The sequence below is a fragment of the Brassica napus genome, chromosome C6 (assembly GCF_020379485.1).
Source record: "Brassica napus cultivar Da-Ae chromosome C6, Da-Ae, whole genome shotgun sequence".
Taxonomy (NCBI): domain Eukaryota; kingdom Viridiplantae; phylum Streptophyta; class Magnoliopsida; order Brassicales; family Brassicaceae; genus Brassica; species Brassica napus.
The window spans coordinates 9,387,073-9,458,148 of NC_063449.1; the positions used below are offsets into that span (position 1 = coordinate 9,387,073).

Genomic DNA, 71,076 nt, shown 5'->3' on the forward strand with positions numbered 1-71,076 from the left:
ACGAATTAAATATCGATCCGACCTTCAAACCCGTCAAACAAAAAAGGCGGAAGCTAGGATCCGAATGGGCTTCCGCGGTAAATGACGAGGTCAAAAAATTGCTTAAAGTCCGGTCAATAACGGAAGTGAGGTATCCAGACTGGCTCGCTAACCCTGTAGTAGTTAAAAATAAAAACGGGAAATGGCGAGTTTGCGTGGATTTTACCGACCTAAACAAGGCCTGTCCAAAAGATAGTTTCCCTCTGCCACACATCGATCGATTAGTAGAAGCAACGGCGGGTAACGAACTTCTGTCTTTCATGGACGCCTTCTCAGGTTACAATCAAATTATGATGAACCCTGACGATCGCAAGAAGACTGCTTTCATTACCGATCGCGGAACCTATTGCTACAGGGTAATGCCCTTCGGCCTCAAAAACGCTGGCGTAACTTACCAACGACTCGTGAACCGTATGTTCTTCAAACAACTTGGTAAAACGATGGAGGTTTATATCGACGACATGCTCGTCAAATCTCTCCAAGCAAAGGATCACGTATCACATCTCGAGGAATGTTTCGCGCAGTTAAATTCCCATAACATGAAGCTCAACCCGACAAAATGCAGGTTTGCCGTGGCATCAGGGGAATTCCTCGGCTACCTAGTCACATTCTGCGGCATCGAAGCTAATCTAAAACAGATCAATGCACTGATCGAGATGGCTTCACCGAAGAATAAGCGGGAAGTTCAAAGGCTGAACGGTAGGGTCGCGACACTTAACCGATTTATTTCAAGATCAACGGACAAGTGCCTGCCCTTCTACGATGTCTTACGGGGAAATAAAAAATTCGAATGGACGGAAGAATGCCAAAACGCTTTCCAACAGCTAAAGCGGTATTTAGCTTCCCCTCCAGTCCTCGCAAAACCCGTGGAGGGGGAACATTTGTTCTTGTACATCGCTGTGTCGGCAACAGCTGTGAGCGACGTCATGATCAGGGAAGAACGCGGTGAACAGAAACCTATTTTCTATATAAGCAAAACCTTGCTGGATGCCGAATCTAGGTACCCGCTAATGGAAAAATTAGCATGCGCGGTCGTAACATCGGCCCGAAAACTAAGACCATATTTCCAATCCCACACGATCGTCATCCTCACAACTTTTTTCCTACAGACGATTCTGCATAGCCCGAGTCAGTCGGGCCGATTGGCCAAATGGGCGGTTGAATTGAGCGAATACGATATCGAGTACCGACCGAGAACAAGCATAAAATCACAAGTGCTTGCAGACTTCTTGGTCGAACTACCGACAGGGACCATAACCAACGAGGAACCAAATTCCACCTGGCTCCTCCACGTTGACGGATCCTCATCCAAGCAGGGATCAGGCATCAGAATCCGCCTCACATCTCCGACAAGCAAAATCTTAGAGCAATCATTCAGGCTGGAATTCCACGCCTCAAACAACGAGGCCGGATATGAAGCACTCATCGCAGGGCTGCGTTTGGCTCGCGGCTTGAAGATACGAAACATCCACGCTTACTGTGACTCCCAGTTAGTGGCAAGTCAGTTCAGCGGAGAGTATGAAGTCAGGGACGAATGGATGGACGCGTACCTCAAACTGGTCCAAAATCTAGCTCAAGAGTTTGACTATTTTGCCCTTACGGGAATTCCCCATTCCGAAAACGTTCAGGCAGATGCTCTCGCGGCCTTAGCATCAAGTTCTGACCCAGGACTTAAAAGAGTAATTCCGTTCGAGTTCATCGAACATCCGAGCATCGTACCACCAATCGTCGTCAACCTCATAGAAGGTCAAGATGACGAGGAAGAAGAAGTTACGATACAACCGCAATCGGAGCAATCTGATTACGGCTGCGATACCCCATGGCCGCAGAATATTCGAGACTACATTATCAACGGACACCTGCCCACCGAGAAATGGGCAGCCCGCAAAGTCCGAACACAGGCTGCGCGCTACGTAACAGTGGACGGGAAATTTACAAATGGAGATTCTCCGGACCACTCATGACGTGCCTGGAAGGGGAAAAAGCAAAAAAGGTGATGGAGGAAGTAGATTCTGGGTCCTGCGGCAACCATTCCGGTGGAAGATCGCTGGCATTGAAAATCAAACGCCATGGATACTACTGGTCGACAATGATCGGAGATTGCGAGAAGTGCGCACGAAAATGCGAAAAATGCCAGAGGCATGCTCCAACCATCCGACAACCAGCCAAAGTTCTCTCCTCCATCACATCGCCCTATCCCTTTATGCGCTGGGCCTTGGATATCGTCGGACCCCTTCATAATTCAAAGCAAAAGCGTTTTCTTTTAGTCCTCACCGATTTCTTTTCAAAATGGGTAGAGGCAGATTCATACGCGAGTATAAAAGATATCCAAGTCGAAAGTTTCGTATGGAGAAACATCATCTGTAGGCATGGAGTTCCTGGCAAGATCGTAACCGATAATGGATCTCAGTTTATCTCCACCCGGTTCGAGGCGTTCTGCGAAAAATGGAAGATACGACTTAACAAGTCGACGCCTAGGTATCTGCAGTGTAACAGACAAGCTGAAACGATTAATAAAATCATTCTCGACGGACTGAAGAAACACTTAGAGGCCAAAAAAGGCAGGTGGGACGACGAACTCGAGGGAGTCCTCTGGTCCCACCGTACCACCCTGAGGCGAGCAGCGGGAGAAACCCCTTTCGCTCTGGTGTACAGAAAGTAATGCATGATTCCCGCAGAAGTAGAGTTCCCCGGTGTTCGAAGAAGATTACTTCCCAAACGAGAGGAGCTCAATAACGCCATGCTCCAGGATGATCTCGATCTCATTAACGAGCGCCGAGATCGAGCGCTCATCCGAATCCAAAATTACCAACACGCAGCTGCAAAGTACTATAATTCCAACGTACGGAATCGCAAATTTAATCAAGGAGATCTGGCCCTTCGCAAAGTCTTCCAAAACACCGCTGAACGAAACGCGGAAAAACTTGGAGCAAACTGGGAAGGACCCTATAAAATCGAAAAAATCGTCCGACCGGGCTCCTACGAAATAGCCAACATGCAAGGCATAAAAATCCCAAGGACCTGGAACGCGATGCATCTCAAAAAATACTATCAGTAAACAAACCAACTTGCAATGACCGAACTACGAAATGGCAGGATCTCCATAAAGGAGTACGTAGGCAGCTTGTCGAAAGACAAATTCAGCTGTCCCCGCAGAATACAAGTACGTCTTTCCGCAACAAATCATGCTCGGGGATTTGTTGCGGAAAGACATACTGCGGGGATTTGGACGTTAACTTCGTCGTAACCGTTTTCGACCCCAATAGTTAGCCCCCTAGCTCGTTAGAATCGTGGATTTCTAGTGAGATTCTAACGCGCAGTATGGCGAGTTCGGACTTGATTGGTGTATTTGGGCGAAGTTCGTGTCCGAAAATCCGTAAGTAAATAGTAATTTCTCATACCTATAAGAAGGGAGGTAACTTCTTCACAACATTTACACTTACTCATTCTCATAGAGAGGTCTATTGAATTTTTTTTTTCTCTCCACCCTTTTCTTCTTGATTCTTAAAAGGAAAATACGAAATGTCGAGTAAGAAAAGGAGTTCGAAGAAAGGGTCCTTGCCCGCGAACGTTCCTGAAGAGCTCCTTGTGCCAAAGATAGAATTCGTTCCTCATTCGGTAGACCCAGCCGAGAACGAGGAATTGTGGGTCGCGTGTTATGGTTCGATCACACCTCCAAAAGAGAAGTCGTTCCCGGTCATGAACCGTCGCCCGGTCGAGGAAGGTGCACCAAGTAGGAGTACTAGCGAATTCCTCGAGATCATGTGGTCGTTCTATCAGATTTCGGATGCGGTGGAGTTCTGGGTTCCTTGTCAAGGAGAGCACGCTAGCAGTCCCCCGGAAGGTTACTTTACTTGTTACGAAGCATTCGTTGTGCGCTGTCGCTTGTGGTTCCCGATTCCCAAAATTATCGTCCGTGTGTTGGATCGTTTCGAGCTGGCGATAAGCCAACTGAATCCCCTTGGCATCCAGCACCTCATTGGAGTCCTGATCCTGAGCTACGAGCATGGTCTCTCCCTTACCGTCGATCACTTTGAAGTGCTTCTTAGGTTACAGATCGTCAAGGATACGGACAAGTATAGGTGGTCCCTCAGAACTTCATGTCAGTGGTTAAAGGGTTTACTTCCAACTTCAACTCGTGGAAGAAATTTTTCTTCTTCGTTCGTATAGACGCTGCGTTTGTTGAAAAGAGTTGTATCCAATTGTTCCGGAGGTTGCCAAACGATTGTCCCTTCATCAATCCTCTTGCTCCGTTCCCTTAGGATATTATCGCGGTGAGGGATCTTCTCAGGAACGGTCCTTTTTTCTGGACTTCCTTTACGCCGAAGAGAGTTCGAAAGGCGTTGAGGTTTGTGCATCCTAGTCCTGCTTTGGGCGGAGAAACAGGGAGTGACTCCGAGCCCGATGACCAAGGTCCCGACGCTGCTCCCACGGTTGCGACGGGGCTGAATTCTTCGAAGGGGAAAGATATTGACCTTGGTGACATTGAGTTTTCGGTGGACGATTCCATGCTTCCAGGATAGGATCCAGACTTTGCTTTCGGCGATGGAAGCGGTACGAGCGAGGTTCCTATTTCGGACTTTGATGATTTCTTTGCTGGTCTTCCCTCGGGCTTCGATGCTCCTCCAGCTACGAACGAGTCGGGGAGGCCGAAAGTCGTCGCGGAAGGATCTCGTATCATCAACGGGGTATAGGCTTTAAGAATTTTGGCGATCGTTTCAAGTATATTTTTTTTTTTGCTTATAACGTGTTAATCGGTTTTGCAGGGCTTGAACTTGCTTGGATCGGCCATTGAGGCGAGCCATAGAGAAGCCATGATCTATCGCTTTAAAGCGGAGAAAGCGGAAAAGGATCTTGCTTGCATGCGAGACGATATGTTGGCGCGAGATGCGCAACTCGCTCGTGATCATGCGAGGGCTGTTCGTAAGGTGGAACAGAAGGGCAAGAGGGAGATTGTTGAGGTGATGAAGACTCGCACCTCTCAATTCCAGGTCGAGTACAGTAACCTCAAGGATGCTTTCACCTCGCTAGGCGATTTCCGTGAGTGTCGCAGTTCAGTCGGGAGCCTTTGGAAGACGCGGGCGGACGATTACGTTTTCGAGAAGGAGATGAAGTTAATGAAGGGTGGCATGAAGGATCATGCTCGCGCTGAGGCGCTCATTCCTCCGATCGACGGGAGGATTCTGGGATTTTGGGATCCCATCCCGGTTTTTCCTGATACCGTAGAGACCACGACCGAGTTTTCCGGTGATTGCGGGGAGGTGCGAAGGGACCACCACGCTAGAGTTTTGCGAGGTGCATATCAAACATGGATTGGAGCTGTCCAAGCTTAAATTGTATTTGGACAAATTCCTAGTTTTTATTTCTCTTTCTGAAAAAGTAAAAGAACAAGTAGCTTGAGCTGTAAAAAGTATATTTTCTTTTGAATCAAATTTAACTTTTATTCAAAAAAAAAAAAAAAAAAATTCCAATCATTGTAAATATTAATAGAAACATTAATTTAGGCAACATATGAATTGGGTCACAATTATGATGAACTATATAGGTTTTGTCTGGAAAGAGAAGTGTAATCAATGGCTTAATAGTTTTACGAGAAGAAGGCCCGATGGGTTTTAAAACATATAAATGCCCACTGTTTAATAATTCTCCAAGACAGGCTGAAATAAAACGGACCAGCGGTATAAATATATGGGGTTAGGTGGCTAAGTTAGGTAGGCTCATACTAGCGAACCGAATCGGGGTAGGTGAACAAATGACACATCCGACATGAACTAGGTCAAGTCGGGTCGGATCTTCACACTAACTTTCCGCACCAACTCTACTGACCCCATCAAACCTTATCCGACCCCACCCCAGCGTAGTTGGTGAGCTGAAGAAATCAATCATTTACCCCTCCTATTTTTTAGTTATTTAAATTTAATCATATTTATTACATTTAATTTTGATGGATATTCATAACACTGAGAAATAAATAAAAGGATCATTTTTAATAACAGAATCAAAACCATTTAGAAAACTACAATGTCTCAATTTTCAAGCGTTAAATGTTTTAGATTATTTTCGAGTTTAGAAAAGATTAAATGTTTTTAACTTTGATGTATAGAATAGTTGTTGCTTTTTCTTATTTTTTTACAAAGTTATAATAATAGTTGTTGAAGATAAGATTTTTTAAAGGGAAGAAGTAATTATTTACTAAATGTGGCATGATAATTCTCCTTTTCTTACATTGTCAGAAACGGACTGTTTCTGTAATAAAAAAATGAATACCAAAAACCTTTATTAATTATAATAATTATCTTTTAATTTAAATCAAGTTTAATTAATATTCCTTGTATATATGTACTCTCATTTATCTCCTTCGTGCGTTCACTTTCCCAAGCTCCACCAACCATATTCAGTAGAGAAGAAGAAAAGAAAGCGAAAACGATGTCATCTGAGGCGGAGAAGTCAAACAATTCAGCTCCGGCGACACCGCCGCCGTATTTCTGGGGAGACATGCCGGAGGAAGAGTACTACACTTCCCAAGGCGTGCGTAACACCAAATCCTACTTCGAAACACCCAACGGCAAGCTCTTCACGCAGAGCTTTCTTCCCTTAGATGGTGAGATCAAAGGGACGGTGTACATGTCTCACGGGTACGGATCCGACACGAGCTGGATGTTCCAGAAGATCTGCATGAGCTTCTGCAATTGGGGCTACGCTGTTTTCGCCGCCGATCTTCTTGGTCACGGCCGTTCCGATGGCATCCGCTGCTACTTGGGTTCGTTCACTGCTCTGTTTTTGAAAAATCTCAACTTTAATTAAATAAATGTTAGGCAAAACAGAGAGATTACTTGAAAATGAACACTGTAGATTAGGGCTTTAAGTTGAATGTGTTACCAAAAAAAAAGTAAAATATTTAGGATTTTTTATGTTACATGGGTTCATTCTCTGCTCTGTTCCCTTTTTAAAGAACTCTGTTTTGAAATTTTTTTGGTTAATTGAAAATTCTCAACTTTAGTTGATGTGTAAAGGCTAAGGCAAAACAGAGTGATTACTTGAAACTGAACTCTCACTGTAGATTAAGGTTTTAAGTTGAATGTGTTACAAAATAATTGTAAAATGTTTATGATCTTTTGTGCTACATGGGTTCGTTCTCTCCTCTATTTTCTTTTTGAAGAACTCTGTTTTGAATATTTTTGGTTAACTGAAAAATCTTAACTTTAGCAAACAGAGAGATTACTTGAAACTGAAGTCTCACTGCAGATTAGGGTTTTAGGTTGAATATGTTTTGGGTGAGTAAAGACCTTAGGACACGGCCTTTTGTTTGGTTTTGTCAGGTGATATGGAGAAAGTTGCAGCAACATCATTGTGTTTCTTTAAGCATGTTCGTGACAGTGAACCGTATAAGCATCTTCCTGCTTTCCTCTTTGGTGAATCTATGGGAGGTCTTGCCACACTTCTCATGTACTTTCAATCCGAACCTGATACTTGGACCGGTTTGATCTTTTCCGCTCCTCTCTTTGTTATCCCGGAGGATATGAAGCCAAGCAAGACTCACCTTTTCGCCTACGGTCTCCTCTTTGGCTTGGCTGATACGTGGGCTGCAATGCCGGATAATAAGATGGTTGGGAAGGCAATCCATGATCCGGAAAAGCTCAAGATCATTGCAGCTAACCCACAAAGGTAATATAAAGAGATTTATATTACAAACATACATGGTCTTAAAAAGACATATATGGTCGGTCTTCTTAGCTTAGTAATGACATTTCTTTTATCTCTCTGACATTTTAAAATTTTGCATAATCGTCTACGCTTAATAAATAATTATTCCCTTATTATTATTCATATATTTTTCCGTAATGTTGTATATACAACTAAAATTATAACATAAAATCGGTGATGCCCTACGCGGTCCGAAGCAGGCCTACTCTTTAGACCAATATTTTTCAAAAAAAAAAGACTGGATGTTGCTTTACAGGTACACGGGGAAGCCTAGAGTGGGAACAATGAGAGAGTTACTGAGGAAGACACTATACGTGCAGGAAAATTTCGGGAGAGTAACTGCTCCGTTTCTGACGGTGCACGGGACAGCTGATGGAGTGACGTGTCCTTCATCATCGAAGCTACTATATGAGAAGGCATCGAGTGATGATAAAACACTGAAGCTTTATGATGGGATGTACCATTCATTGATTCAAGGAGAGCCAGATGAGAATGTTGCTATTGTGTTGAAGGATATGAGAGAGTGGATTGATGAGAGGGTTGAGAGGTATGGATCTAAGTAAAGCAGATTGAAACTTTCATTTTGTGAAGAGAAATGTGCATTGATATCATGGTTCATAGTGGTTGTTGATTCGAGTTGTTATGTTGTTTATGTTTTATCCAAGAACATGACTTTTGGGATGTAATAATAACTTCTATATATATCATGGATTACAGAATCCCTTTCTAAATCTTGGTTGACACTTTATAAGATTTAACATGTTTAAATGAGCAACACTGAAGGTGGAGCAACACTGAAGGTGGACGACACAAACCAAGTAGTTTTCTTTTTTGGAACAAACCATGCATTACTGAATGGGAAGGAATAGCATAGTTCTCAGCCATGAGGTGGCGAATTTGAAAGAGCTGATGTTGCGAGAGAAATCAGCCTTTCCATCATAGAATATATATCCAATATGGTCATTCATCAAATTAACCCATAATATCTAACTTGATTGTTTTTTATAGGAAAATCAAGAATTTGTTCTTACCTTTAGAATTTAGTCTTCATAGTCATGATGAAACGATACTTTCGCAATACAATGTGAAAAAAGGAAAAATAAACTTGCCTATTAGCTAAGCCTCTCTCTATCTCTCTAATTGTTTTGCTTTATCGAATTAAATTTGTAGACGGAGACCGAAGTAAAGATCCAGTCGTCCCTTGTTTTTTTACCTTTTACCATTATTATCTCTATTCACACTTATATGATTCTTGAACAATGTTGAAGTTTTAAATTTTTTTTAATTTTTTTTTATCACAATAAGAATACAAAGAAAATCTTACTACGAATCCGCGAAAGACGAGTTTCTAGTGTCTAGCTAATAAGACACCGACGTGTTAACATACGAGAAAACACGGTTTTTTGTTCGAGCGTGCCTTGCAAGGAAGTCCACTTGAGTGTTACTGGATCTGGGTTGATAAACCACTTTTCCGTCCTGATAGGACGTCCAAAGAGCTTTAAACTCGGTAAGTTCAGCTGCAAAAGCTGGTCAGTCTTCTAGTGTTGTGATCATTTTGACTAATTCTTGGGAATCAGTAACAAAGTAATCGCAGAATCGCTAATGGCGAGATAAACATTTCAATGCCCATACTAAACTCTTTAGCTAGGTATGTAGTGGCGAAATTAACTTATGGCAATCTTGCAGGCCTAGGAGATCTATTGCTCCATCTTGAAGTTGTAAAATTCATCCTACTCCACTCGTGAATCCATCATTCTTCCATGATCCATCTACACGGCAAGTAAATGTACAGGGGTTCCTTGGTATGGGTATTGTGGCATTGTCGCCTGATTCGGCTTCCTCATTGGCTAGGAACCATGCATTACACTCCTTTAATGCTAAATCTGTTGTATCCACTGGTGAGAAATCTCGCCCATTATAGAGTTTTTCATTTCGTGCTTTCCATATATACCAGATAAGCCAAGGAAAGACTCTGGTTAATTCCTCCATATATCCACCAATACTAGTCCTTGCAACTTGCAAGCAGGTAGTTTATATTGGTGTAGAGATTCTCTGACGGAAATACTCCTGGTGCCGTTGGAACCGTTGAGAAGGCCCAACATTGCATAGCTGGAGGGCATGTAAAAATCATATGATTAATTGTTTTCTCCGCATGACCACATCTTGGGTAGCTAGGATCGTTCCCAATATGTCTCTTAAAAAGTCTTTCGTTTACCGCTACAGCCTCCGATTGAATCTGCCATAGGAAATGGCTAATTTTTCCCCCGTTTTGATTTTCCAAATTTTTTCTTTCAGTAGGTTAAGAGAAGACAGCTGGTTCCGAAATATCATCTCATTATCTGGTTTAGATCTTGCAAGCATATAGCCTGATTTGACCGAGTATTTACCAGATATAGATAGGTTCCAGCAATATCCATCCGGTTTGGGATTTCTGCTGAGATGTAAACTACGTACCAATGGGATATCATTAGGATGTAGCAGGTTCCTGAGTTTGTTACTATCCGATTCCTTTTTGACAGGATCGATTAGGTCAGACACTCTAAGGGTTGGGTTGGAATTGTGGCCAATCATTGGAGGTCCGGCGGTCTCGTCTGGTAACCACGGGTCTTCCCAAACAAGAGTATGCTCTCCTATTGAAGTTTTTAAGTAAGTTCAGAATTTGCAGCACCAAGATATTGACATTAAAATACTTTGATACGATTGTTCGATTCAGAACTTTTGTAAGAAGTCATAGTTCAAAAGAAATTAAAACTTAGTACGTACATCTGTCAAAATATTCATAATGTATTAAAAAGCTAAGTGTCAAATTTACATTACGTGTAGAGTATTAAACATATAAACAACAACAAAGAAAGTAGAGACATAATAAGTTTGATTTGTTTTCACAATTTTGAAAATTTAACACTTACTATCTTTTCTGAAATAAAAATATTTCACAAGCAATGCAGAAAATAATTTTTATAAATCCAAAAATTAAAGGTAAAAAATAAAATGTTAAACTTATATTATATGTGTAAACTTATTGAACTTATACAATCTCTAACGGACCATAGGACAGGATGTTACGTTCGGTTTGTTTTCACATTTTTAAAATTTAACATTTAACTTTCTTTTGAAAACAAAATACTGTTAAAAACTTTAATTAAATCAGCACTTTACGTAAAATACGAAAAGCTTAAAATAAAATAAGAAAACTTCGAAAGTTAGTGCAAGTGACAAATTTACAATACAAAAAAGCATATTAAACATATACACCTCTAACAGACAATAGAAAATTCCAAAGACAAGGTACAAAAGTTTGGTTTGCTTTTCAAATGTATTAAAAATTTATCACCTGTACCTTTTTCAAAGTGAAGATATTTTGTAAGATAATAATATATAAAAAAAGACTTAGAAAACAAGTGAAAATATTTTGAAAAAATATCTATCTATCTATCTATATATCTATCTATCTATCTATTACTATAAAAAACAGTTTTCTTCTTCCTCCTTAGGACACATCAGCTGCTGCCACCTAGATAATTCACTCTTTTTAGCGGCGACACGTGTCCACGACCACAGTAGTCTGCGTTTCATTAATCTGTGATATCAACTAATTCGGGCTTTATCTTTTTTTTGGGCCTTATTGGTACGTTTTATTATACGAACATGACTCTCTCTCAACCTGCATTCCATCGGGAATTAGGGTTTCTCACAGCCTTTGTCCTTGGCCCATCTTGGAGACATAATTTGTTAAGTCGGCTAGACAATTCAGTTCGCTATGGATCCAATACGTCCTTTGGCTTTCTTTACGTCCAACAAACTACACTAATGGATCCATCGCATTAATAACAGTTATTAACTCCTCCAGCCACGATATCTACATCAATTTGCTGCCATCTTCTAGAAAGGCGGTGTGTCCAGGGGTATAAAAAAGATATGATTTCTTCCTCAAATTTGAGAGTTTCTCTGGGATTCTAAATTTCCGATGTTGTTCTCCAGAATTGTTACCGTTTCTGACCGGAGCATTCAGAGCTAGATACAGCGGCAAAGAGTTTGGGCAACTAATGAAGCTAATTCCCGAGAACGCCAGTGGTTTCACGTTCGCTTTAACTTGCGATGACAACAGCAGTGGATCTTCTCCATTTCAGTGATTCTCTGTTCAAGCCGGAACCAGTTTAGATATCTCCACCACAGCTTCATTCTTACGGGACATTAACTTTTCTTTCTAACTCAGCTTATTGGAGGGCACAGCAGTAAAATGGCCAACTCTAATCTGGATAGAGTTAAAACCCAGCCTGGTGAGACAGATTCATCTCAGCCTTTGGTCTCTGATCAACTCGACAAGAAGGTGTGATACACAATTTATGTTTTGTTAACATTCGATCAAGCCAGTGATTGATAAATCCTAACAATATTTATAGGTTAAAATCTCAAGGAAGAAGAAGAACAAAAGCTCTGGAGAGAACGAGAAGCTTTCATATGTTCATGTTAGAGCTCACTGTGGTAAATCAACATATAGCTATAGCTTAGCGTAATGAGTAAGTTAGCATCTCACATTTGCACAACTCTTTTTTTTTTTTTGATCTTAATCAGTTGATTAATCGCTAATTATTTACTAATGTTCGGTTTATAGGCAAGAAGGGAGAAGATTAATGCCCCGACTGAAGCTGCCACAAGAACTGGTCCCAGGCTGTGATAAGGTTTGTCTTTATTATTTCTGTGTCGGTGGGAAGTATCCTCACAGGAAAAATTCTAACTTGAAATCACCTCTAAAACGTTCCTCTGAGATTTAACTACAACTTACTACATCTCTCAATTATTGCCTTCAATCTTGGAACCCCGCTACGCCCTCATTAATTTACTCCTCCGATTATTTCCATTTCCTTGGCTTCTAAATAGGGATGCAGAGGAAACAAAATCTCATGCCCTCTCCACTTCTAAGCTTTCTTTGCTTTCTTTTTCATACAAACTCGGGTGACATTAATATCTATTTCTGATCTCATGCTTTATGAGTTGACGAGCAGTCGTTGTATGCAGACAGTGGTTACGGTAGGTCTACGTCATTTTTGGGATACAAGGAATGAGAGAAAAAAGTGCAGCACGAGCTTCCAAATTTAACTGTATCCATTCGATTCACCAAGCTAACCAACTTCGTAGAGACCAATCTCAGTCGACTGAGATGTTTAGGTTCTGCAGTTTCAACAAATTCATGGTGCTGCTAACACAAACACTAAGTTACGAGGTCTATGTTGTTTTTAATACGATCTCATTATTGTCATGTTCAGAGCTGAGTTATAGCTATGTAGTTTGAGCAGAAGGAAATGGGAGTATACGTAGATATTGTAGCTCGCTTGGGAAACAAGTGACATATATTGTATATAGATTAGTAGTAGCTTTTCTAATTAATAATTATGAGACTCAAAATTTTGTACTCATCTTTTTGGAATTTTGTTAGGCAAGAAATTTTTCGATCAGCTTAGAGCCTTAGATCAGGAGTCAGCTATTGCTTTAACTTCCGCAGACTCACTAAAGTTTTGTTTATCATTCCTGTATTAACATTATTTTTCTTTACTCCCACACCAAAAATATATCACTTTGTTTATAATGAGGGTGATGCAATCATATATGGCTTCGGGTTTCCATTTTGGTGAAGTCTTTGTTTGGATAATAGTAATATCACCTTGATTTAAAACTCATCTCTGTTCTCTTAGTTATTGACTCATTGTATAGGATCCTCATTCTCTGTTGTAACTTGAATGATGAATCTTAATATTTAATCAACTCCCGATAACCACAAAATAAAAACACCAAGTTGTTGACAGAGTTTCTGATTTTCAGATAAAACAAAAAAAACAAAAAGAAGATGAAAAAGTTGGTTGTTTACATGAAACCAAAGAATACCAATGAAATTCATACCTAAAACTAAAAATGAACCTTCAAATTTGGTTGTTTATATGATCCATCAATAAAAAATATCATAAATAATTTCCAAACATATTGGATGAGTCCTTAATGTTTTGGTTTATACGTTTCCAAGCCATAACAATACAGGTCTTTCTCCTCACTCAAGTTACAAAATGGGAATTATAAACCAAAGTAGTAGCACATTAAGCAAGAGATTGCTAAAGTTAGAAGAAGTTTCTTTTTAATTTTTTTTAAAAAAAAACTATATTAGTATAACTAGAACCAGAGAGTAGGGGAGATCAATTACGTCGGCGGCAATGGATAACCACTGGACGGCCATAACCGACGAGACCCATAGCAGCGGCGGAGAATAGGACTGCGGAGACATGGAAATAGGCAACGGCGAAACCGGAAGACCAGCCCAATGCTTTGCCTAAATCAGAAGCGACAGCCATGTATTTAAGGCGCGACTGAGAAACGCCCATGGACGATTCATGTCGGAGGAGTAGGCGAAGAAATCGAAGTTAGTGCCCGTGAAGGCTTGAATACAGATGGCCGCCACCAACACCGTCCATCTACGCAAATCAGCTTTTACAGTAAGCATCTGTTTTTACACAAGAAATTGTCGGGTTTAAGATTGATTTCTAAGCTATATTTATTAGAAAACCAGTAATCCGGCCTTATTATATACTCCCCATCACAGGGAAAATAAGTTTTTAATTCCCCAAGTATTTGTAATTAATACTTTTAATACCTAACTACTGCTTGCACATATTTAATCCTCAAGTAAAGTTGACCATGCAAAATTAAACTCTAAAAAGTCTACGGTCACTACAAGAAAACACAGTTTTAGCAAGGAAATTTAACGAGGAAAACTATTCCTCGTGAAATTACGATGACTTAACGATGAAATTGCGAGGAAATAAAGTTTCCTCGTAATGGCCTTGTAAAATACCGAGTAACTCTTTTCCTCGTAGAATCGTCGTAAGTTGACGTGGTTTTTCCGAGAAAAATGTGTTTCGTCGCAAATTCGTCGTAATTTTAGCATGATTTTTACGAGGAAATAACTTACGAGGAAAGAACGAGAAATCCACCAACTTAACACGTTTTTTTTGCCACCTACCTAATTTTTCGTCGTAAATTCCTAGCAAAATTCAACTACCAGATTCGAAAATTTTCTATATATATGGAGGTTTGAACATAATTTTAAGCACACCAACAAGAAAAAAAACGTGAAAAAAATGTCGGGCTTGGGAAATATTTTCGAGTTGCGGAGGTGGATGTATATGCATAGAGATGCTAACGGGAGAGTGACGAAAGAATATCTTGCTGGGTTGGAGCGTTTTATGCATCAAGCAGATTCTACACCGCTCGCCCAAGAAAGCGGTAAAATATTCTGTCCTTGTAGGAAATGTAACAATTCAAAGTTGGCAAATCGTGAAAATGTTTGGAAGCATTTAGTAAATAGAGGTTTCACGCCAAATTATTATATCTGGTTTCAACATGGAGAAGGTTATAGTTATGATCAGAATGAAGCTAGTAGTAGTAATAGCAACTTTCAAGAAGAACCGGTTGATCATCAATTGCATAATGCACATAGTTACCATCAGGAGGATCAGCCGATGGTAGATTATGATAGGGTTCATGATATGGTAACTGATGCATTCGTAGCTCATGATGATGAAGATGAAGAACCTAACATAGATTCAAAAAAGTTTTATGAAATGTTAGATGCGGCAAATCAACCACTTTACAGTGGTTGTAGAGAAGGTCTCTCTAAATTGTCATTGGCTGCTAGAATGATGAATATTAAAACTGATCACAATCTACCTGAAAGTTGCATGAACGAATGGGCAGATTTATTTAAAGAGTATTTGCCGGAAGACAATGAGTCTGCTGATTCTTATTATGAGATTCAGAAACTGGTTTATAGTCTTGGGTTGCCTTCGGAGATGATAGATGTTTGCATCGACAACTGCATGATCTACTGGGGAGATGATGAGAAGTTGGAAGAATGTCGATTCTGCAAGAAACCACGATTCAAGCCGCAAGGAAGGGGACGTAATAGGGTACCGTACCAAAGGATGTGGTACCTACCAATTACAGATAGATTGAAAAGATTGTACCAATCGGAGCAGACTGCTGGAAAGATGAGGTGGCATGCCGAGCATACTCAGACGGATGGTGAGATGACTCATCCATCAGATGCAAGAGCCTGGAAACATTTTAACAAAGTACATCCGAATTTCGCTAGCAATAGCCGGAATGTGTACCTCGGATTATGCACAGATGGATTTAGTCCATTTGGAATGTCAGGGAGACAATATTCATTGTGGCCTGTCTTTCTTACGCCATACAACCTGCCACCGGAGATGTGCATGCAACAGGAGTTTTTATTCTTGACCATATTAATACCCGGTCCGAAGCATCCAAAAAGGTCACTTGATGTTTTCCTACAACCACTGATAAAAGAGTTGAAGGATTTGTGGTCAACAGGGGTGAGGACGTATGACTGCTCAACGAAGAAGAATTTTACGATGCGAGCTATGCTTTTGTGGACCATAAGTGACTTTCCTGCCTATGGGATGTTGTCTGGATGGACTACACATGGGAGATTAGCTTGTCCATATTGTAATGGAACGACAGATGCATTTCAACTGAAGAATGGTAGAAAGACAAGTTGGTTCGATTGTCACCGTCGATTTCTTCCAGTTGGCCATCCGTACCGAAGAAACAAGAATTTGTTTAGGCACAAAAAGGTTGTGAGAGACACTCCTCCTCCATATCTAACTGGAGAACAAATTGAAGCGCAAATCGACTACTACGGAGCTAACGAAACAGTTCGCTGGGGTGGTAATTGGCATGTCCCTCGTAATATGCCTGATTCTTACGGTGTTCATCACAACTGGCACAAGAAGAGTATATTTTGGGAGTTACCATATTGGAAGGATCTTCTTCTGCGCCACAACCTTGATGTGATGCATATAGAGAAGAATTTCTTTGAGAACATCATGAATACAATATTGAATGTCCCAGGGAAGACAAAAGACAACATAAAATCGAGGTTGGACTTGCCGGATATTTGCTCAAGAAGTGAGTTACATATAAAAAGCAATGGCCAAGTTCCCGTTCCAATTTTTAGATTGTCTTCAGAAAAAAAGTCGGTTTTGTTCAATTGGGTGGCATCAGAAGTGAAGTTCCCTGATGGGTATGTTTCAAATCTTTCAAGATGTGTTGAAAAGGGTCAAAAGTTCTCCGGGATGAAGAGTCATGATTGTCATGTCTTTATGCAACGACTTCTGCCATTTGCATTTGCGGAGCTACTTGCAACAAACGTACATGAAGCACTTGCAGGTAGTTTACAATAGGACAATAATATTAAATTGGTTTAGTTTACAATAATAGTATTTGACTAACAATGTGTTTAATTGTTTTTGGAATAGGCATTGGAGCATTTTTCAGGGATTTGAGCACACGCACTCTTAAAGAAGAAGTCGTAGAACAGCTTCAGGAGAACATTCCTATCTTATTGTGCAACTTGGAGAAGATATTTCCTCCAGGCTTTTTTGACGTGATGGAGCATCTAGCTATCCACCTCCCATATGAGGCATTGCTTCGTGGACCGGTACATTACGGATGGATGTATCAGTACGAGCGAGCCATGAAATATTTGAAGGGAAAAGCAAAGAACCTCGCCAAAGTTGAAGGTTCTATAATTGCTGGAAGTTTGACAGAAGAAGTTTCTCACTTCACATCGTACTACTTTGCGTCAAAAGTACGTACCCGAAGAAGAGCTCCAAGAAGATATGATGATGGTGGCGTTGCGCCCACATATGCAGTTGTTGGTGTTCCAGAAATCTTTAGCCAGATTGGACGACTTGGTGGGAAATCAAAACAGGTTTGGTGGTCGAGTGAAGAAGACGCTCATAGTGCACACACCTATATTCTACTCAATTGCGAGGATCCATTGATGCGTTATTTTGAAAGGTAACTTAAATTGAGTATACATTATATAATTGAGAGAGATTAATTCATGTAAAATGTGAATTTACAGCATGTTTGTTTCACAAGTCAAAGAAACATTTCCTGGTATATCCACAAGTGACGTAGACAAAAGAAAAGATCAACACTTTGTTAAGTGGTTGAAGAATCAGGTATTAATCAAATACTTTTAAAATTTTCATACATGAATGATTTGTATTTCAACGTTCTTTTTATTTTTAAATAGGTTGATTATGACGACGATGCAGATTATCCTAAGTGGTTACACGAAGTAATTCAATCTCCACTTGTAAAGGTCACCACATCACAGATGTATTTCACACGAGGCTATACTTTTCACACATATGAGTATGGTAAACAGCGGGCAACCAGTAACTATGGAATTTGTGTGAAAGGAGAAACAGATTTCTACGGAATCTTGACGGAGATTATTGAAGTCGAATTCCCAGGGATATTGAAGCTAAAATGCGTCCTCTTCAAGTGTGAATGGTTCGACCCCGTCGTCAATAGAGGTGTTCGGTTGAACAAATTCGGTGTAGTAGATGTCAACGGTGGCCGGAGGTACAACAAATTCGAGCCCTTCATCTTAGCTTCACAAGCAGACCAAGTTAGCTTCCTTCCATACCCACGGATGAGAGAGTCGGGTATAAATTGGTTAGCCGTGATCAAAGTTACACCTCGAGGACGAATCATCGTAGGAGAAGAACCACCATTGCAAGAAGAACAAATAAATGAAGTTCATGAACCTGAACAAGAAATTGATGACATCCTTCTCATTGATCCGCATAATCACGAGTATGAAGATCTTACCGAAGATCCCACGGAGGAAGCTGTTGAAGACGAGTTTCATGTAAATGATGATGTTTCAAGTGATGACGAGAATGTCGATGAATCCGATTAATGTATTTCATATTTGTATGAGTTTGATTTATTATATATAATTAAAGATAATGGGAGTTTATTTATAAATAAGATATCGACATTAATTATAAGTAAAGGAATTGTGTTTTTATAATTTTCGGTTTGGATTAGAATGAATTGCTTGAGGTTAAAGGATAGAAGTGTTTGATATATGAAGTAGAAGATAAAGAAGATGTGGTTTGGGATTTGGGGTTTCGTTTTAGGGGTTTAGAGACAGTCGTCGTACTTTCCACGTTATCTCACGGGAATTTTACGACGATTAATAATACATTACCTCGCATATTCCACGGTAACAGTAAACGTCGTAAGAGCCTCGTAACTTACGTGGACTAAGCGACGATTTATAATTAAAAAAGCGGACCTCGCTTATTCCACGTAAGACCAAAACGTCGTAAGAGCCTCGTTAACTTACGTGGAATGAGCGAGGTTAGCTTTTTTATTTTACTTTTCGTCGTTAATTCGTCGGTAAATATAAACCCTAAACTAAAATGAAACCCAAATCCCTAAACCCCAAATGTGCAAACCCTAAAACTCCCCATCCTACTTCATATAAACTAAAAAAAAATTAATTTTCAATTTTATATAAACTTAAAAAAAAAAGAGAAGAAAGATATTGGAAACACATATGACGAGATACGTAAGTGTAGCCCACATAAATCTACATCATTTGTATTCAAATATCTTCTTCTCTTTTTTTTTTTGTTTTTAAACCTTTCATATATGATTTGTAGCGTGTGTTTGATTTGTTGTGTGATACGTCAAATTCAAAATTTGTAAAATTGTTTTCCAACGTATTAAACCTTTCAAATTCAAAAAAATATATATATTGAAGTTAAAGGGTTAGAAATATATGAAGTATTAGATAAGAAATATAAGAAAGATAGGGTTTGAGGTTTGGAGATAAGAAAGATAGGGTTTGAGGTTTGGGGTTTAAGATTTTAGGGGTTAGCAAAAAAAGCCTCGCTATTTGCACGTAAAATCGATGATAAAAACAAAAATCGTCGCAAGAACGACGTTAAATAAAACACGGGCCTCTGTATATCCTCGTTAATTTGCTTGGGCCTTGCGACGAAACGAAAGACGGGCCCACGTAAAATCGATGATAAAACAAAAATCATCGCAAGAACGACGTTAAATAAAAGACGGGCCTCTGTATATCCTCGTTAATTTGCTTGGGCCTTGCGACAAAACGAAAGACGGGCCTCTGTCTTTCCTCGTTATTTTGCGACGAATTTTCGACGAACACTAATCCTATATATAGGCGAAACCGCAGCCCTCTTCATTTCCTCTCTAATTCCTCTCTACAGCCTCTCCATTTCCTCTCAACATGGTAACTCTCTTTCCTCTCTAAGTAGTTTAGGGAATTTAGATTAGGTGGTTAGTTTAGGGAATTTAGTTTACGAAATTAGTTTACAAAATTTAGGTTTCCTCATTTTATTAATTACGTAGTTAATACTGTTCATAATTTTTTATTTACTCTTGATTTTAATTTAGAAATTTAAATTTTGCAGACTATTCGTAGACACCAGCGTAGTGCTCACTACTCGCAGATGTTCGGTCCACCGGGTAGTCGGTTAGACCCGCCTTCACTTCCCGGTTCTTCTTCAGCTCCCGGTTCTTCGGGTCAGCAGGAGACCGTCCCCGAGACTCAATCTTCTCAGAGAGTCTCGCCTTCTTCTACGGCATCGCCATCAGTTCCTCATGTGCCTCCTCCGGTAGCTCCTCCTCCGATGCCAGCTCCTCATGTGCCTCCTCAGATGCCCGCCCATCAGGTTCATGCTGATTTGATGGTGCCAGCGAGTTGTCCTTACTCTCAGTACACTGTTGAGGACATTCTCGGTTTGCCAGGCAGAGAAGGCTTACCGATCATAGACCCCGACCGACCTGAAGGAACACTTTGGTATGTATGTTACATTTATTTTTTAAAATTCATTTGTGACTTTAATAAATATTTAAAACTTTGAATTTGTTTTTTTTTTCCAGGTTTGGGGTTGATAACTGCCTTGCAACAGAAGTAACCGAGACGATTAAAGGTTACTTCTCCATGGCACATCCCAACTGGAAATCCACTCCGATCTACATCAGAAGGACGTGGTTCAAGATTTACGCTGTAAGTTTTTACAATTTATTCCTGATTTATATTTTTTTAAATTTTATTTTTCTAAACTAATTATTAATATTTTTTTTTTGCAGCAAAAATTTAATTGGTCCATGGGGGTCACTGAGAAGGTGCGGAAAGAGTTTATCGACAAGGCGAAGAAACGTTTGTTGGACACGGTCTCCAACTGGAAGGGTGACTGGATCGTGAAGGGCTATGAGCGGGGCAAACCCACAACCATCACCACGGACGTGTGGGATGGCCTCATCCGTTACTGGAGGGATCCTGATGCCATGAGAGTCGCCCAGTCTTGCTCCGCCTCCCGTAACTCGGTAGATGAGCACGGCCACAGGGCGATGCAACATAGTACGGGCCAAAAGCCACACGCCCGCGTCCGTTTGGAAATGGTACGTAATTTAAATATTTAACTTTTTGATTTTTAATATATATATATATATATATATATATATATAATAAAACTTTCTTAACTATTTTTAGGCCAAGGAGTTGGGACGTTTACCGACTCTTATGGAACTTTTCGATCGGACCCACAAGAACAAGGCGGGCGCATTTGTAGATGAGAAGTCTGAGAAGATCTACAATGATGTGGCAGCTCGTATTGACGAGCGTGAGACCCAGCTGGCGCAGGAGTCCGCCGACGGATCACCCGTCGTCTTATCCACAATAGAAGTGGATAGAATTTACGAGGAGGTAAATTTTATATAAATTTTTTATTAATTCCATTTTACTTTAAAATTTAAATTTTAATATATATTTTATTGTTTTTTAAGGTCGCTCCCAAGAAAAAGGGACGTGTGTTGGGGATTGGTTCCGTCAACGATGTTCCGAGAGCGACTTCCTCTTATGGCCAGAGACGGGATGATGAAGTCTCTCAGCTGCGCGACGTGTTGGAGACGACACAACATCAGCTGTCGTCGACACAAAACGAGTTGGCCTCGACAAAATCGTCGTTCACAGCTCGTATGACTGGTCTCGAGAACTTCTTGGACGTCATAGCGGCCACAAATCCGGAATGGGAGGCCATGTTCAGGACCATGAGACAACAAAACCCCATTCCAGGCGAGACATCCGTGCAAGTCAACGAGGAAGATCTCTCGAGAAGGAGCGAGGAATTCTACGACGCGGCAATGCAGCATTAGTTTTTTTTTTGTTATTGTATTTTAAAATTCAAAACTTATTTATATATTATATAATTTCATTTTAATTCGGCCAAAAAAAAATTTTCTATTCGATTTAATTTCAATTAAAATTTTATTAATAAATTAAATAAATATAATTTTTATTTATAAATTCAGTAAAGAAAACAAAGTAATTGCGTCGCTAATTCCCGATGTATTAACGAGGAAAATTAACGACGAAATATCGAGGAACAATTAACGAGGATTTTACGTGGATTTAGTTACGATTCTATTACGACGAATTGTTTTCGTGTTCCTTACGTTGTTATTACGACGAATTTATTTAGAGGTTTTTGCGGGTCTTTTACGACGAATCATTTACGAGTTTCTTACGAGGAAACACAACGACCGCGTTACGTGGAAACCCCACGTGGTCTTTACGACGAAAACTTAATTCTTCTTTACGAGGAAAATATAACCTCGCTAATTAACGAGGAAATGGCGACGAATCTTCTCTTACGACAATCATATAACGACGAAACGCCTTTCATCGCCATTTCCTCGTAAGCCGTCTTTTCCGAGGAAATAACGACGATTTTGGCCGTCGTTAAATTTGTGTTTTCTTGTAGTGGGTTAACTTTATCACGGAGACGTTAGTTCTAATAGAAGAAAATTCGAGTTTTGTCTTCTGAAACCTAAAAAATCCCTAAAATTATTCCTCATATGATTCCGGAGGAGAAGAGGTGAATTCCGGCGAGAACTAGACAATTCGGACGATTACGAAGGAAGATCATGATTTTTTGTTCAGTTACACAACAAATGTCCTTTGAATTTTTCTCATTGTTGCCATTGAAGTGAACGTTCAAGTGTCAACAAGGCAAAGAAAGAAAGAAAAAACAACGATCCAAAGAACGTTCAGGTTAATGTGTCCCGACAAAAGTGGAGTGGCTGATTCTAACATCGTTGAGCTCATCCATCTAACCTTCTCGGCTTTGGCGACCCATTACAAGACTCTCTCGAGCTTGACACGTAAAGTTTGCCGCGCAACTATGCTGAGCAAACCGGTTAATCAAGCCAAACCCAGCTGAACTTATAAATCAAGATCTTTTGTTCATCGATGAGCATCAATATAAAATTGATACTTTTGTTAAGGTAAGAACTGATATGTGTGTTTTTATTTCAAAGGAGCAACGAAGAAGAAAGAGATTACTTAAATGGAGAATTGGATATATTTCATCTTCTGTACAATTCAATCACATTAATATCATCTTGAAACATAAAGACTCGATCTTTACCAAAATAAATAGAAAAAGACTACTATGAAACAGAGCAAAAAGACTACCCATATCAAACCAGAGCTACACCTCCTAGGCTGCAACTTCATTTGACAAATGTGGTAGCTCTGCAATAATAGATGATTGATTATGAGTTCCTCTCAAGTTACCTTTAAGGTCATAATCTTTAGACTTAGTTACTAACAGCATGCTCTTTTAGATCCAAGGAGAAGTATGTGTAAGAAGCTTCTCTACGTGAACGTCTTTTAGATCGTAGCTTTTTCTTTGTTTCCCTTGTTGACATCTACTTGAACATTTCAATGGCAACAATGAGCAAAATTCTAAGGAGATTTGTTGTGTAACTGAACAAAAATAATCATGTTTTTCATTCTTAATTGCGGGAGTTCGCCTCTTCTCCTCCGCAGTTTTAGGGATTTTTTAGGTTTCAAAAGACAAACACTGATTTTTTTCCTAATAGAACTAACGTTTCTTTGAAAAAAGTTAACAGTTTACTTTTTAAAGTTTAATTTTGCCTAGTCAACATGTACTTGAAGATTAAATACGTGCAATTAATAGTTGGGTATTAAAAGTGTTAATTACAAATACTTGGGGGAATTAAAAACCCATTTCCCCCATCACACCTATTAAGAAAGATACCCTATTAAGAAAGTAGTTGAAACGCATTTAAGTTCTTATTAATTATGGATATAAATAAAATTATTTATAAAATCAATGCATATATTATTAATATTATTTTGTAAGTTACATTGAAATTCTAAAATGACACTCTTTGTAACAAGAAAAATGGTAAAGTGACATTCTTTTAGAAATAGAAAGATTTGATACAATAACATCAAAGTTAAAACCAAAGGGGTTTACTGATATATGCTGAGTTGATTTTGAGAACAAAAAGTTAACTAAAATTATTCAACAGCGTTCTAAAAAAATAGTCAAAAAATAATAATCGAGTGTATATACATAATATAGTTCAATGATATAAAAACTCCAATTATAAATAGAATTTTTTTTTTTGTAAAGAAAACAAAAAAGGAAGAAAAATCTATTTATGATATTGCATTTTTTGTTTCATCAACTTAAAAAAATTAACAAGAAAATGATTGAAAACCACAAACACAAATTAACACATGATAAAAAAAAATCGGAAAGAAGTAGTTGGGGAAACACAAAATAATTTGATCTAATAAATTGAACAATAACTAAAAACACAAGGAAATTATTATATTTTAAATAAAAATGATTCCTTACAAAACAAAAAATGTATTGATCCCATAAAAATATTCAAACCGAAATTTAATACTGATATAATAATAATAAAATATATATTTGTACAGTATGAACACATAACATAAAATAAAACAATTAAACCAATGTTGTACAGTATAAACAGTTTAAAAAATATATATATTTGTATAGTATAAACAGAGACTCAATATAAAACAATTTGACCAAAAACATATAAGGTATACATAAAAATAGATAACCTAACATAAAATAAATATTTTAAAAATCTAACCCGTAAAAATTAAAAATATACCACAACCTTAAACTATTTTAACAATTACATTAAAAAGTTAATTTGACTCAACGAAACGAAGGTTGAAACAAATAAAAATTTTACCATCAAAAATTTCAACTGGTCATGAAAAATAAATAAGAACAATTACCCAATAATGATTCTCATATGATATAAAAATTCATTAAAAGAAAAAAATATTAACAAAACACTTAATTAAAACAAATAAAACTAGATAAACACAACTGAGAAATCGTTGAACGTGTAGAAATTAAACAATATCTAATACCAGAACTTACAGTATAAACAATTAGACTTTCAAATCAAACATTGTGCTACATAAGTAACCAACATCCACCATGTAGCGCGGAAAAACCACTTGAAAACATAAATATTTTGGTATTATTTATTAATTTCATTATAGTCAGTTTTCTAAATATATACTATATATGTTATAAACGTGAAAAGAAGGTGAAAAGCAAATGTCAATAATACGTGCACCGAAGATTGACAAAACGAAAAATGTCATTGAACGTAAATTATGTGGACCACGCTGTAAATTTGCACGCACAGTAACTTTATCTTCTTACTTCTATATATACGAACGTTTTCGTTCGATTGTAACTCACTTCTCTTCCTCTTTTTATAGTAAAATTCTCTCTCTCGATATTCATCTTATATAAGTGTTATTTCCTTCCTGCAGGTATAAAATTTCCCCCTTATTTAAATTTCTTGGTACTTTAAAATTATAAGTTATTTTATAACACGTTATCAGCACGATCACTCTGCGATTCGGTAAAATTTATATGTATCATTTATACCCTACTATAATGGCTGATATATGTATCATATATACCGCCTATATTGTTGTTTATTATTTATAGTGGTTGTTTTAACTCATTACAATTTACCTATATAAATGCGGGCGGTATGTCGCCTCGTTAATAAACCATGATTGTTAAATACACTATATTTAATGTTAATTTATTTACCATAATATGATTGATATTTATTTTTTATTATATTATGGTTATTATATAAATGTTTGGTCACCTCTATAAAATATTATGAAATTTACGGAATTTGGTTGACTAATTATTGCAATATTTTCAGATTTATTTTTTTCGTTCATACGATTTAATCCCAACGGTCACAAAGAAAATTTCAAAATTTTTACCTTTCTCAACCGGCTATGAACAGTGTTTTCATCTATAAATATACTCATTCTTCACTCATTCGTATATTTTTGGTTTTATGTGCAATTCTAATTTTTGCCTCTATGTACGGTCTTTTTATTGGAGAATTTATTCCTCAAGAATTTACGCTTAATGTCGGTTTTCTTTTTTATGCGTTGTTTCTCCTCGTAATTGCGTGTACTATTAAAATATAAATGGTTCATTTTAAAATTATGAAATTCTAATAAAATTTAATATTTTGTGTTTTAGAAATACAAATGGCAAGAATTGAACATCTTCAATTTCTGGCTCTCAAAATAACTGGCGAAACTACGTCGGATGGGTCACAAACGTGAAACCATCTCTGGTGATGAAAAAGTTAACCGAAACGATTATAATCGGTAACAAATCGCCACCTGAGCATAAGGCTGAAGCGATAATTTTCCTGAAGAAACACCTCGATGAGAACGTTACTCATGACTATGCGAGCATAGAAGACCCCGCTGAACTGTGGTAAGCTTTAAAAGAAAGGTTCGATAACCAAAAAGAAGTCAACCTCCCTCACGCTCTAGAAGAGTGGAAAAACCTGAGGTTCCAAGATTTTCAAAAGGTTGAGGAATACAATTCCGCTGTCCTGAGGATAGTTTCACTCCAGAAATATTGTGGTAACCATGTCTCTTGGGCAGAAATGATGAATAAAACGTACAACACTTTCCACAAACTTCAGTTCCTGCCCAATATTTACAGAAAATGCGGGTACACGAGATTTTCTGAATTGATGGTTGCGCTCATGTTGGCTGAAAAGAACAATGAGCTCCTGATCAAAAATCACAATTTCCGAAGTGAATGCTACGAGAGCCAAAGCATTTCCTGAAGTGAATGCTACGGCGGTAGAAAAATCAAAAAGGAGAAACCAGACAAACCGAGATCGTGGTCGCCGTTTCAACAGCAAACGTGGGAAAACTTGCAATCCCAAATGGAAGGGATCTAACAAATGGGTTAGATCCGAACGAGTTTCTAAGGATAAAGAAACTCAAGAGGATACCACCAAGAAGCGTGAAACAGTGTGTTACAGATGTGGCTGTAAAGGACATTGGTCCCGTACCTGTCGTACTCTTCCACATCTCTATAAGTTATATCAAGAGTCCACGAAAGGCAAAGATAAAGAAGTGAACCTCACTGAAAACTTTGAACGGACATCGTACCTCGATGCCTCCGACTTCGCAAATGAGCTAGACTAGATTACTCCTGAAGAGAACCGAAATGCTTATAATAAGACTATTGAATAGTCTTCAATTCTAATGATTACTATATGTTAAGATATATAGTAAAATGGATAGCAAAATGGGGTAGCTTTTTCGATAGTTTCAAGCTGAATTAGTTTCTAGAAACCGAGGGATGCAAAATTCTTTGGGATATATATTTAAGACTGTTGAATAGTCTTCAGTATTGTCATGTATAGTTATTACATTTTCTATCGTAATTGAATAATTATGTTTTTAACCTCAACTTAATGTATAATAATTATTGTGTGTTTTTTTATATGATTATTAAATGAATAAATTTCATGTTTCACTTTTTATTAATGTTTATGACAGTTACAGAAATGGATCATAATGCTCATGAAACAAAATCCAAGAAACGGATTCGTGAAATATGTATACCAGATATACCAGATAGTGGAATAACGCACACTATTATGAGACAAAAGAGATATTTGTCTAATATAAAACCGACAAGAATTGTCGTCAATACAATATCAGGTCTTGCAGACGTGATTGAAGGAACTGATAAAGCAAACTTTACGTTACCGAATGGAACAAAATTTTCCGTAAATAATGATCTATATTCTCTGAATTCTAAAAGGAATTTGTTGAGTTTTAAAGATATATATCTTCACGGATATGATACTCAGTCTGCAACTGAGGATGGAAAGAAATACATGTATGTAACTTCTGAGAAATGTGGCAGAAAACACATATTAGAAAAGTTTCCAGAACTTCCTTCGGGACTACATCATACTTATATCGATGAGATCGAATCAAATCTTGTAGTAAAATGGAACCCAGAAGAGTTCACATTATGGCATGATCGCCTCGGCCACCCAGACAGTACAATGATGCGTAAAATCATAGAAAGTTCACATGGGCATTCACTGAAAATCCAGGAGATTTCTCAAGGGAATAAAATGACATGTGTTGCATGTTCTCTAGGAAAATCGATCGTAAGGCCATCGCCAACCAAAATCGATAAAGAATCACCAAAGTTCCTTGAAAGAATTCAAGGCGATATATGTGGACCTATACACCCACCTTGTGGACCATTCCACTATTTTATGGTATTAATTGACGCATCCAGTAAATGGTCACACGTTTGTCTATTATCATCTCGAAATGTGGCATTTGCGAGATTTCTAACTCAGATAATCAAACTGCGAGCACAGTTTACTGATTATACTATTAAAAGAGTTAGACTAGACAACGCTGGTGAATTCACATCCCAAGCATTCAATTACTATTGTATGGTAACGGGAATTGAAGTTGAACATTCTGTTGCTCATGTTCATACGCAAAATGGTTTGGCTGAATCTTTAATTAAGCGTCTGCAATTGATTGCAAGACCATTGATCATGAGATCAAAACTTCCAACCTATGTATGGGGACATGTTATTTTGCATGCAAAAGCACTCATTCGGATCAGACCGAGTGCATACCATAAGTATTCCCACTACAGTTAGTGTTTGGTCGAGAACCAAACATTTCCCACTTTAGAATCTTTGGTTATGCGGTATATGTGCCTGTAGCACAACCACAACGTACAAAGATGGGACCACAAAGGAGATTGGAAATATATGTTGGTTGTGATTCTCCATCAATTATACGATATCTAAAACCACAGACTGGTGACGTCTTTACGGCATGTTTCGCCGATTGTCATTTTGATGAGAAAGTATTTCCAGTTCTAGGGGAGAAAACAAAAATGTAGAAAATGATATCAAATGGAGTGTATCTTCGTTACTATATCTTGATCCTCCTACTAAAGAGTCTGAACTAGAAGTTTGACGAATCATGCATTTACAGAGTATAGCTAATCAGCTACCTGATGCATTTGCGGATACTAAGACGGTAACTAAATCTCACATACCAGTCGTGAATGCTCTTGCTTGTATCAAAATATATAAAGACCAAGGAAAAGCAGACGATACACGAGAGACTAAAACACGCTTGAAGCGTGGCAGACCTGCTAGTTCTAAGAATAAAAATCGTAGAAAACAAAAGGATGCCGAGATAAAAGACACACCCATAATAGCATAAAGTATTTTGGAAGAAACAAATGATGAGAACACTGACAACGTAGAGCATCATGAGTCAGAAAGGAATCATGAGATCTCTATCAACTACATGCATGATAAGAAGATATGGAAAAGAAATGAACATGATGATGTTAATGATGCTTTCACATATATTGTGTCAAGTGAAATAAGTGAAGAAATCGAAGATCCATAACCAAAATCTGTCTATGAATGTCAAAAGAGCATGATTGAAAACAATGGAAAGATGCAATACAAGACGAACTTGATTCGCTTAATAAACGAGAAGTATTTGGATCTATTGTACTCACACCTGCAGATGTGAGACCAGTTGGGGTACAAATGGGTTTTCGTTCGAAAGCGAAATGAGAAAAATGAGGTTACGAGATACAAAGCTCGTCTAGTGGCTCAAGGTTTTCTCAAAGACCTGGAATCGATTATGAAGAAACGCATTCTCCAGTTATGGATGCAATCACATTTAGATTTCTGATGAGTCTAGCAGCTGATAAAAATCTAGAGATGCATCTCATGGATATTGTTACAACTTATCTATATGGATCATTAGATACTATTATCTACATGAAAGTTCCTGATGCATTTAAAATGCCAGAAGCATTAAGTTCCAAACCTAAAGAATTATGTGCAATAAAATTGCAAAGATCATTATACGGTTAAAGCAATCTGGACGTATGTGGTATAATCGTCTCAGTGATCGAAGGATATGTGAATGATCATTCACTATATGCCCATGTGTCTCCATCAAGAAAACAATATCCGGATTTGTAATAATCGCAGTATATGTTGATGATCTTAACATTATCGGAACTCAAAAGGAAATACAAAAGACATCAGACTATCTCAGATGAGAATTTGAGATGAAAGATCTTGGACATACACAGTATTGTCTTGGCCTACAAATAGAGCATTCACAAAATGGTATATTTGTGCATCAATCCACATACACTAAAAGAGTGTTGAAACGATTTAACGTGGATAAATCAACTCCTCTTAGCACCCAGATGGTCGTTAGGTCACTTAATATTGAAAGTGATCCATTTCGACCACATGAGGAGAAAAATAGATACTTGGTCCGGAAGTACCATATCTAAGTGCAATTGGAGCGCTGGTGTACCTTGCAAATTGTACACGGCCTGATATATCATTTGCTGTAAATCTTTTGGCAAGATTCAGCTCATCTCCAACTCGAAGACATTGGAGTGGAATTAAACATATCTTTCGTTACCTTCAAGGGACCGTTGATTTGGGCTTGTTTTACCCTAAGGATTCAAAATGTCAAATGGTTGGTTTTGCAGATGCATGATATCTTTCAGATCCACACAAAGCCTGATCGCAAACTGGATATGTTTTCACGATCGGAGGCACTGCTATATCTTGGCGTTCTCAGAAACAAACGCTCGTGACTACTTCTTCAAATAATGCTGAGATCATTGCACTCCATGAAGCAAGTAGAGAATGTGTATGGCTAAGATCAATAAGCTGACACATCTGTTCAAACAGTGGGATTGACGAAATATAGAGCCAACTATTCTAAATGAAGATAATGCGGCATGTGTTGCTCAAACGAAGGAAGGATATATCAGAAGCGATAGAACAAAACATATACATCCGAAGTTCTTTTCATATACTCAAGAGCTTGAGAAGAAGAAATAGATTGAAGTGAGATATGTCCGATCATGCGACAATGCAGCTGACCTCTTCACAAAATCACTTCCTCTGTCCTACCTCAGTATTCAGAAAACATGTCCATAACATTGGAATGCGTCATCAGAAGAATCTATGACTGCTCATTCGAGGGGGAGCTTACATAGTTGTACACTTTTTACCTAACTATCATTTTTTCCTTTGGATTTTTCTAGAAAGGTTTTTAGCGAGGCAACAAGTACGTCAAAGCAATAAGCAATAGTGACACTGTTCTCCAAGGGGGAGTGTTATAAACGTGAAAAGAAGGTGAAAAGCAAAAGTTAATAATACGCGCATCGAAGATTAACAAGACGATATGAACGTAAATTATGTGGACCCCACTGTCACTATGCACGCACAATAATTTTATCTTTTTACTTCTATGTATACGAACGTTTTCGTTCGATTGTAACACACTTTTCTTCCTCCTTTTATAGTAAAATTCTCCCTCTCGATATTCATCTTATATAAGTGTTATTTCCTTCCTGCGGGTACAAAATTTTACCCTTATTTAAATTTCTTAGTACTATAAAATTATAAGTTATTTTATAACATTTTCGGAAAAACCTTGTGCCACTAGACGATCTTTGTATCTCGTAATCTCATTTTTCTCATTTCGCTTTCAAAAGAAAACACATTTGTACCCCAACTGGTCTCACATCTGCAGGTGTGAGTACAATAGATCCAAATAATTCTCGTTTATTAAGCGAATCAAGTTCGGCTTGTATCGCATCTTTCCATTGTTTCCAATCATGTCTCTTTTGACACTCATAGAAAGATTTTGGTTCTGGATCATCGATTTCTTCATTTATTTCACTTGACACAATATATGAGAAAGCATCATCAACATCATCATGTTCATTTCTATTCCATATCTTCTTATTATAGATGTAGTTGATAGAGATCTCATGATTCCTTTCTGACTCATGATGCTCTACTTTGTCAGTGTTCTCATCATTTGTTTCTTCCAAAATACTTTCTGCTATTTTGGGTGTGTCTTTTATCTCGGCATCCTTTTTTTTTCTAGGATTTTTATTCTTAGAACCAGCAGGCCTGCCATGCTTCAAGCGTGTTTTAGACTCTCGTGTATCGTCTTCTTTTCCTTGGTCATTTGATATTTTGATACAAGCAGGAGTATTCACGGCTGGTATATGAGATTTAGATATCGTCTTAGTATCCGCAAATGCATCAGGTAGCTGATTAGCTATACTCTGTAAATGCATGATTCGTCGAACTTCTAGTTCAGACTCTTTATTGGGAGGATCAAGATATAGTAACGAAGGTACACTCCATTTAATATCATTTTCTACATTTTTGTTTTCTCCCCCTAGAACTAGGAATACTTTCTCATCAAAATGACAATCGGCGAAACGTGTCGTAAAGACGTCACCAGTCTGTGGTTCTAGATATCGTATAACTGATGGAGAATCACAACCAACATATATTCCCAATCTCATTTTTGGTCTCATCTTTGTACGTTGTGGTGGCGCTACAGGCACATATACCGCACAACCAAATATTTTAAAGTGGGAAATGTTTGGTTCTCGACCCAACGCTAACTGTAGTGGGGAATACTTATGGTATGCGCTCGGTCTGATCCGAATGAGTGCTTCTGCAGGCAAATAGCATGTCCCCATATAGAGGTTGGAAGTTTGATCTCATGATCAATGGTCTTGCAATCAATTACAGACGCTTAATTAAAGATTCAGCCAAACCATTTTGCATATGAACATGAGCAACATAATGTTCAACTTCAATTCCCGTTACCATACAATAGTAATTGAATGCTTGGGATGTGAATTCACCAGCGTTGTCTAGTCTAACTCTTTTAATAGTGTAATTAGGAAATTGTGCTCGCAGTGCTCGTAGTTTGATTATCTGAGTTAGAAATCTCACAAATGCCACATTTCGAGATGATAATAGACAAACGTGTGACCATCTACTGGATGCGTCAATTAATAACCTAAAATAGTGGAATGGTCCACAAGGTGGGTGTATATGTCCACATATATCGCCTTGAATTCTTTCAAGGAACTTTGGTGATTCTTTATCGATTTTGGTTGGCGATGGCCTTACGATCAATTTTCCTAGAGAACATGCAACACATGTCATTTTATTCCCTTGAGAAATCTCCTGGATTTTCAGTGAATGCCCATGTGAACTTTCTATGATTTTACGCATCATTGTAGTGCCTGGGTGGCCGAGGCGATCATGCCATAATGTGAACTCTTCTGGGTTCCGTTTTACTACAAGATTTGATTCGATCTCATCGATATAAGTATGATGTTGTCCCGAAGGAAGTTCTGGAAACTTTTCCAATATGTGTTTTCTGCCACATTTCTTAGAAGTTACATACATGTATTTCTTTCCATCCTCAGTTGCAGACTGAGTATCATATCCGTGAAGATATATATCTTTAAAACTCAACAAATTCCTTTTAGAACTCGGAGAATATAGAACATTATTTATGGAAAATTTTGTTCCATTCAGCAACGTAAAGTTTGCCACCAGTTCCTTCAATCATGTCTGCAGGACCTGATATTGTTTTGACGATAATCCTTGTCGGTTTTATATTAGAGAAATATCTCTTTTTTGTCTTAGAATAGTGTGCGTTGTTCCAGTATGGTATACATATTTCACGAATCCGTTTCTTGAATTTTGTTCCATGAGCATTATGATCCATTTCTATAATTGTCATAAACATTAATAAAAAGTTAAACATGAAATTTATTCATTTAATAATCATATAGAAAAACACACAATAATTATACATTAAGTCGAGGTTAAAAACATAATTATTCAATTAAGTCAGGAAATGTAATAATTATACATGACAATACTGAAGACTATTCAATAGTCTTATTATAAGTATTTTGGTTCTCTTCAGGAGTAATCTAGACATGCTCATTTGCGAAGTCGGAGGCATCGAGGTACGATGTCCCTTCAAAGTTTTCAGTGAGGTTCACTTCTTTAGCTTTTCTTTTCGTGGACTCTTGATATAACTTACAGAGATGTGTAGGAGTATGACAGGTACGGGACCAATGTCCTTTACAGCCACATCTGTAACACACTGTTTCACGCTTCTGGGTGGTATCCTCTTGAGTTTCTTTACCCTTAGAAACTTGTTCGGATCTAACCCACTTGTTAGATCCCTTCCATTTGGGATTGTAAGTTTTCCCACGTTTGTTGTTGAAGGCGACCACGATCTCGGTTTGTCTGGTTTCTCCTTTCCGATTTTACTACCGCCGTAGCATTCACTTCAGGAAATACTTTGGCTCCTGTAGCATTCACTTCGGGAATTGTGGTTTTTGATCAAGAGCTCGTTGTTCTTTTCAGCCAACATGAGCGCAACCATCAATTCAGAAAATCTCGTGTGCCCGCATTTTCTGTAAATTTCGGGCAGGAAGTGAAGCTGTTTGTGGAAAGTGTTGTACATTTTATTCATCATTTCTGCCTCAGAGACAGGGTTACCACAATATTTAAGGAGTGAAACTATCCTCAGGACAACGGAATTGTATTCCTCAACCTTTTGAAAATCTTAGAACCTCAGGACTTCTTTCTGGTTATCGAACCTTTCTTTTAAATCTTGCCAAAGTTCAGCTGGGTCTTCTATGCTCACATAGTCATGAGTGACGTTCTCATCGAGGTGTTTCTTTAGAAAAATTATCGCTTCAACCTTATGCTCATGCGGCAATTTGTTACCGATTATAATCGTTTCGGTTAACTTTTTCATCACCAGATATGGTTTCACGTTTGTGACCCATCCGACATAGTTTTCGCCAGTTATTTTGGGAGCCGAAAATTGAAGATGTTCAATTCTTGCCATTTGTATTTCTAAAACGCCAAATATTAAATTTTATTAGAATTTCGTAATTTTTAAATGAACCATTTATATTAATAGTACATGCAATTACGAGGAGAAACAGCGCATAGAAAAGTAAACCAACATTAAGCGTAAATTTTTCAAGCGTAAATTCTTCAATAATAAGACCGTATATAGAGGCAAAAATTAGAATTGCACATAAAACCAAAAATATGCAAATCATCTTTCTTGCAATGAAAAACCGGAATGGGGCGGTTTGAAAATATTCGAGAGAAGATGAAATGTTTTGGATGAAGTAAATGGGTGAAGAATGAGTATATTTATAGATGAAAACACTGTTTATAGTCGTTTGAGAAAGGTAAAAATTTTGAAAATTTTCTTTGTGACAGCTGGGATTAAATCGTATGAACGAAAATCAATCTAAAAATATTGCAATAATGAAAGTCAACCAAATTCCGTAAATTTCATAATATTTTATATAGGTGACCAAACATTTATATAATAACCATAATATAATAAATAAATAAATATCAATCGTATTATAGTATTAGAAAAATTATAGCATTAAATAAATTATGCGGCGGCACATCCAAGCCAATAATTATAGTGTATTTAACAATCAAAGTTTATTATTAACGGGGCGACATACCGCCAGCATTAATATAGGTAAATGATAATAAATTAAAACAACCACTATAAATAACAAATAGTAATATTGGCGGTATAACGGCCATTATAGTAGGGTATATATGATACATATAAATTTTACCAAATCGCAGAGTGATCGTGCTGATAACGTGTTATAAAATAACTTATCAGATGAAGGAAATAACACTTATATAAGATGAATATCGAGAGAGAGAATTTTACTATAAAAGGAGGAAGAGTGTTACAATCGAACGAAAACGTTCGTATATATAGAAGTAAAAATATAAAACTATTGTGTGTGCATAGTGACGGTGGAATCCACATAATTTACGTTCATATCGTTTTGTCGATCTTCGGTGCGCGTATTATTGACATTTGCTTTTTACCTTCTTTTCACGTTTATAACATAAAGAAATAAATGTTAAAATCATATTCTAAAAATAATAAATAACATTTATTTAGAAAATTGTAGTTGTTTATTTAGATAATATTGTTACCTAACCTACAAATATAGTAGTATATAAATGAATCAATAATGTATACTTTTTGTCACAGTAATTTGACTATTTTATTCCACATTGTCTAAATAAACAATTATAAACAAATAAATATCAGTAAATTCAATAAATAAGTACAATTGCATAGTTACATTCATCAAACATAAAGTATATCCCGCGCGTAGCGCGGACCGACCCTAGTATATATATATAAAGATTTAGCAAATACGCATCAGAAGCTAGAAAAGTCGAACCTGATGAGCAAGTGAGCAACCTCAAGATTTTTCAATGGTCTCTTCATATGAATGGAACAGTGAAAGAAATGGATTGTATCATAAAATAAAACAACGAAACTAAAGTTGTACAGTATAAACAGTTTTAAAAATATATATATTTATATAGTTTAAACAGAGACTCAATATAAAATAATTTGACCAAAAACATATAAGGTATAAATAAAAATAGATAACCTAACGTAAAATAAATAGTTTAAAAATCTAACCCGTAAAAATTAAAAATATACTACAACCTTAAACTATTTTAACAATTATATTAAAAAGTTAATTTGACTCAACGAAAGGAAGGTTGAAACAAATAAAAATTTTACCTTCAAAAATTTCAACTGGTCATGAAAAATAAATAAGAGCAATTACCCAATAATGATTCTCATATGATATAAAAATTCATTAAAAGAAAAAAATATTAACAAAACACTTAATTAAAACAAATAAAACCAGATAAACACAACTGAGAAATCGTTGAGTGTGTAGAAATTAAGCAATATCTAATACTAGAACTTACAATAAACAATTAGACTTTCAAATCAAACATTGTGCTACATAATTAACCAACATCCAGCGTGTAGCGTGGAAAAACCACTAGAAACATAAATATTTTGTGATTATTTATTAATTTCATTATAGTCAGTTTTCTAAATATATACTATATATAAAGAAATAAATGTTAAAATCATATTCTAAAAATAATAAATAACATTTATTTAGAAAATTGTAGTTGTTTATTTAGATAATATTGGTTACCTACAGCAATTTTTGTCACAGTAATTTGACTATTTTATTCCACATTGTCTAACTAAGCAATTATAAATAAATAAATATTAAAAAGCATATACAGCCACGGTGATGATATTGGCGACTAGGGTTTGATGATTTTACGAAGATGGAATCCGGGAATTCGAGCAGGGGATTGGGTGGACTCGATCTATGGTGATCACAACAAGGATTATGGGAATCAAGGCTTTTATTTGGTCCGATTTGGGAGAGACCCGGGAATCGGAAAGAGGAACTGTCGGATTTTAAGGAAATTGAAGATCTGGGTCCAAGGGCGGTGGAGTCTGGACGCAATAGAGATTGATCTCAGGATCTTTACAGGTTGTAATTTAGATCGTGATTCTTTTCTTTCCTCTTCATACCTTCTGGAGATGGGGCTGTTTTACCTTACCGAGGTTTGGGTGTTTTGGTATCTGCGGGGATTGAGAGTAGTTGCGGTTGATGTGAAGTATAACAGAGTTCAAGTAGAGGAGCTGTGTCTGGAGACGATGGTGGATTTCAAAGGAGGAGAGTACTATGATAATGAGGAAGCGGCAGTCTTTCTGCGCTATGAAAATTTATTCGGGCACTGCAAGCTATGTGCTAGTCTTTGTCACAAGGAGGAGCTATGTCCTTTAGACGACAATAATTTAAAGTCGAGCCCAGAGAGAAGAAGGGAGCTTAGAGAAGGCAATGGAGCGTGGACAGATGGTACGAAACATGAGGATCGAGCTCGTAGTTATAAGGGTGCGGTCATCAACGGGCAACCGGGTCAACAGAACAAAGAAAGAGACAACCGGGAAAACTATGGGAAAGGAAAGGGAAAGGCGGTTGATGTGGTGGACTCTAAGTGGGTCAAGGTAGCTGAGAAGGGATCTAGGAAGCCTTCTACCTACTATGGAAGTTATAGAGGAGATGGTGAGGGCTCTCGATACAGAAACACGCGGAGGGATGAGGGGAGAAGTGGAGGCACACGTGGGGGAGTTGGTGATCAAGAGATACGTGCTAGACCTTCTTCGCATCAACCAAGAGATTCTCATGGTCAGAGGACTCCAGTTTCCGCAGTTAGGGAAGAAGGGGAGATCAAGGGTACTGGTGATGATGCAGCGACTGACGAGTTTCAACTTGAACTAGCTAAGACGCAGGCGGAAGGATCAGAGGCGATAATTGACACTACTGAGGAGGAGATGGGTTTAATCAAGCTCAAGGGAGTGATGGGGCAACAAGAGGACATAGCAGCTGACATTGATATGGAAATAGAGGCTATTCATGCTTCCATATTGGAGAATGGTGAGGATGTGGAGGTAGAGGATGAGTTTCAGACTCTCTCGGAGGAGGAAGCTGAGCAACTGGCTGAGGTTGATGGGCAAGAGGAACTGGTGAGTGGTGATGGCAACAACGCAACGGTAGCAGATGACATGGCGACGAGACAGAGTAATCGCAGGAGGCTGCTCAAACCCAGCACAGCGGGTAGCAACAAGATGAGGATGGCAAGCTCGCTTCTCTCTCCACGCAAACGTGCTGTAGCTAAGGTGGGAATTCGTCAGGGTGATGGTGGTAAACCGTTAGAAAGAAAGGGGCCTTCAAACCCGAAGTCAACGAACCTCAAGTTTTAAGATTATGGATCAAGACCTATTTATATTAGTTTCGATAATGACGGTGGGGAAAGAGGAAATTGTGATGATTATTGTGGCTTTTATTAAGATATGGAATAAAATTGGAATTTTAAGTTTGTGGTGGTGTTTTCTTGCTGTATGCGTATGTGTATTGTTACGTATGTTATGTGGTGTGAGTGTGGATTCTTTGGATTGGAGATATGGTTGTGGGAGTCGGCTTATAACGAGTCTATTATATATGGTATTGGCCTTGGTTTGGTACGGAACTATGGAGGCTTTGGGATCATTGGCGACTATGATTTTAGGTATCATGGTGCAAATTTGTTTGAGATCGAGGAGATGGGGTTCATCCTTAAGTCAAGTTAGAGGGTTATATATAGTATTGTGTACCCTTTGTGTTTTATATGAATTAACTAATGGGATGTTTATGGTAGGCTTAGTTGCTAGTTTAAATGCACTGAAATGGTCTTACGGGTCTAATGGTATGTTTTATCAAAATAGCTGGTTCGCTAAGCGATTGATAAATCTTGCACATTTATATGAACTATTGGTATTTTTAAGAGAGAACTGTAATGGTTTAAATATATATAATATGTATCTTGTTTTGATGGGTTTATGGAATGACGGCAAGGAGTCATCGGCAATTTGGAAAGATGGGTTTCGGTGGTGTGATCATGATCCTGATGGGTCTAGTGATACACTTAATGGGTTTGAGTACGGGATTTATGGTTTCCAGGCACCTGGTATTATAAGACTGTTGAGTATCATTAAACTCCAGTCCTCTCGCTCGAAAGGGCAAAATCAGTCTCTTTATATATGAAAATATTAAGTTGGAATTGCAGAGGTCTTGGAAGTCACTGGACAAAGAGTTATCTCCGGGAAATATGGCATAAAAACAAACCAGATTTTTTATTTTTATCAGAAACGAAACAGGATTTTGGTTTAGTACAAGGATTTCAATTTCACTTTGGTTATGACAATCTGGCTACGATGGATCCAATTGGGAGAAGTGGTGGTTTAGCTCTCTATTATAACAATGAGTTCCAAGTTAAAATTTTATATTCAAGTAATAGAATGATTGAGGCTGTGGTCAAAGGGAAACAAGTTTTCCTTACATTTGTATATGGTGAACCGGATCAGAAACTAAGGGAACAAGTTTGGGAGCGATTAACCCGGTATGGGTTATCCAGGTCGGATCCTTGGTTTATTATAGGAGATCTAAATGAGATTATTGGGAATCATGAAAAGGATGGGGGTTCTTTACGATGTGCAACATCTTTTATTCCTTTTAATAATATGATACGAAATAGTGGGTTATTGGAATTCCCAGCTCGAGGTAATAAATTGTCATGGCAAGGCCGGAGAGGCAAAGGGAAAGGAACGGTGATGGTCAGATGCAGATTGGATCGAGCCTTAGCTAATGAAGAATGGCACACACTGTTTCCAGTTTCTTATACAGAATACTTGAGGATGGTGGGATCGGATCATCGCCCTGTGATTGCTTTTTTGGAAGACAGATCATCAAAGAGAAGAAGGGGACAATTTAGGTTTGATAAAAGGTGGTTAGGCCAAGAGGGGCTAATGGAGTCAATTGTATCGGGCTGGACAGAATCCAGAACAGGTCAATCAGAGGATTTTGTTACTAAAATTAGTAACTGCCGACATGAGATATCATCTTGGCGGAAGGAAAATCAACCATATGGAAAGGAAAAAATTCATAATCTTCAACAAGCTCTGGAGGAGGTACAAACAGATAACAACAGATCACAAGAGGAGATTATTGAGATTTCCAGGAAATTACAAGAGGCGTATAAGGATGAGGAAGAGTATTGGCATCAGAAGAGTCGGAATATGTGGCATTCATCCGGGGATCTTAACACAAAATTTTATCATGCTTTGACAAAGCAACGACGCATTCGAAATAAAATAGTCGGCCTTCATGATGATACGGGTAAATGGATTACAGATGAGAATGGTGTTGAAAATGTGGCGGTAAATTACTTTGAGGGTTTGTTTCATTCTTCTAATCCTACTGAGTTTGATAGTTTTCTGGAAGAGATAGGACCAACAATTTCTCCACAGATGAATCAAATGCTACTACGGTTAGCAACAGAGGAAGAAGTCAGACAAGCACTATTTATGATGCATCCGGAAAAAGCGCCAGGGCCGGATGGGATGACGGCTCTCTTTTTTCAACATTCTTGGCATGTTATTAAAACAGATGTGGTGGAGCTGGTGAATAATTTTTTGATTACAGGCGATCTGGATCCAAGGATGAATTTAACTAATATTTGTATGATACCAAAAGGGGAGAGGCCGACAAGGATGACGGAACTAAGGCCGATAAGTCTTTGTAATGTTGGCTACAAGATTATATAGAAAGTTTTGTGTCAAAGATTGAAAAGTTGTCTTCCCAGACTAATTTCGGAAACACAATCGGCTTTTGTGGCAGGAAGGCTAATTTCGGATAATATTCTTATTGCACAGGAAATGTTTCATGGTTTGAGAGCCAATAAGTCTTGTCAGAATAATTTTATGGCAATTAAAACAGATATGAGCAAGGCTTATGATCGGATAGAGTGGAACTTCAATGAGGCTCTCCTTTACAAAATGGGTTTTGATTCTCACTGGATCAAATTAATGCGCGAATGTATTTCCTCAGTCCAATACAGGGTTCTTATAAATGGGCAACCTCGGGGTCTTATAACCCCCCAGCGAGGTTTACGGCAAGGGGATCCCTTATCCCCTTATTTATTTATTATGTGTACGGAGGCATTAATTTCAAATATTAAAAAGGCAGAGCGGATGAAACATTTAACTGGTATGAAAGTGGCAAGAGCTTGCCCTGCAATCTCTCATTTGTTATTTGCAGATGATAGTTTGTTTTTCTGCAAGGAAAAAAAGGAGGAGTGTCAGACTATTCTCAGGATTCTAAAGGAATACGAAACTGTCTCAGGGCAACAAATTAATTTTCAGAAATCTTCCATTCAATTTGGACATAAGATTGAAGAGGCTAGCCGTCAAGAATTGAGGGATATTTTGGGAATCCAGAATTTAGGTGGAATGAGATCTTATTTAGGACTACCGGAAAGTCTAGGTGGCTCTAAAGTACAAGTGTTTGGCTTTGTACAAGAACAGCTGAATAGTAGGGTTAATGGATGGACCTTTCGTTTTTTTACCAAGGGTGGAAAAGAGGTGATCATTAAATCAGTGATTACGGCTTTGCCAAACCATGTGATGTCTGTGTACCGGTTGCCGAAAACTACAGTGAAGAAGCTCACAGGTGCAGTCGCCCAATTTTGGTGGAGCCCAGGAGGTAGCACAAGAGGTATGCATTGGAAATCATGGGATAAAGTATGTGCCCATAAAGACAATGGTGGGTTGGGTTTTAAGGATTTGACTGATTTTAATACGGCAATGCTTGGGAAACAGTTGTGGCGGCTGATCGAGAAGCCAAATTCCCTCTTTGCTCGAGTCTTCAAAGGACGGTATTACAGGAATTCTTCACCCCTGGAACCGATTCGCTCATACTCCCCGTCATATGGCTGGAGGAGTATTACTTCTGCTAGATCTCTGGTTTATAAAGGACTAATTAAAAGGGTAGGAACAGGATCATCTATTTCAGTATGGAATGACCCTTGGCTCTCATCCACTCGCCCGAGACCAGCCAACAAAAACCTACATAATAGTTACCCGGACCTCACTGTAGATTATTTCATTAATCAAGAATCACGCACATGGAATGTACAGGCAATTAGGGACTTGGTGGATCCACAAGATGCAAAAATAATTGAGAGTATACCATTGGGCAGAAATCAGTTGGCAGATAGGAATGGATGGCATTTCACAAAAAATGGAAAATATACGGTACAATCAGGATATCAGGTAAAAAGGATTTATCCTGACAAGGAGAAACCACCTGATTTTTATGGCCCTAATGTGGATATCCTTAAGGCATACTGTTGGAAGGTGAGGTGTCCTCCGAAGCTAAAACACTTTCTTTGGCAGCTGGTATCTGGTTGTATAGCGGTGACGAAAACATTAAAAGCACGAGGGATGCAAGGAGACACCTGCTGTGCCAGGTGCGGAGCTCCGGAGGAATCAATAAACCATGTGTTTTTTTAATGTCCTCCAGCACGTCAAGTGTGGGCATTATCCAAAATCCCATCAAATCCAAACATTTTCCCAATTGGCTCTCTTTTTGCTAATATGGATCATCTATTCTGGAGACTTAATCCAAAAATGGTGGATCACCAGTTTGCATGGATATTATGGTATATTTGGAAGGGTCGGAACAACAAAGTGTTCAGTAATTTAGATATGGACCCAAGAGACATGCTGAGATTGGCAGAAGTGGAATCAACATTGTGGGCTGAGGCACAAGTTATTAAAGATCATAGATTGGTACAGGAAGTACAAGTACGGCCTGATATAGGGACCATAGGACGATGGTGTTTCACGGATGGTTCTTGGAAAGATAAGGATTTTTTTTCAGGACAAGGATGGCGTAGCACGCTGCCAGGGTTTGATGGCTTATTGGGAGCACGAAATGTAAGGGCATCCCTCTCACCTCTTCATTCGGAGATGGAGGCATTGATTTGGACGATGGAATGTATGCAAAATTTAAGGCAGTTTCAGGTTACGTTTGCAACGGATTGTTCTCAACTGGTGAAGATGGTTTCGGAACCAGAGGAATGGCCAGCATTTGAAAGCTACCTGGAAGATATCAAGACTTTGCGACAAAGTTTTGTCAACTCAGAAATTGTTCATGTTCCTAGGACGGAGAACAAAAGGGCGGATAGCTTGGCACGGAGTGCTCGGCAACAACTGTCTTTCGTCGTGCACATGGATGTAGTTTTACCACCTTGGTTTACAGAGTCTACATGAGTCTGTAAATGTTTGCTGTCAAAAAAAAAATAAATAAATAAATAAATAAATAAATAAATATTAGTAAATTCGATAAATAAGTACAATTGCATAGTTACATTCATTAAACATAAAGTATATCTCGTGAGTAGCGCAGACCGCCCCTAGTATATATATATATAAAGACTTAGCAACTACGCATCAGAAGCTAGAAAAGTCGAACCTGATGAGCAAGTGAGCAACCTCAAGATTTTTCAATGGTCTCTTCATATGAATGGAATGGAAGAGGTGAAAGAAATGGATTGTATATCATATGCAAGGTGGAATCCAGTGTTGAACCACCAATCCTTCACCGCAACACAAGCATCTGGCTCAACTTCCTGATCCGTAAACCTATGTCCCCTGCACTAAATCGAAAATATAAATCCAGTCAAAAACCAGAAACGAATACAAAAAATCGATGAAGAGTAAGAGAGAACAGAGTCAGAGAAACTATCAAGAGTTTTACCTGTGGAAGACAAGTGTTGGCATGACAAGTCTCGCCTGCTCTTCTTGCTCACGGACATAAATAAACCTAACGAGTGAACGAACATAAAGAGCTGAGAACCAGGTTTTTTTAAAAGACAACTTATATAAGCATCCGTGAAGCAGAACGTACCTTTCTGTTCTCCTTCGGAGTGACTAAAGGGCATAGGTTGAAACGGGTGTTAACGGGAGCAGGAGTTGTTGGTTTTGGATTTAGTATCTACAAAAAAAAAATGATGAGGAAACAGTTTCAGTCAATGCAGTGAAATATGTAAGTTAAGCTTGCTTGCTATTAAAAAACTTGGCTCACCTGTCTTGATTCTCCATCATCTAGCTTTTGCTTTTTGATTTTCCATCATCAGAGTGGTAGTGCCAGAGCTATGTTCTGGGGACTCGTTTCCCTGCAAGGAGGCATAACAAAACGACTACTAAAGGAACGTGAAACCAGATTCGGGTATGGAAATGTTTATTAGCGTGTACCTTTTTCACAATTTTCTGATTAGTTCCTTTAGGCCAAACTGCAGATGGATTCCTCAGCTATCTTTCTAGCAGTTTGCTGCTTCTTACGGTTCATGAGATGACTGCAGTGGTGGTTAGGAGGAGGAATGTTCTCCTTGTTTTCTTCTATCTGCTTAGGCGTTTTGTTTTTGTCCCTGTTGAATGAACAAAAGAAGAAAGAGTATTTAGAACAACAGCCTCTCATCTTATTATAAAACTCCCAAAAGAAAGATAAAAATAAAGAACCTTGGAACTGCTGTGTGATCAAAGGAGTAGCAGTTGTACGTCTTCCATCGAACCATCACAGGAGCCAAGAACTCGTACGTCTGGTCAACCATCTCAGTTGTTCCTTCCATGATATATTTATCAGATCGAATCAAAGAGCTACTAGGAAAGAGAGAGAGAGAGAGAGAGAGAGAGAGAGAGAGAGAGAGAGAGAGAGAGAGAGAGAGAGAGAGAGAGAGAGAGAGAGAGAGAGAGAGAGAGAGAGAGAGAGAGAGAGAGAGAGAGAGAGAGAGAGAGAGAGAGAGAGAGAGAGAGAGAGAGAGAGAGAGAGAGAGAGAGAGAGAGAGGGAGAGGGAGAGGGAGAGAGAGAGAGAGAGAGAGAGAGAGAGAGGTGGAACTTTCTTGGTTCCTTCTTTTCAGAGGGAATGTATTTTGTAATCTGAATTAAAAAAAAGGGACAAGGGACGAGTATATATTGTATATACTAATATCACAACGGTCAGATTTTGAATAACGATTTTTTTCTTTTTCTTTTTACTGCTTTTGGCTCCTGTCTCCAACGGCTATATTTTCTCCAGCCTTTCTTCGCGTTGTTTCGATGCTTTTCTCCTTTTTTAACGGCTTCTTCTTATCATCAATGAAATTTTGTTTTACTGGATCAATTTGTTCCATTGAATGTGTTTCAATTTAACGCTTTACAGCATGACAGCCTCTCTTCACTAAATGCGTAGTGGTGAGGTGAGCCGAAGAAATCAATCATTTATTCCTCTCATTTTTGTATGTATAAATTTAATCATATATTATTATTGAGAAATTACTTAGAATGACTCTTATCATTCCCTTAAATACTATAATGACTCTTATAATTTTGTAATTACTAGAATAAATGGCAGAATAACCAAAATTACCAAAAACCCCCCACCCTTCTAAATATTAACCACAAATTTACTAATATAATTAATAAAATACATTTTAATATAAAGAAAAAAAAGAAATTAACATCACAGATCTTTCTCCTCACTCACGCAGACCCAAACCTCCATCTCCATCTCCATCTCCATCTTCATCTCCATCTCAATCTCCCACACCTCCATCTCTTTGATTGGTCTAGAAACTCAACCTCCATCACTTCTATCCCCGACAACCACTCCACCGTAAATCGTCTTCATCTCTGTTTTCCTCCACACTTCCATCGAGTTCGTCTCGGTCATCGGCGAGGAAGAATAACTCGATTTCCCCTCGGTCCTCCACCATAAATCGAGTTACTTGAATCTGTAAGACATAATCTATGCTATTTCAAGTTCTTTTTAGCATAGATTGATTGATTGCATGTTAAAATTTAAAACCCTAATTCCCAATTTCGAAAAATTGATATGGGTTTTCTCTGTTTCTCTATAAACTAATGTATTTTAGTACGAAATCTATGTTAATCGAGTGAAAATTAAAACATCAAGGGTTGTATACGATTTCTCTGTGTCCAATTCCTTTTTTTTAAAAAACTGCAAAGTTCTAATCTTCTGATTCATTGAAAACTTCATTTTCCGTTTGGTGATAGTACTTTTTACATCAAGTGAAAATTAAAACATTGTTGGTTTCATTTCTTTGTTTCCAATTTTTTTTTTCAGGTATGGCTTCTTCTTCGGGTGAATGAAAGTATCCTCGTCGTATGTATGATGTTGGAAAAATCCCAATTTAGAGTAGGAGCATGAACCATAGTTGTTTCTTGGCCAACATTCAAACGGTGCTAGAAGCTGTTGGGGATGATGTTACGTCTGACTTGAGGGAATCAGCTGTAGGAGTGATTGTGAAGCTGAAAGAGTTGGAATACACTTGGTTTGCTTCTTGCGTTCACCATTTTCTCGTCAATCAAATGGCCATCGAGAGCAGTCATGAGATGTGGTCCTTGATAGAGTATGCCGCTGCGGTTCTCTCTGTATGAGTTTGGAGAGATTACAGGACTAAATTGTGATTCTTTTGACAAGGGTGAGATTTGGGATGTGAAGCATGAAAGTTTTTGGCTGGAGATGGAAGCTCCGGCTTCGGAAGGACCTACATTGAAAGAGCTACAAGTCATTTCACCTATTTGCAGAAATTGGACTCGGGAGAACCGAGTGATGATAGTTATAATTTAAATGTTGTAGGACGTGTAACATGGATGATTTATTTCACTACTTGTCTTATGATGTATAACTTGGATGATTTTGTTTTAGTATTTGTAGTACAAGTATGATTTACTGGTTGCATTGATCGATTATAATTCATCAGATATGGCATCTTGATTAGTTAAAAGATACAAAAAGGCTAGATGATATTGATAAAGCTTTACAAAATATTGATAAAGCTTTACAAAATACCATAGTGCAAAAGTAACGCAACCCCAAAGAGTATACCACTAAATGTAGCACCAACCTAAATGAAATCTAATGACCAAAGCCTGAAAGTAGATTGAATTAAAAGATGCAGTTGTAAACCACCATGAAAATGGACCACGTGTTGTTGAATGAAAGGTAAAAGGAAGAAGACCACAAAGAACGTAAAACCTACATTGGGAAAACGTGATCGTAATCTATTAGATTAAACCAATGTTCCAAATAAGTTTAAATTAATTTAAACCAAAAATAACTCTAAGCCAAATTTCAAAATTAATTAAAAATGAATTCAATCAATCTAAACCGGGATCCAATTTAGTTAAATCGAAATTTATTTGAATTTAGCCAGAAATTCTAATTGTGTCCCACTCTAGTAATTAAAATTTATTTAAAAAGTATGCCGCTAAAGACGGGAATTTCAAAAATCTGCCACCAAATGAATATAAAAGTCGATTGCAAATTTAAATCAGGTAAACAAATCTATCATAAAAATTTATGTCTATTATCGACAAACATATTTGTCTCAAAAGTCTAACTACTTTGAAAAAAATCTGATGACTTCAACAAATCGGTTACAACATATGACAGACTAAAATAGATAAATCTATCGACAATATTAAATCGGCCACACAAATCTGCTAGCTTCAAAACATTTGCGGTAACAGAAAAGTAGATTGAATTAAAAGATACAGAAAGGCTAGATGATATTGATAAAGCTTTACAAAATATTGCTTCAAACTAAAACGTCATCTTGATATGAAAAGTAATGTACCACCAAATACCATAGTGCAAAAGTAACGCAAGCCCAAAGAGTATACCACTGAATGTAGCACCAACCTAAATGAAATCTAATGACCAAAGCCTGAAAGTAGATTGAATTAAAAGATGCAGTTGTAAACCACCATGAAAATGGACCACGTGTTGTTGAATGAAAGGTAAAAGGAAGAAGACGACAAAGAACGTAAAAACTACATTGGGAAAACGTGATCGTAATCTATTAGATTAAACCAAGGTTCCAAATAGGTTTAAATTAATTTAAACCAAAAATAACTCTAAACCAAATTTCAAAATTAATTAAAAACGAATTCAATCAATCTAAACCGGGATCCAATTTAGTTAAATCGAAATTTATTTGAATTTAGCCAGAAATTCTAATTGTGTCCCACTCTAGTAATTAAAATTTATTTAAAAAGTATGCCGCTAAAGACGGGAATTTCAAAAATCTGCCACCAAATGAATATAAAAGTCGATTGCAAATTTAAATCGGGTAAACAAATCTATCATAAAAATTTATGTCTATTATCGACAAACATATTTGTCTCAAAAGTCTAACTACTTTGGAAAAAATCTGATGACTTCAACAAATCGGTTACAACATATGACAGACTAAAATAGATAAATCTATCGACAATATTAAATCGGCCACACAAATCTGCTAGCTTCAAAACATCTGCGGTAACAGAAAAGTAGATTGAATTAAAAGATACAGAAAGGCTAGATGATATTGATAAAGTTTTACAAAATATTGCTTCAAACTAAAACGTCATCTTGATATGAAAAGTAATGTACCACCAAATACCATAGTGCAAAAGTAACGCAAGCCCAAAGAGTATACCACTGAATGTAGCACCAACCTAAATGAAATCTAATGACCAAAGCCTGAAAGTAGATTGAATTAAAAGATGCAGTTGTAAACCACCATGAAAATGGACCACGTGTTGTTGAATGAAAGGTAAAAGGAAGAAGACAACAAAGAACATAAAACCTACATTGGGAAAACGTGATCGTAATCTGTTAGATTAAACCAAGGTTCCAAATAGGTTTAAATTAATTTAAACCAAAAATAACTCTAAACCAAATTTCAAAATTAATTAAAAACGAATTCAATCAATCTAAACCGGGATCCAATTTAGTTAAATCGAAATTTATTTGAATTTAGCCAGAAATTCTAATTGTGTCCCACTCTAGTAATTAAAATTTATTTAAAAAGTATGCCGCTAAAGACGGGAATTTCAAAAATCTGCCACCAAATGAATACAAAAGTCGATTGCAAATTTAAATCGGGTAAACAAATCTATCATAAAAATTTATGTCTATTATCGACAAACATATTTGTCTCAAAAGTCTAACTACTTCGAAAAAAAATCTGATGACTTCAACAAATCTGTTACAACATATGACATACTAAAATTGATAAATCTATCGACAATATTAAATCGGCCACACAAATCTGCTAGCTTCAAAACATCTGCGGTAACAGAAAAGTCTGCCACCAAATACAAAACAAATATAAATCTTACAACAGTTTAATTTAACAGATTTATATTCGGATAAATTTATTTTTCGTTAAATAAATCTGCCGTCGAAATTTTTTTAATAATTTTAAATGGCACTTTTGTAATATGACTTTTTGATTATAACTATAGTCAAGGATATTTTCGACCATAAAATATTTTTGGTAATTTTAAACTTTTAAGAGTTATTCTAGCAATTTCTAAACTAATTTGACTCATTCTAGTAAAATTCCCTATATTATTACATTTCATCCTTATGGGTAATCATAGCATTGAGGAAAAAATGTAAGAAGGCATTTGTAGTAACGAATCAAAGTCATTTGCAAAATTATAATGTCTCCGTTTATAATGTAAGAAGTCATTTGTAATAACGAATCAAGGTCATTTACAAAATTATAATGTCTCCGTTTTCAAATGTTAGATGTTTTAGATTTATTATATTGTTTAAAAAGGATAAAATATTTTTAATTTATGAATAGTTAATTTTTTTTATGTATAGTTACAGTGAATAAGCATCTCCCTGCCTTCCTCTTTGGTGAATCTATGGGAGGTCTTGCCACACTTCTCATGTATTTTCAATCCGAAACTGATATTTGGACGGGTTTATTCTGTTTGGCTCATCTCTTTTTTATCCCGGAGGATATGAAGCCAAGCAAGACTCACCTTTTTGCCTACGGTCTCCTCTTTGGCTTGGCTGATAAATGGGCTGCAATGCCGGATAATAAAATGGTTGGCAAAGCTATACATGACCTGGAAAAGCCCAAGATCATCGCAGCTAACCCAGAAGCAAACATATATATAGCTTAGTGATGTAATGATCAAGCAGAGCCAAATCAAACATTAGTTTTGAGCCCCCTCCAAATATTTTTGAGTTAATACATATGAACATAGCCTTCAAATTGTTCTAAATTTCTTTTTACTAAAATTGTTTAAAGCTCCCAAAGTCTCAAGGTCGGCCGTGTTTAGATATCATAAAATACTTAGAATCTTACGACTTTGACATTTTCTCTTATTGCTATTGCAACCAATGCTCTTTAGACCAATTTTGTAAAGCAATTCTGGATGTTGCTTTACAGATACATAGGGGAGCCAAAAGCCTAGAGTGTGAACAATGATAGAGTTACTGCGGAAGCAATGTTACAATACAAATAATCTATTGATTTTCAGAATATTTATAAGACAAAGAACTTTGTCTTCTGTAGACCGTTGAGAATCTAGGTATATCAGAGAACAAGGTAAAAGAGATAACTTTCTCTCTATATTTTTATTAAAAGTCAAAACTGCATATAATAATAATACATTACGACTTTCTTAAATAAACGACACGACACGACAAACCCTAAACCATAATCAAATTAAAACGTAAAAAGCCCATAATAATTATTAAACACACGTGAACCCTAAAGCAAAAGAATTGGATACGTGACTTGATTGTTAATAAAGATGCGCTGCATCAGTTACTAAGAAAGACACAATACGTGCAGGAAATTTTCGGGAGAGTAACTAGTCCGTTTCTGACGGTGCACGAGACAGCTGATGGATTAAGGTGTCTTCATCGTCAAAGCTACTATATGAGAAGGCATCGAGTGCTCATAATTGTTGTTGATCCACCTGCTGTGCGAAACTAAGTCACAATTATTCTGATCACCTAACACGGATATGAACCTATACTTTAGGGCTCATTTGAATACTCGGAGAGAGGATCTATCCGTGGGCTGCACCTCCCATTGGAGATTAGTCTGGGCCTTTCCATGAGCCTCAGATACCTCAGGTTAATAAAAAAAAAACATATATATATATATATATATATATATATATATCATGGATTACAGAATCCCTTTCTAAATTTTGGGTTTACACTAAGATTAACATGTTTAATTGAGCATGGAAACAAAACTGAATGTGGACGAAATAGTGATTTTTAAACAAACCATGCATTGCTGAATGGGAATAACATAGTTCTCAACCATGAGGTGGCCAATTGAAAGAGCCCATCTTGCGAGAGAATCAGCCTCTCCACTACATAATCTAGAAATATGCTTAAAGGAGATATAAACAAAGGAAATGCATACGATTCAGATGTCGTTGAGGACCTCTGAATTTCCACACATCTATTTTGGGGGTTAAGAAGCTCTATGAGAACTTTCGAATCGGAGTAAAATCTCAACGATTGAAGTCCTTGAGATACTGCATCTACGCGTATATTTGACTGCTAGAGCTTCCGCCATAAGTGCTAATGTCACAAAAGTGCGGTTCGGAAACTTTACTCTTAAGTATTCAAACGTTGAATCTTTAAAAACCCAGCAAAACCCGCCATGGCCTGAGTTTACCTGCCATGAATTTACACTGCACACGGCACATTACTATGTAGTTTAACTCTCCTTTATATATTAGTTTCCTCTAAAATGTAACTTGAATATGTGATCTTTAAATTTTTTACTAGATTTTTTTTTATATAATCATATCGGTTGATCGATCATGTTAGTTTTGGTAAGAACACACTTAGTTTTTTTGCTACAAATGTAAATGTTCATATTAATGAAAGCTTGATTTTACAAAATTTAAATCTAAAGTTTGCTCTATCAAGGAAAAAAGAAAGAAAAAAAAAACAGATAAAACAAAAGAGGTAAACACCCAATGATCATCTAATCCAAAGTGACATAATTAAGATTACCGAAGTGTTTCCTATGTAAGATACTTAGTGCTTTAGTATGCATTTTTCTCATAATAGCCATCACACTGTGTAATCAAAGTTTGAAATGTTTTCTGATTAATGTTAGCTGAATCGTATGTTACCCGATTACCATATTAATTGTTTGGGCTGAAACTCAAATCCATATTTTTCACAAAGGTGTTATTTTGTTTCAAGTGAGACTTGAACTGAGGGAAAGTGGTATAACACATTTACATGTCTCGCCTATCACTTGATTTGGGCTGTCTTTTTTTTTAACACAATTTTCATTGTCTAACTTTCTTCAGTACAAACATAAGAGGGAATTATCCATCCTCTTAAATCAAAAGCATAAACTACAATAACAAACCAAAATAAGAAAGATAAGTCTTCAAAGGAAGATGACTGCAAATCCAAGACAAAGCTTGAATGCGTCGATAGAGCATTTCCGACAAAATCGGACAGCTGAAACTTAGTTACATAATGTGACGTTGAAGGCCAACCCTCACCTGCGAGACAACACATGGTAATCTCGGTTGCATCTTCTGGTCCCATACAGACCGTTACGCAAGATAACAAACCGGTGATAAAGTTGAAACCAATGCTCAGCAATGCCGAGGAAACATCTTCTTTCACAAGAAGAATGTATGGTAGAAAAGTACTCTCCTCCAAAGAAAAGAGAGAACGAAATAAATCCCGTCTCAATGAGTCCACAGATAATATCTTCTTAAAAATATGAGATGCCATTATACGCAAGTTAAAGGCCCCGATGAATCCACCATAAAACCTTATCAAAAAAGCCAACACCAATACTGCATTTATAATTAAAAACAATACCGTAGGTTTCAGGTTTGGGTGGCTGGTTTGTGGGCTAGCAGATATTGTAGACTTTGTAGTCCAGGCCCAACTAAAAGACACTCTCGGGCCAACCCTAGACACACGCTTGAGTGGGTATGACGAAAGTGAGAGGAGACACACGCCGGAGATGGATCTGCCGCCGCCAAAGGGAAGGCGGTGCATTTCAGAGCGTGGTGAGGTGGGACCTCCGGAGTAAACGGGTTCTTCAGCAAGACACAGTGGAAGAACGGTACGTCGGGTCTCCTCGGAATCCCACAGAAGAGGACCGTTAAAACATGTGTTTGTCGAGCTGGATCTGGTGAGACTGGTCCAAGAGGAGCTCGTCTTTAGCAAGAAGTGTTCTATCGGAACTGAAACCCTGCAGCACGGTGGAGTCCCACTTACACAGGGTGAAAGAGTATCACGACCAACTTGATACGGAAGAGACAGCGGAGCTGGTGGAAGACCATGTCGACGAGACATAGATCTAGAGATTCGAAGATGGTTGAAGCTGACAGGCATGATGGCGAAGTGAGAAGACCTCCAAAAGACGGGTCTGGTGGTCAAAACACTGAATTGAAAACTCCGAAGACGGAGCAGAGAAGAACACGATGAGGAACAAGCAGAAGAGAGTGACGAGCACTGGACGGAGCAGAGGGTCCGACGCCGGCGGCCGAAGGCCTCACCGGCGTCGAGGAAAATGGAGGCTGATGGCTCCTCAGTAATAGTGCCTGAGAGAGTTTTGAAATTAGGGCTTGGGCTGTCTATACTAGATAACCCATCTAAATCGCGTTGGAAAAAGTATATTGTTGAACACGAATTGAAATACATGGTTTTTTTTAATTTGACACACAACTTTCATTACTTCTTAAATGTTCGGATAACAACTGAAAATGGAGTTTAACCATACTCTTCCAACCAAATACAATAAAGCATACATGATAAATGTAAAGAGGCCTCTACAATAGAAAGACAGCGAATTCAAAGCAAAACTCGAATGCGTCAAATCAAGGTTCACGGTACCGCCAGAAACTTGAAATTCAGCCACTTTAAATTGTGACATTAATATCCCTCGGAATATCATCGAAACGACATTTGTTACATCTTCAGGTCCCGAACGAACCGCTACACAAGATGACAAAACGTTTATATATAAAGATACACACCTCCATTTAACGTTTGGAGGGGAAACAATTCTCATGAATGAGGCGGGGGATAATACGGCTCTCGTCTTCGGCGAGAAGGATGAAAGTGATGATGATGAAGTAGGTTGTCCCGGTGAATTACATGGTTACTTCGTCCAAAAAATATACCAATCCATAGATCCATCCATAACCTGTTAGTCGGTTAAAAGATAACAAATTGGGACCATACAATACAATGTTGTGTAGTGCATGCATCATCTTCAAATGAAAAAGATGGTTTTAATTACATTTGTCTGTTTTTCAACTCAGTTTTAGTCCACACGTACGTTAATTGTCCTAAGAGAATATTAACGACACGTCTATGTTCCCATGTTTGTACGTATTAAAAAAATTGTATTTGTTCTCTTCTAAAATATCTTTCTTTTTAATGGAATTGAAAGAAGAGTTTGTCTTCACATAATCTCTTATCTCTATCTTCTTCTCAGCCTCTCAATCCTCTCCAACGGTAGGATTATGTCCCGAACCAGCCATATGGCCCATCTCATATATTTTACACATGTTTTCGTGTCCTTCCATTACAAAGTTTGTGGCTTTCTTTTCTTGTTCTCTCACCAAGACAAATTTTATATAATACTTGGCATGAGGGAAAATCAGTTTTGGCATTATCATTGATCAGATTCTCATAGGGTTGCTCGATGGTCTGGAAATAATTATTGGCAAAAGCTTAATCAACTATAGTCATGTGAAACCATCTTAACTTAAATCGGTTGAATCCAAAACAGAAGAAGAACAAGACCGACTATGACTTTTACAACTTAGCTAACTAGTTCATATAGTTTTTTCCAATGCTCAAAAGTTTGCTATATGCAAACAAACGTTGATAATGACTTATAGTACCTAACAAATTAATCGTAACTTTATTATTGGTACTAAAAACAGATGGCAAAAATGAAAATTAGATTGTTAGATTACGGTTACCAATTAATCGTGATTTTTTTATTACCAGAAAATTTTGGGATGAAACTTGTAGTTTTTCAAACCCAAAAATTGTGTAATATTAGTTTCGTTCTAAACGTCATTCAAATATATGACTCTTAGGTTTTCCTTATGGTAATTCTGGTGTAATTCAAAATTTTGAATAATTGAGACAGGTTTTAGCCTTTTAAACAGAAAATACCAAACTCTTAATAACAATTGGGTTCTGTTTAGCACTAGAAAGCTTCAAAATTGTCCTGAAAACTTGAATAGTTTGTCTGGATTTTTTGTCTTATTTCTGTGGATTTCTAATATCTAACTTGATTGTTTTTTATAGAAATGCAAGAATTTGTTCTTTCTTTTTTTGTTTGTAACTGGAAATGCAAGAATTTGTTCTTACCTTTGGAATTTAGCCTTGAGAGTCATGATGAGACGATGACGTTTCGATGAAGACTTTTCAAGAACAGAGCAACGTCCGTAAGCTGCTTACACACTTTAAGTCTTTACACACACGCTGCAACATCACACTGAAAGATGAAAACAGTAAAAATGGAAATTGTGATATTAGGGCTATCATAACATTTTTTTTTTTTTTTTTTTTTTTTTTATTAACCTGGGGTATCTCAGGCCCATGGAGATGCTTAGACTGATCCCCAAGGAGAGGTGCAGCCCACAGATAGACCATCTCTCCGGGTATTCAAATGGGCCCTAAAGCATAGGCTCATATCCGTGTTAGGTGACCAGGATAATTGTGACTTAGTTTCACGAAGCAGGTGGATCGAACCTGAAACGTGTTGGCGTCTCAGTCCCGTCTCCTTACCACTCGACCACAATCACCCGGTCAGCTATCATAACTTGAAAATAGTTAATCTTTATTTAAACCATTTATAGATTATAATATTTAATTATTTGTACAAGATTATAGTTTTTAAAAAACTTTTGTAAGATATAAGGTATATGACTGTTTTGTGAATAAATTATTGTTTTCAGTCTTTTAATAGTATATTTGTTTGTTCTGAGAAACAAGTAATTGATCGTTAAAGTTCGATATACATTATGTTCAGTAAAAGTAAGCGGGAGGAAGAAATCATTGTATTAATTTTGATAATTACATATAATATTAATTTTTCATGGCTATGTACTAATATATATATATAATCTATAAGAACTTTTATATTATTAGTAAGATACCTAAATAAAAATCAGTATTCATTGTATACTAGGAGTTTTCCTGCGCCATGCACAGAAATATTAATTTTTAAAATAACATTTATATTTCAAAAGAAAATTTTGATTTATATTTCAATATTATTAATTTATAGTTTAACTTCAATAGTTATAAAAAATCATAAACGTATTTTTGTAATCTTATTTTTTTATTTGGTATAAATATTTAAATTTGATTTGATTTAATTTTTAATAAAGATAAAATTAGATTTTATAAAAATAGTTTTAATTATATTATTGTGTTTAATGATTATTTATTTTAAATATATATATATATATATATATATATATCTTCCCATCTAATTTTAAATATATACATATATATATATATATATATATATTTATATATAAATATAAATTCTAATAAATTTGAGATTTTGTTTGTTTTAGTTAAACTGAAAAATCTTTTTGCTAATTTAAATGATGAAGATGAACGGATAAATTTAAATAATGTTTAAATATTTAACTATCAAATTTTTTTTGGATTAGTGTTACTTTATTTAGTTTATTTGTATTAATGTGAGATACATATATATTATTATTTTAATTGTGATATATGAATTATTAATATATTTAATAGTTTACCATAAATAAATATTTATATGGAAAATTGACATTAATGATGATATATGAGTTATTTTTATTACCATATTTAAAATTCCAGCAAAAAAATTTAAATTTTTATAAGAAAATTTTATATCTCACAATTAATATGATGTCATGTCACTATTTTCTAAAACCATGTCATCTATTTTAAGTGTCATGTCATCTTTTTTTCAGCGAAAATGATTGTAGTGACGACGTGTATATAAATTACTTCGCAAATATAGTTTAAGGGATTTGTAACCCTGTTTCTTGGATTATGAAGGGGTTTTAGATCCAAACTCATAATAATACTCATTTTTCTAGTTGATCTAATACACTTAGTTTAACCAGAATGTTTTTAACGATTTGACCATGTTTTTACGTCCTAAAATTGTACTGAAAATCTCAAGAATTTGTCTAGATTCTTTTCTTTTTCCTGTCTTATTTTGTGGATTTCTAAGATCTAACTTGATTGTTTTTATAGGAAATGGCAAGTTTTTGTTATATCCTTTGGAGTTTAGCCTTTAGAGTCAAGATGAGACGACGACGTTTCGAACAAGATTTTTCAAGAACAGAGCAACGTCCGTGAGTTTCTTACACAGTTTTATATAAACTACCCACTTTACACACTCACTCACACACTCACTGAAAAGAACAGCGACATGGAGAAAACATCTTCACCGGAATCTGCCACCATCTCCGTCAAATCTCCGGAAACCACCGTCGGAGAGATGGAATGTTCTTTATTGGACGAAAGCAGCATTCACGACATCGACTACTTCGTTAAGACCATAGCCCAGATCAAAGCCAAAGGTGTCCGTGCCGATCTCATCGGCTCCATCATCACTCATTACGCTTCCAAGTGGCTCCCTGACCTCTCCGACATCTTCACAACAAGCCCCGATGGTCCGAACCAACAATCTCAACCGCAGCAACTACAGTCGGAGAGCTTCTCAGTAACGGCGTTTGTGATGAAGAAACGTTTCTACGTCGAAACACTCATCGGAATCATCCCGCCGGAGAAAGACTCTGTTTCTTGCGACTTCCTCCTACGTCTCCTCAGAACTGCGAACCTTGTCGGAGCAGATGATAACTACAAGGCGGAGCTCGAGGGGAGGGTTTCGTGGCAGCTTGACCAAGCTTCCCTCAAGGAGCTAATGATACCTTCGTTCAGTCACACGTGCGGGACTTTGTTAGACGTTGAGCTGGTGACTCGTTTGGTTAAGAAGTTCGCAGGGTTAGATAGCGAAGGAGTCAAGTCTGGTGCTTCTCTGGTTAAAGTGGCGAAGCTTGTCGACTCTTACTTAGCTGAAGTAGCCGTTGACGGCGATTTAAGTCTCGTGGAGTTTGTTTCCCTAGCCGAAGCTCTCCCTAACCATGCTCGTGGTACAGAAGATGGCTTATACCGCGCAATTGACACCTACCTCAAGGTAAATGTCAAGTTCTATTAGTTTCTAATTCAATAGTATTGCTAGCCCTCGGTGTTCGCTTTTCGGACCGATATTTCATTTTTTGTTTTTTTTTTGTTCGAGTATTTTATAACATTTGTTTTTAATTCAGTTCGGTTAATTTGATTTTTTTTGTTTGGTACAGATAACAAGATTAAGAACCGGCTATTCAAAAATGAAAAATTAATCCAATTCGGGTTCATTCTGTTTTTTTTTTTTCCGGATAATTATAGTAAGAAGTAAGATAATTCGGATATTTAGATTAAAAGTATCGGGTAGTTCTTTTTTATTCAGTTTATAAATAGTATTTTAGTATATTGTGTTATTCCAAAATTGAACATAATTAATATTTTAAGTATATAAACAATTAATGTTTGAATGTCCATTCGGTTATTGGTTCGGTTTTGATATTTCAGTTCGATTTGGTTTGGTTTCGGTTAATTTGTTCAGAGCTAGTATTGACAATGAGTAGATTGGCAATTCAAAGTCGGAAACTTTAAGCATAATTTGTGATGGGTTTGATTCCATTAGAGTTGGTTTTATTTGTTTAGGCACATCCTAAAGTGACCAAGCAAGAAAGGAAGAGACTTTGTGGACTAATAGACAGCAAGAAGCTATCAGTGGAAGCATCTCTTCACGTTGCGCAGAATGATCGTTTACCGGTTAGAACTGTTATTCAAGTTTTACTCACTGAGCAGGCGAAGATGAGTCGGAGCCGCCACAACAACAATGATTGGAGTGGCTTAACGTTCAGTCCAAACCCTTCTAGTTCACACTACTCAGAGTCAGGTCCAGCTCGGTGCATGTCCAAACGCGAGATGAATGTCCAGCAGATGGAGATAAAGAGATTGAAAGGGGATATGGCAAAGCTCAAGAGCGAGTTTGAAGCAATGCAAACACAGTTAGAGAAGCTGGTTGAGAAGAAATGTAGTAGTGGGAGTAAAGGTTTTTTTAGGTGGAAGAAGTTGGGATTTAGAAGTGGTTTTAGCGTTAGCGTTTTGGATAAGAATGGTGAAGAGTTTGGTGAAAATGGAGAAACAGGAGAATACTTTGGTTATGAGACTCAGACACCTAGTAATATGAAGACAAAGCTTGTCAAAGGAAGAACACCTTCTAGGTGGAGAAAATCAATGTCTTGAAAAAAAAAAAACAGAGTTTTCTTTTTATCATGTCCTTATTTATTTTGCGTTATTGTTGTTGTTCTGTATTTTGAAGCTCTTGTCAAGCTATAACTTGTATATTTTCTCATTGCTAATAAGTCATATCGATGAGTTGTGGGTCAAGCTTCTTTTCTTCTTGCTTTTTGGGATCTTTATGAAAAGAGAATGCACTGAAACTTTCTCTCTTAGCTTCTTCTATACCTGGTTTGTCTGTTTAACCTTCAACCACATGGTTTCAAAGCATTACATGTCCTCTTCAAACTTTCGGCATCAACTGCAAAGTGGGTAACTGGGTATATATGGGTAAAGTGCAACCCCAAAACATTTTTGCCGTAACTATCTGTCATTTGTACTTTTATAATCTCAAAGTTAGAAGTAAAAACATTATGTTTTCCAAGTTAAAATCAATATTTGAGCAATTTGTATCCAATCTATCTAATATAAATAAAGTTACTCATCTCTTTAGAGCGTGAAACACGTCATATTCCTTGTCAACTTGGTTTGTGATTGATTTTTTATTAGGATATTGTATCTTTCGTGTTAGGCTTTAGATAACAAGATTGACATACTAAAGCCCTTTACTCGAAGTCCATATATACAATCCACTATAATCTATAACTCACACCTTAACCTCTTAACGTAGTTACACACGCACACATCACTACAAGAAAACAGCGGTATTCTGACGGACATTCCGACGGAAAATGAAATCGTCGGAATATACCGAGGAATTTCCGAGGAAATTCCGAGGTAACACAAAATTGGGGTTCCTCGGAATATACCGACGGAATTCCGAGGAAACCTCAGTCCGTCGGAATATTCCGAGGAAATTCCGAGGAACAATGTGTTCCTCGGAAAAAACCGATGAATTCCGAGGAAATATTATAGCCGTTGGAGAGCCGTTGGGGGATTTTACAAAATTGCGAGGAAATTCCGACGAACTAGCCTTTTCCGTCGGAATTCCGTCGGAATTTCCTCGGTATGTCGGCAGGATTTAATCTATATAAACAAGCACTCCTCTTCCTCTTCATTCACTCCATATCTTCATCCTCCCTCTTACTCTATTTACACACGAATTTGATTCATAAAAAATATGTCTTCTTCAAATTATTTCCGTTCTTGGATCGATCGACCTCATTTGGATCCGAACACGAGATTGCTTACGGAAGAATACCAACGAGGTATAACCGAATTCATGGGGTTAGTTCACCGACAACCGGAAGCAAAAACAGGTAAGTTAAGATGTCCTTGCTCTAATTGTAAAAATAGAAAGGTTATTAAAGAGTGGGATGTTTGGACTCATCTATATTTGAGTGGGTTTACACGAAGTTACAAAATTTGGTATCATCATGGGGAAACTGATTATGAACATGGTAGTACTAGCGAACCTCAGCCAGCGGTTAGATTAGAAGAACCAATTAGAACGGATGTAGATTATGGTGTAGGTACTGAGCAGATGGTAAATGATCATTTTAGAGGGGAAGATTTACCCAATGCAGAAGCTAGGAGATTTTATGATATGTTGGATGCTGGAAAGCAACCATTGTACGAAGGTTGCAGAGATGGTCATTCAGCTTTATCATCTGCTACAAGATTGATGGGCATTAAAACAGATTATAATTTGGCTGAAGACTGTGTGGATGCGATTGCTGATTTTGTAAAAGGTATTCTACCCGAGGATAATGTAGCTCCTGGTTCATACTACGAGGTTCAGAAACTCGTAGCTGGTCTTGGTTTATCGTATCAGGTAATAGATGTATGCAGCGACAACTGCATGATTTATTGGAGGGCGGATGAACAGCGGGTTACATGCAAATTTTGTGGAAAGCCTCGTTATAAAGATACGAGTGGAAGAGTTCCAGTGCCATATAAAAGGATGTGGTATTTACCTTTGACGGAAAGGTTGCAGAGGTTGTATCTGTCTGAACGCACAGCGCAACCAATGAGATGGCATGCGGAGCACTCAACAGATGGTGAGATCAGACATCCTTCAGATGCAAAAGCGTGGAAGCATTTCCAATCAAAGTATCCCGACTTTGCGTATGAGAGAAGAAATGTCTACCTTGGATTATGTACTGATGGTTTTAGTCCGTTTGGCAAGAGTGGAAGACAATATTCTCTATGGCCCGTCATTCTTACACCATACAACCTCCCCCCAAACTTGTGCTTGCGACGAGAGTTTTTGTTCCTCTCGATTCTCGTTCCCGGACCAGAGCATCCTAAGAGATCACTTGATGTGTTTCTTCAGCCACTAATATATGAGTTGCAACAACTATGGGCTCAAGGTGCTGAAACATACGATGTTTCGTGTAAAGAAAACTTTCAAATGCGGGCAGTACTAATGTGGACAATAAGTGATTTTCCAGCATATGGTATGTTGTCTGGATGGACAACGCATGGAAGGCTATCATGTCCATATTGTCAAGATAACACTGATGCTTTCCAACTAAAACACGGAAGGAAAACGTGTTGGTTTGACTGTCACAGGAGATTCCTACCACCTGATCATCCATATCGTAGGAGTAGGAATTTGTTTACGAAGAACAAGAGGGTGTTTGACAGTCCACCTCCGGAAATTTGTGGGAAAGATTTGAAGATACAACTAAGAGATTTTGGTGCAGAAAGGACGCCAGAAGTCGGTGGACATGAGCGTTTTCCGGTAGATGCTGTTGGAGAACTACATAACTGGCACAAAAAAAGTATTTTCTGGGATCTGCCATACTGGGAGGATCATCTGCTAAGGCATAATTTAGATGTCATGCATATTGAGAAGAACTTTTTTGACAATCTCATGAACACGATCCTTAATGTTCAAGGTAAAACAAAGGATAATTTGAAGTCAAGACTGGATTTAGTCGATATATGTGCTCGTTCAGAACTTCATGTTGATGAAAATGGTAGGGCTCCTTTTCCCATATACCGACTTGATGCAGCGGGAAAAGATGCGTTCTTTGATTGGATTTCAAACGATGTGGAATTTCCAGACGGTTACGCATCAAATTTGCGTAACTGTATCGACAGAAAGGAAGGAAAGTTTACTGGCTTGAAAAGCCACGATTGCCATGTAATGATGCAGCGCCTCCTTCCGTTCGCCTTCAAGGAACTATTACCACGAAATGTTCATGAAGCAATTGCAGGGATAAGTGGTTTCTTCCGCGATTTATGCACGAGATCAGTGACTCTTGAAGGTATTGAAAATTTGAAGACTAACATAGCCGTGATTCAGTGCAACCTTGAGAAGATATTTCCTCCCTCATTTTTTGATGTTATGGAGCATCTTGTTATTCACCTGGCAAGAGAATTGGAACTTGGTGGTCCTGTGCAGTATAGATGGATGTATCTGTATGAGCGGTATATGTTCCATTTGAAGAAGATGGTGAAAAATTTAAGTAGGGTGGAAGGTTCTATAGTCGCACAGATGATCAATGAAGAAACTTCAAACTTTGCCGAGTACTACTTTCCAGCAGAAGTTCAGACCAAAAACAGAAGACCTGCTCGGCATGATGATAGAGGCGAACGGGCAGCATATCATGTTACGGTTCCAGACATTTTCACAGATGTTGGACGACTTAGCGGAAAACCAAAGGACCGTCGACTTACTGAGCAGGAGCGCAGTCATTTGCAAACATATTTGCTCACCAACTGCGAAGACGTTCTTCAATATGAGAGGTAAATAAATGAGCTTACAAATTTTTATTTTAACAAGTTGAAATTTAAATCTTAATTAATTACATTATTGTCATCATATACAGGATTTTCATGGCAGAAAAGCGGTTCGAGTATAGATACGCCACAGAGGACGAACTAGAAGAAATGAAGCAGAGAGAATTTAGTGGATGGATGTTTACTTATGTGAGTGCTTTAAACAAATTAAAATATATTTTATCACATATTTATACTAATTCACATTTATTGATATAATATATATATATGTGCTATTAATAGGTGTCTGCTGGTTTGGCCAGAGGTGAAACATTTGACGATTGGATACGTGAGATGGTCGTTGGACCAAACTTTGTTGTGAAGTCATATCCGAGATTTTGTACTCGAGGATATGCATTCACAACTCAGAAGAGGAGACGTTCGAGTACGACTTATGATGCTGGCGTTTGTTCTGCATCAGGAGATGATGTATACTACGGACACATACATGAGATTTTGGAAATTAAGTATTTGGGCATGGTTGGATTGCGCTGTACTGTTTTCTATTGTGATTGGCACGACAACACCCCAGATCGAGGTGTGAGAACAGATGCATTTGGTGTTACATCAGTAAATTCGAGGCGAAAGCTGCAATATTATGATCCTTTCATTCTTGCTTCTCAGGCCGATCAGGTAATTAAATGTTAATTATTCAGAATGATTCATCATCATGTGTATTAATTTATAATTTTTCTAAATGTTACAGGTTTGTTATATCAAGTACCCCCGGGTAAGAAACAGAGATGATCCATGGGTTACTGTTACAAGACTCAACCCGAGAGGCCGAGTTCAGGGAAGTTCTGAGCTGGAAGACCCACTACAACCAAGCACATCCGGCAACTTAAGTGCAGCAGAAGATTTAGCTGGAGTTGGCCTTGTAGTCGATTTAACCGACTTTGGAGAGGAAGCCGTCGTTCACGTAGAGGATGAACCAGTGATTGGAGAGTTTCACGAAGATCCAGATTCAGATTCATCTGGTGATGATGACTCGGAAACAGACTACCATTGAACTTATTTGTTTTTATTTTTAAAGAAATACCGAGGAAATTCCGAGGAACACTTGATATAACCTCTTTCCTCGAATAATAGTTATTTGGTTTATCTAGCAAGGCAAAGCTGAATACGAATTAAAAACTACTCAGAACACAACCAAATAAAACGAAGAAACCATGTAAAAGAAATACGAACTCATAATTAAGAAACCCAAAAAAAAACTCAGTTCAAAATTAACAGAAAATAAGACCATAAAACGTTAGAATAGAAAAGAAAATAAAATAGATGGTGATAGCTCCTACTCCTCGTCTCCTGCTCCAGATGTTCCTGCATCGTTGGGTCTCTTGGACCTCTTTCTTACCCTGTGTGTACCACTCGAACCCGAACCAGAGGTGGATGGAGAGTTGTCCCGATGAACTACATCATCCTTTTGGCAACGACACGGCCTGATACGTGAAATGGCAGCCCAGATCTTGTGTAGCATGTCGTTGTTTGTCTTTATGCTCTGATCTCTCCAATGTTGTTGCTGGCGCGAAGTGGCGTTCGGTGGAAGCTCTTGCAGCTTGTACTGGCTGGAGTCTGATGGGAGTAGCTGATGGGGTTGTGAATCATCTGGAATGGCTTGTGCAGCCTCATCTTCTCCTTCTTCATCAACCACGCCCTTGCCTTTGGTCTGATATTTTGGCGTGAAGAAGGATGGCTTGTCTACTAGTGCGGTAGCAGGGGGTAGGAACTCAACTGCAGCCTCTGAAAGTAGAGAAGTGAGACCGATCTGAGGTAGGTGGCAGTAGAGTGTTTTCTTCGCTCGGTCCTGGAATACGTAGACGTAAGGACCATCCCGATGGATCCTCGAGTGGGGACCAGCTATGAACTCCTTACTTACTAGAGAAATGACATCCAGGTAGTTCCAAGCAATGTTGTTCGATCTGTCCAGTGCTACCTCCTGGTTCTTGCAGTCTACACCCACATGTCTAAGGATCCGAGTAATCACTGCACCAAATCCACATGCATTGCTCTTTTTTTGGTTACTTTCCCCTTGTATCCTGCTAAGTTTGCGGCCAGCACCGCTCCCATGTTGAAGGCAGTAGCAGGTGGGAATGTAGAGTTTCCAAATGCCGGTAGCAAATGCCTCACACCTTGGTACAGGAGGCACAACTCCCATTGCGTGACTGATGCGGCTGTGGTTGTCCCGTATAGCAATGAGCCAATGAGGCGTGTGGCATATCTCAGTACTGGGCTCCGGATAAGTGACTCCTTTGCCTGAGAAGATCTATAAACCCCTGTGCCAATCGTTTCCCAGAAGTTCAACAGCTCTGAAGTCCAATAAAGACCAGATGTCCTCTCCCCTGCACTCAATCCAAATAGTCCGCAGAGGTCTGTGAAAGTTACCTCATAGTATACTTTCTGCACTACGAATGCCAGAAAACCTTCCTGATGCCTATCATCGGGACGGGTGACGTATGCGGATGCTATGAACTGGCGTACCAACTCCGGATAAGTGGGTTCGTTGAGGTTGCATAGTTGGCCTAGACCCATGTTCTGGAACAGTCCTTCAATGTCTGCTTGGATTCCCAATATTGTCATCGTCTCAGGACATGCTAGTTGTGTAGCCGGAACGGCTACCTTCTTCATGTTGTTGTAGTGGGTGGTATCAGACTTATCCCACTTCTTTGGCCTTTGCTTCTCCAGATGAGACGAACCCTCTTCTTGTGGGTTCTTCTTTGCTGACATTTTTGTGCGCTTCATTCTCTACAAAATAGAATCATTGCTCTCAACATGGTTATAATCAATTAAGAACTCAAAGCAACATGAAAATGAAAAGCGAAATCGAGTTGTGATAAAAAAAAACCAAATTCAAAAAAATTGTCAATCCGTAAATCATCTCAAATCCTGTTACAAACTCGTTGATCACAGACAATTGTGTTCTATTCCATGTTTAAACATCTGTTTCATGCATATTTGATCAAGGAATCAACACGGAAATAAGAAATACACAAAACCCAAAAAATTGCTCAAGAACACGATTTCAGAATGTGGAGATTCGCGGAGTATACCTGTCTTAGGGTGAAAACGAGTGTAGGAATCAGGTAGAGCTCGAAAAATCAAGGGGAATAGAGCCCAAAATTGTTCAAATCGGATGATTATAGAGAGAGAAAAGGGGGGGGGGCGAATTATAGGGGAAATCGGAGGGGATGAGAGTTCTGAGGTTTAGATCCAAAAAGGTCGGGTTTTGCCTTATAATTCTGTTCGCACACCCATCGATCGATGCGTTTTTCCACATAAACGCATCGATCGATGCGTTTATAAAAAAACATACAAGATTTTCCGAGGATATTCCGAGGAAGGCTTCAGATTTTGTTCCATCGATCGATTGTTCAATCCAATCGATCGATCACATTCTTACGGCTTTCGTCCATCTGGTGATCGATCGATGCGTTTTTCTAAACAAACGCATCGATCGATGCGTTTATAAAAAACATACAAGATTTTCCGAGGATATTCCGAGGAAGGCTTCAGATTTGTTCCATCGATCGATTGTTCAATCCAATCGATCGATCACATTCTTACGGCTTTCGTCCATCTGGTGATCGATCGATGCGTTTTTCTAAACAAACGCATCGATCGATGCGTTTATAAAAAACATACAAGATTTTCCGAGGATATTCCGAGGAAGGCTTCAGATTTGTTCCATCGATCGATTGTTCAATCCAATCGATCGATCACATTCTTACGGCTTTCGTCCATCTGGTGATCGATCGATGGGTTTTTTCTAAACAAACGCATCGATCGATGCGTTTATAAAAAAACATACAAGATTGAAACCCCAAACACTAGTTCCTCGGAATTTCCTCGGAATATTCCGACGGAATTACGAGGAAGACAAGGGTTTCCTCGGAATAGTCTGAGGAAATTCCGAGGAAATAGGGGTTGTAAACCGAAAAAAACGTTTTGCGGTTTGAATAACACCTACATAACCCTTATTAAGTGTCTTACGTTACTTATGAAGTCTAAAATTTGTTCCTTACCCCTTAATTAACACTTTCCGATTGTATGAACGAAATCCCACAACATAAGAGAAACACTTATACGTTTTAATGAATGGTATAGGGAATACTTTCAATTAGTTTTGAAATTTGTTATTTAATGGTTTATGCTAATCTATACAAAGAATCCTCAATGGTATACATTACAATTGTATAACAAATGAAAAACCCCAAAAAAATTGATGTTTTGAAACCCCAAACACGTGTTCCTCGGTATTTCCTCGGAATATTCCGAGGAAATTCCGACGGATACTTTACTATCCGTCGGAATTTCCTCGGCATATATTTTCATTTTACCGGGCAAATATTTCGCGAAAATTGAAATTTAAATTCCGACGGAAAATGTCCGTCGGACCCTAGGTTTTATAACCACGAGCCACTTCTTCTTCCCCATTTCTCTCTTCTTCCTCTGCGCGATTCCTCTCTTTTTTTCCGGCGATTTCCCCCTGAAATCCGACGATATCTCCGGCGATCTCCCCCTTTTCTTACACAAATCATGTAAGGACCCTATCCCACTCTCTTAGATTCTATTTGTTAGGTTTTTGTGGAGTTTTGATAGATTTTTGTTAAGGTGATTGGTTAGGATTGTGATTTTTGGTTGTATAATAGGTTTAGAATTGTGATTTAGTTGAATAATTTGTTTTGTTGAATTGATTTATAATTTTTTTATTATTTTTTTATTTTTTTGTATTTAGAAAATCGATTTTAGTATATAAAATCGATTTTTGTATTTTACAAAACGATTTTTCTATATAAATTCGATTTTTTGGATTTTACAAAAAAATTTTTGTATATAAATTCGATTTTTTGGATTTTACAAAACATTTTTTAATATCTATACAACTTTTTTTTTGATTAAAAACTATTATTTGGGATTTAAAAATATTTTTAATATATATATATATTATTAAAACTATTTTTTGTAATTATTGAACTATTTTTTATTTATTAAAACTATTTTTTTTATTAGAACTATTTTTATATATTTATTAAATATTTTTAATATCTATAAATATTTTTTTGTGATTAAATTATTTGAGACTTTTAAAAAAAAATAATAATTTATATATTTCTGTATTTATTAAATATATTTTTTTTAATTTACAGGTCTCATGATGATCAGATCCGGCCTCGACAGCGTCGTGGTCGTGGTGGTACGGGGAGCCAGTCTCGGGATTCCACCCATTTTCAGGATTCCCCTTCGCCCCACAGCTCCTACCATACATCTCCCTCTGCTGCACCCGCTCCTGCTCCTCTCGCTCCCGCTGCTGCACCCGCTCCTCCTCCTCCGGGTCCTCCAGGAGTGATGAGTGTTGCGGATTTGGTTCAACAGCCCGGTCGTGACCATCTTCCGTATCTCACTCCGTATCCACATGGACATGGTCAAACATGGTAATTAAACATTTTTTTTTCTTTAAATTTTGATTCATTATTAACCGTTTGTTCTTTTTATTAGGTTCAACCGATCCGGGAACGGGATCAGCGCATGGATCAACCGTATGATGTACTCGGCCCTCGACAAGGGACATCCGACTTTCACTCACTTCCCTACCGAAAAGCAGGTTCTGTGGTTTCGTCAGTTTGCGGTAAGTATTCTAATTTTTTACTTATATTTTTAATCTTTAATATTAATTTTTTACTAATTGTGTTTTTTTTTTCAGCAAGAGTTCAACTGGAATTCCGATGAGACGCTCTTTATCTATCACCACTTCGTCCATAAAGTTATGGACAACTATGGGAAGCAGATCCACGAGTGGAAGAAAAAGTGGGAAATCAATAAGGTTCGATTTAATTTATTAAACAATTTTTTAATTTATTAAACTATTTTTAAATTTAATAAACTATTTTTTTTTTATATTAAAAGGTACCAAAGTCGATGAACGACACGGTCTGGAAGGAGTTGTGTGCGCATTGGGATAAGGAAGAGACGAAAGAAACTTCTTCCACCAACTCCACCAACCGCAGGAGCGACCGTAAAGGGAAGGGCATCTACAAGCATAACTTGGGTGCTCAATCTATTGCCACTCTGGGAGATCGCATGGTAAGTTCAAATGTTTTTTCTTCAATTATTTGAGTTTCAGAATTTTAATTTATTGTGCATTTCTTCTAATTTCTAATGTTTCTTTAATTTATGTTTTTTTTCAAGGCGGAAGAAAATGATGGCGAGCCGGTTGATGATCTCGCCCTAATGAGGAGGGCGTATACCAACAAGAAGACCGGCCAGATTGATGACGGTCTTGTGAGGGACGTGGTCGACCTGGTCCAAACTCAGGTGGTAGACGAAGTGTCTCAGCTTCAAACCGAGGATGACGCTTCGACGGCTTCGACCAACTTGTCTCGGTGTCGAATCAACGAAATCGTTGAATCCGTAAGTTCTTTTTTTTTTAAAGTTCAATTCATTTATTTTTTGGTTTAAATTTGTAAATTTGGCTATTTTCTATTCAGTCGGTTCCAAAGAAAAAGGGACGTTTGGTCGGTTTGGGTCGTCGCACCCGGTCGGTTCCTCCTTCTTCTGCACCACCGCCCTTTGTTGATCCAGAAGTACTTACGGCTCAGTTGAAGGACAAAGATGATCGTATATCTTTGTTGGAGACCCAGATGGCGGCTCAACAGGCGGGCTATGAGGCACAGAGGAGGCTGAACCAGCAAATGATGGAGATGATGCAGAGGATGTACCCGAACGAGGTGTTCCCGGACGTGCCAGACCCGTAGATTATTTTTTTTTTCCCAAAAACTCGGAATGTTTTATTTTTATTTGTGAAACTTTGAATATTAATTAATATGATTTTAATTTTAATTTTAATTTCATATTTTCGAATTTAAATTTCAGAAATTTTATTTTTTTAAAAAAATTAATATTTTTTACATTCCGAGGAAATTAATTATATTTTTCACGCGATCGATCGATGCGTTTTTGGACATAAATCCATCGATCGATGCGTTTTAGACATATATACATCGATCGATAGGAATATACCGACGGAACTGTTCCCTCGGATTATACCGAGGAACTGTTCCCTCGGAATATTCCGAGGAACGTGTTCCTCGGAATATTCCGAGGAAGCTGTCCCTCGGTATAATCCGAGGGAACAGTTCCGTCGGTATATTCCTATCGATCGATGTATATATGTCTAAAACGCATCGATCGATGAACGTCCGAGGAAATATCCCGACGAAGTTCTCCCTCGGTATATTCCGAGGACATTTCCGACAAAATAATGGTCCTCGGAATTTCCTCGGAAATTTGTTTCCTCGGAATTCCGTCGGAAAATTCCGAGGGATTTCCGACGAAAAAAGAAATTCCGAGGAATTATTTCCGACGACTTGTTTCGTCGGTATGTCGTCGGAATAACGGTATTCCGACGAAATTCCGACGATTTTTTCCCTCAGAATCTTTGTTGTTTTCTTGTAGTGCATACACCCACCATCATGTCATTGAAATTAAAATGTAATTCTGATTTATAAAAAAATATGGATTATTACGTTTTTTAAATAGGTTTAGTTTAAATTTGAGACAATTTATTAATTTTTAAAAAAATATGTTTACGTGTCAAGTTAATACACAATCTTTTGATAAGGTAGCAACATGAGAAAATAAATCTTATTTTGTCATGTCTGAGTCATAATTTTTAATACATATTGAAATATCTTATTCTTTGTTTTATTTTACTTATAGAAAAATATTTAACTAGTATACCTAATTATGAAACAAATCTAAAATAACTTAGCATCTATCATTGGATAACTTAGCTCACAAGCTTTGTTTTAGTATATAAGATACAATCTCATGACCGAAAAATCTTTCTCTTCAGTCAAATAATTTATAAGGCAGTCTTTTATGGCTCATCCAACAGATCCACACCACATAATCTATTTAACAAATTAATGTAACTTTTGCAAGGACGAATTTTTCATCTTCATTTTATATATGTGGTTTAAGTAATGCACCATTCCAATTCTCAGCAAACCGTAACATGATCGTGTAAACAACTTCCCTAGGAACTCAAGAGACCCTGCGCAGCACAGAAACCATAAACCTCAATCAAACTCTTGGCAGGAGAGAAGCGCAAACCGCCAGCACCACCAGGCAGAAGAA

General features: G+C 37.6%; 2 protein-coding genes and 2 long non-coding RNA genes across 5 annotated transcripts; 3 read left to right on the plus strand and 1 right to left on the minus strand.

Moving 5' to 3' along the window:
• The first annotated feature begins 6,392 nt into the window (after positions 1 to 6,392).
• On the plus strand, positions 6,393 to 8,474 carry LOC106415865 (caffeoylshikimate esterase). The gene is made up of 3 exons (XM_013856676.3): positions 6,393 to 6,799; positions 7,359 to 7,704; positions 8,000 to 8,474. Exons 1-3 carry the CDS (start codon positions 6,466 to 6,468, stop codon positions 8,304 to 8,306), a joined length of 987 nt encoding a protein of 328 aa, XP_013712130.1. The 5' UTR covers positions 6,393 to 6,465; the 3' UTR covers positions 8,307 to 8,474.
• Positions 8,475 to 36,750: 28,276 nt separating this feature from the next.
• LOC125588740 lies at positions 36,751 to 44,790 on the minus strand. Of its 2 annotated transcripts, none has more exons than XR_007324879.1 (7): positions 44,552 to 44,790; positions 44,288 to 44,460; positions 44,118 to 44,208; positions 43,941 to 44,027; positions 43,791 to 43,856; positions 43,506 to 43,684; positions 36,751 to 43,318 (listed from the first exon to the last, which is right to left on the minus strand). It is a non-coding gene; the product is annotated as an uncharacterized LOC125588740 (long non-coding RNA). The 2 variants fall into 2 exon arrangements; XR_007324880.1 differs by having other exon boundaries at positions 44,118 to 44,232.
• An 88-nt stretch (positions 44,791 to 44,878) lies between these two features.
• LOC111208512 lies at positions 44,879 to 46,724 on the plus strand. Its single transcript, XR_002660416.2, has 2 exons — positions 44,879 to 45,804; positions 46,156 to 46,724. It is a non-coding gene; the product is annotated as an uncharacterized LOC111208512 (long non-coding RNA).
• Positions 46,725 to 56,961: 10,237 nt separating this feature from the next.
• Positions 56,962 to 59,364, plus strand: LOC106415487 (root phototropism protein 3). The gene is made up of 2 exons (XM_013856217.3): positions 56,962 to 58,063; positions 58,633 to 59,364. The coding sequence occupies exons 1-2, from the start codon at positions 57,296 to 57,298 to the stop codon at positions 59,218 to 59,220; spliced, it is 1,356 nt and encodes a 451-aa protein (XP_013711671.1). The 5' UTR covers positions 56,962 to 57,295; the 3' UTR covers positions 59,221 to 59,364.
• The last annotated feature ends 11,712 nt before the right edge of the window (positions 59,365 to 71,076 follow it).

Bases quoted from the DNA above. Each gene is read 5' to 3' on its own strand.
- LOC106415487 (XM_013856217.3), top strand. From the start codon at position 57,296: ATGGAGAAAACATCTTCACCGGAATCTGCCACCATCTCCGTCAAATCT. The intron at 58,064-58,632 runs GTAAATGTCAAG...TTATTTGTTTAG, and splicing joins CAATTGACACCTACCTCAAG to GCACATCCTAAAGTGACCAA.
- LOC106415865 (XM_013856676.3), top strand. From the start codon at position 6,466: ATGTCATCTGAGGCGGAGAAGTCAAACAATTCAGCTCCGGCGACACCG. The intron at 6,800-7,358 runs GTTCGTTCACTG...TGGTTTTGTCAG, and splicing joins TGGCATCCGCTGCTACTTGG to GTGATATGGAGAAAGTTGCA. The intron at 7,705-7,999 runs GTAATATAAAGA...GTTGCTTTACAG, and splicing joins ATTGCAGCTAACCCACAAAG to GTACACGGGGAAGCCTAGAG.